The 72,089-nt window shown below is 34.2% G+C and overlaps 4 protein-coding genes, 1 long non-coding RNA gene and 1 pseudogene across 7 annotated transcripts in view; 3 read left to right on the forward strand and 3 right to left on the reverse strand.

Moving 5' to 3' along the window:
• Positions 1-1,370, reverse strand: part of LOC146950838 (uncharacterized) — a 2,842-nt gene extending 1,472 nt beyond the window's left edge. Inside the window, exon 1 of the mRNA XM_085746803.1 lies at positions 1,060-1,370. Coding sequence (XP_085602929.1) covers positions 1,060-1,078 — 19 coding nt within the window. The 5' untranslated portion in view covers positions 1,079-1,370. The remainder of the gene's footprint in view (positions 1-1,059) is intronic.
• An 8,553-nt stretch (positions 1,371-9,923) lies between these two features.
• LOC146950839 (uncharacterized) lies at positions 9,924-10,427 on the forward strand. The gene has a single exon (XM_085748681.1). The coding sequence runs from the start codon at positions 9,924-9,926 to the stop codon at positions 10,425-10,427; it is 504 nt and encodes a 167-aa protein (XP_085604807.1).
• Positions 10,428-21,646: 11,219 nt separating this feature from the next.
• On the forward strand, positions 21,647-26,424 carry LOC146950840 (cell division cycle protein 48 homolog). Its single transcript, XM_085746797.1, has 9 exons — positions 21,647-21,772; positions 21,861-22,026; positions 22,897-23,125; positions 23,257-24,023; positions 24,216-24,437; positions 24,552-24,623; positions 24,709-24,990; positions 25,440-25,799; positions 25,992-26,424. The coding sequence occupies exons 1-9, from the start codon at positions 21,744-21,746 to the stop codon at positions 26,283-26,285; spliced, it is 2,421 nt and encodes an 806-aa protein (XP_085602923.1). The 5' UTR covers positions 21,647-21,743; the 3' UTR covers positions 26,286-26,424.
• A 604-nt stretch (positions 26,425-27,028) lies between these two features.
• Positions 27,029-31,971, reverse strand: LOC146950841 (phosphatidylinositol N-acetylglucosaminyltransferase subunit A-like; annotated as a pseudogene). Its single transcript, XR_015027710.1, has 8 exons — positions 31,606-31,971; positions 30,294-30,872; positions 29,079-29,233; positions 28,790-28,880; positions 28,506-28,622; positions 28,092-28,195; positions 27,574-27,664; positions 27,029-27,475 (listed from the first exon to the last, which is right to left on the reverse strand). The product of XR_015027710.1 is annotated as a phosphatidylinositol N-acetylglucosaminyltransferase subunit A-like (transcript).
• Positions 31,972-37,610: 5,639 nt separating this feature from the next.
• On the forward strand, positions 37,611-48,647 carry LOC146950842 (P-loop NTPase domain-containing protein LPA1 homolog 1-like). Of its 2 annotated transcripts, XM_085746798.1 has the most exons (8): positions 37,611-37,786; positions 37,895-38,040; positions 44,987-45,318; positions 45,926-46,007; positions 46,191-46,616; positions 46,721-47,458; positions 47,590-47,703; positions 47,966-48,647. In XM_085746798.1, the coding sequence occupies exons 2-8, from the start codon at positions 37,897-37,899 to the stop codon at positions 48,338-48,340; spliced, it is 2,211 nt and encodes a 736-aa protein (XP_085602924.1). In that variant the 5' UTR covers positions 37,611-37,786; positions 37,895-37,896; the 3' UTR covers positions 48,341-48,647. The 2 variants fall into 2 exon arrangements, with proteins under 2 accessions (XP_085602924.1, XP_085602925.1); XM_085746799.1 differs by lacking the exons at positions 37,611-37,786; positions 37,895-38,040; positions 44,987-45,318 and adding an exon at positions 45,713-45,798.
• Positions 48,648-58,716: 10,069 nt separating this feature from the next.
• Positions 58,717-62,053, reverse strand: LOC146950843 (uncharacterized). Its single transcript, XR_015027711.1, has 2 exons — positions 60,281-62,053; positions 58,717-58,983 (listed from the first exon to the last, which is right to left on the reverse strand). It is a non-coding gene; the product is annotated as an uncharacterized LOC146950843 (long non-coding RNA).
• Between the last annotated feature and the right edge of the window lie 10,036 nt (positions 62,054-72,089).

Raw genomic sequence — 72,089 nt, forward strand, 5'->3', positions numbered from 1 at the left:
TAATTAACTTCGTTAATAAATTGATTCTACAATCAAAAACAACAAAATTCGCATAGTTGATCTCACGATGGGTGAGAATACAACTACACATGTAACTTAAAGTTATACCAAATTCATATTAACAATAATACATCGATAGGATGTAATTACTATTACTATGAATAAATTAGTTGCTCTAGAATAATTATCAATTATGAAGTTAAATGTCCCAAATTAGCTTAACCAATAAAAAATAAACAAATTAAGTATTCAATATAATATAGGACAGTCCAAAAAAAATGACTACGACACAGGCCATATAGAAAATCATGTGTATGGAGGGACCTAAAAAATTATAAGTAAGTGCACGCGTACGTTTGCGAGTGGAACAGCAGGAAAAAAAATAAAATCACGTGTTAAAAAAAAAATTGTCCCCCTTTTTTTTTTTTTTATCGTCTTCTTCACCCGGATTCACATAAACGGGTCAAAACGACCCGTAATCGTACCCGGTTGAATATACCGTTTTAGCCATCGAAAAACAGCGATTTTTACAGGGTTTTAACGGCGAGACAATAACAAACAATTTTCCAAAATCAATTTCATGAAAACGTCGAACTAAATTACAAATAAAAATTAGGTTTTTATTAAATTTGAAAATCAATTTTTTTTTTTTTTTTGAATCGATGAACAGAACGTTTTTCATGAATATGCAGATAAATTCAATCGCAAACAGGGAGACTTTATCCATAGTATAACTTAATACTTGTTAAAACATGGTTTCTTGAATCATGTATCCAAACAAAATAAAAATAAAAACAAGCCGTACTGTAAGGAACAAAAGTCATGCTCATGGATATTTATAAATTGGAATCACATGCATCCATCATATATCAACAGACTAATACGATGAAAAGTTAATAATATTCATCCAATCTTTCTATTCAAAACAATAACCATACAATGTGTCTAATTGGCTCTGATACCAATTGATGAAATTTACGGTGTTTTAAACAGTTATAGACACAAAACATGGCATATTGAATGAATAGAAAATTATCAATAAAGCATATAAACATGTACCTGTCATTGTTGGATCCATTGATTGTTCTTGAACGGTTATAGAGAAGTTGTAACTGCCCTCTTGCTGATGGAATAACGGCTGAGTGATAACTGACCTAATGGGATAGTCAGGTTATATATATCCACCAGATGAGGGTAGAGACCTCTCAACAGGCTAACGTAAAGAATGGCCCAACCCATCACGGGTCATTCACAATTAAGCCCAATACAAATATTCATTATATTTATTTAACCAAGTGCATTAACAATTAATAATAATTGATATTATATTTTATATATCAACGTAATTAAAGTTATCCATAAAATCCAACATAATCTTCTTTTCTATGACTGTCTTCTATAATTTCATATTTTGAACTATGATGTCTTTACCTCTTTTTTTCTTTCAAGGTAAATGTCCCATTGCTAAAGAACCAAAGTTTAGAGAGAGTAGAGCACCGTGAGTGATTAAAATATTCCGTGAGAGGGCCAGAGTACAATTAAAATAAGAAGGAGGAAGAAATAACTACATTTTTTGTGTGTGTATGACTTGCAAGAGTGAGCAGGGTTACAACCAAATGAGCGGTTTGACAAAATATTGCAACTGTACATGGGAAGCATAAATGATGAACTAAATAGAAAACAACTGAGGTAGCGCAGACATCAGAAAACTAGATATCTTATAGGAAGGGAAGAGAAATATGGACGGAAGAACAACATCAAAATGAATGGATCACTATTAGAAGGCGACCAATACAATTGTTTTTTTAATTGATAGGTATTATAAAAAGATGGCATTTTTGTTGGAATCTTTTTCCGGTAATTTGTTTCTAATCGATCTACATTTCAAAATACCAATGCAAATCCTTACCTTCCTTTTTCATATATTTTAGGCTTAAATATGTTATTCGTCCCTGCAACTAGGGGTCGCTTAAAATTTCGTCCCTGCAATCGCTAATCCTTTTTTTTTGCCCCTGCAAAGTTTAATCAGTTAAAAATTCGTCCCTTGACCCAGTTAATGACTGCCACGTCATCAAAATTACCATAATGGCATGAGAATTGACGAAAATACCCCTGGGCTAAATTTTTTTTTTTCCTTCAAAAATTTTTTTTTAAAAAATTTGAAAATTCTTTTTTAAATTAAAAAAATCTGAAAAAATAATTAAAAGTCAAAAAAAAATTTGGAAAAAAACTGTTAAAAACTGAAAAATTTTCGGGAAAAAATCGTAAAAAAAATTCGGGAAAAAACTGATTTTTTTTTTTGAAGGAAAAAAAAACAAAAAAAAAATAAGCCAGGGGTATTTTCGTCAATTCCCATGCCATTTTGTTAATTTGATGACGTGGCAGTCATTAACTTGGTCAAGGGACGAATTTTTAACTGATTAAACTTTGCAGGGGCAAAAAAAAAGGATTAACGATTGCAGGGACGAAATTTTAAGCGACCCCTATTTGCAGGGACGAATAACATATTTAAGCCTATATTTTATTTAAGAGCAATGTTATATCTCTAGAAAAATAACATCAAGAATTCTTCAAGAATAAAGAGTAGCCAATCACAATGCACTATTTGCCACAATTCAAGGAGGTGTGGCTGAAAAATAGGAAGTGGACAAATAAATCATCCAATTAAAATTTGCCAACTGTGTCTTGAAAAATTCTTGAAGCTATTTTTCTTGAGAAGTAGCATTTTCCTTTATTTAATCTGGAAACATAATTTATCTTTAGAATTTATTTGTAGTAAGTAGCAGAAGCAAGAATGGGGGTTTGTACCAACAATTTATAGACAAAAGGGTACTCTTGCAAGAATGGGTGCACATTTTTCTTTTTGGAATAACAGTTTGACAAAAAAAATTGATAAATCAAAGGTACCCTTTCCTTTTTTTTCTATTCTCTTTAGTTTGTCATCAAAGCTTTTGAGTTACAGATTTTATTTGGAACAATATATCATGTATTCAAAACTTAACTTAAAAATTAATATCTTTGAGTCTATATAGGGAAGAATAAAATACAAATTGAATTCCTTTGCCACCCAAGGTGGATGCAAGGCTACAACCATGCTACTATTGAGTATTGACACTTTGTTTGGTTAATTTTCTTCCTTCTTTTCTCTCCATTTGTCGGTACTATTTTTCCTTTACGTAGCATCTCTCATCCAGTTGCATTTTAATGTGTTGACACTAAAAGAAAGGGGTAACAGATCGAAAAGACAAAATGAAAGACAGAGAAGAAAATAGGAAATGATAGAGAGAATGCCAAAGAGAAAGACAGAAGACAAAGAAAATGGTAGAGAAGTATGAGACAAAAGGCCACCCTTCGATGGTGCAAAGTTTTCACAAAAGAAATAAGTGGCTGTTCATGGTCGCACAACAATTGTATCACGACGAAGTTGATCGAAATGTTCTGTACAATCGAACACCACGTAACTTAAAATACAAGGATTTGATATACCCTCGGCGGCAATGTAATTGATTTACAAACCAGTTGATTTATAAAGGTTGATTGTGTCTCTATTTGCATTTACTATTTATTTTCGACCAAACTCTGTTCAATGTGAGATAGAGGACAAGAGTAGAGGAAGAGGAGAGACAAAATAATATTTAAGGAAAATAGGGAGCCATCTAGGTCACCCTTTGGCAATGGCCTAAATGCAAATTCTCACAGCACTCACACAAAATGATGGAGGAAGGGGCATAAGGTTTTTGGAGAGAGGGAGAGGTTTGTTTCATTGATTTTAGTTAAAATGTTTTCTTATTTTGTTTCTACGATTAATTTTATTCTCTCCATTTCTTTTGTAGACAATGAGAGTGTCATGTAAGTAGAGATGATGAACATGTCTTATTTTTTGATTTCAAAGAAAATGATTTGGTTTTGTAATTTGTACCTTTGGGCTTATTTTCTATTTGCTTTGTGTTACTCAAGTATACTATTACCCAAGTTCAACAGCTAAAACTCATTTCAACCTCAAGCATAGAGTCGGGAATAAGAACCATAAGAGGTGGGAGAAAGCTCTAAAGGTATATATACATGTTCTGAAATACACTTTGACGAAGTGATGTAACAAACTTTATTCTATGCTAATGAAATGAAAAGTGTTAAAGAAATTATTTTTTGAATGGAAAAGGGCTGAAAAGATTAATTATGCATTTGGAATCACAATGAGGTTTTAGAAAACGGGTCGATATTATAATTTTCTTATGTTTCATTTATATTTCTATTTTATTGTGAGCATATGTCAATTATCTTATGTTTAAAACCATTTGTATTAATTAATTGTTATGGTTTGTTCTAATCCTCTCTTATTCTCTAACTATCTATTTATTTGCTCAAAAAAAACTATCTATTTATATCTCTTTATTCATAGAGTAGCTACTATTCGAAATTAACATTTTTGTTTTCAACCTATTAGTTTTGTTTAGAAACATGAGTTAACGCAGTAGAAAAAGCGGACAGACGAGCACGGGAGTGTCCGTCTGGACGCTAGTAGTAATAGTAGTAGTACTAATAATAATAATAATAATAATAATAATAATAATAATAATAATAATAATAATAATAATAATAATAATAATAATAATAATAATAATAATAATAATAATAATAATAATAATAATAATAATAATAATAATTTATACTATATATAAAGATAAAGGAAATAAGAGATTTTTGACCGACTTGTTTATTATTCCAATTATACCATTAAACAATTTTTTCTATAAAAATAATTTGTGTTGGTGTCATTAAAAAGATAAGAGTTTATATTATATTTTTTTTGTTATAATGTTGGTGTCATTCAAATTCAAATATATAAACATGTTAGTTTGATTTGTTATAATTTGAAAGTAACAAATATTTATATATACTTTTAATTAAAATCAAAATTTAATAAAAAAAACACTCATAATTTTTAAACGTAAGCACAATAAAAAGAGCAGAAAGACGAGCACGTGAGTGCCTGTCTTTTTGCTAGTTTTATATAATATAATAAAAATAACTTTCTTGTAACACAATTCTCACTTTTACACCCTCTCTAACGCCATCTTTTTATTTAATTATTTTTATTAAGTTAGAGTCTATTTATGTGATTTATTTTAAATATGTGAGGTGTTGGTATTTTATTAAGTGACTTTATTCTATTATTTATTAGAATATGAGAATTATTAGAGTAAGTAGAATTGGAGGTTAGAATAGAAAGAAGAATAAGTTATTGGGCCTAAATAGATTTAGGAAGAGTGATTAGTATTATAAATACGGAAGCTTAGGTTAGAAAGAGTTTTACGTTAAACCGCTTTTTGAAAAAGAAGAGAACAAGGAGAAAAAGGGAGAAAAGACAAGAGAAGAAGAGAGAACCCTGGAGGCTACCGATTTCATCTGTCATAAGGTAAGGGTGAGACTATCTTTCACTGATATTAGGTCTGTGAATCATTAGATTGCATCTAACATGCTTTAGGATGAGTTTGTAAGGGGAGTCTCTATTTACCATAAGGGTTGTATAAACATATGGGTAGTGAAGGGTTTGTGTTCTTCTTCTTTGTTATCATGATCTTCTGATAAATTCATGTAAAATTCGTGCTAATTTGATGTGCTAAATTTGTGATTTTATTGTGGTTATGTTGTGTTTTGAGTATATATGAATAAAACTTAATAAAAGTCCATGAATTAGAAGTATAATATAATTGATGTTTTAAGGTGTAATCCTTGATTGATTCAATAGAGTTTTGGTAGTTGTAATGTAGTTTAGTGTGGTTCTGTGAATTCGTATCATTCCTAGGTTGCTGCAACTTAAATTAGTTCTGTTTGTTCTCTTATCGTGAGTAGTGAGAATGTAGAGTATTAAGCATCTGATATTTTAGGTCTCTTTATGTTCATGACTAGAAGTTAAACCCTTGCCGTGATTTTTCTCGCTACTATAGTATAGTAGACACATAGGTAGGTGAACAATTAGAATAATAAGGAAAATAATATTACTATCTGGAAATTTTTTAGTAGCTTAATTAACTAGCTCAAACTTCATATGCTTCAAAGACGTTACCAAACTCTTAATATATTTTTTTTGGAACCAAACTCTTATTATTGTCTCTTTCCATTTTAATTATAGACTATTAATTAACAATATTGGTTTAATATCATGATTTTTTGTACGTGCCTTAATAGTTTTGAGTGGTTCTGATCCTCTCTTGGATTCACATGTTTGAAGAGAAACTAACCTAGCCTGTAAAGAATAAGTTTAGAAAGTTTACACCTTTTGATGATGTTTGTCACTCGCTGTACATAGTGGAAGGTGGCAATTGGATAACTTGGATATCTTTGTATGTGTTTGATTGTGTCGTGAAGTATAATTAGTGAATTATTTGATGATGTGTGTTAATGAATAGTTTGACGATGTGTTATAAAAAGATGCGATATTTGAAGATGCCTTATATAAAGATCTGTTATTTGAAGATGTGATATATAAAGATGTGTTATCTATAGATGTGTAATTGTCGAGTCATATAAAGATGTGTTATTTGAAGATGTATGATTTAAAGATGTGTTATGTAAAGATGAGCTATTTGAAGATATTTGATTTAAAGATGTGTTATATGAAGATGTGTGATTTAAAGATGTGTTATATTATGATGTTGATATGCTATGAATTAATATGTGCTGCATATGTTGCTGCTGAGTCTTATTTAAGATGTAAGTGTCGGTCTAAGTCAAGAGTTGTAAGATATTCATGAAGTTTCTAAGACACAAGATGTTGAGTCCATGCATACTCAATTATAGATGAGGGCTCATGCCCTGGAGCTTTTGCTCAACCACGACGATGGAATTTTTGCTCAACCACGACGATGGAGCTTTTGCTCAACCACGACGATGAGGGCTTATGCATATTTATGCTCAACGACGATGAGGGCTTATGCCCTAAAATGGTACCACATGCATTTGCATTTCATGATGATTCAAGATGGTTTAAGATGTTAAGAGTTGCATAGTCGAGTTTAGATGCATTGTCAAGTCAAGTTGTTAAGTTGTGATGTTTTAACGAATTACTTTGTGATGTCTTTTAGTATGATGATATGTGACGATGACTGTGACTGCTATATGATGATATTTTGCTAAGATAAATGATGATGTTTATGTATTTAATTATAGTTGTTAAATTATAAGATGTTTGTGTTGTTAAATGTAATTTATGATTTATGAGCTTAATATTATTGTTTGAGAAATCTCACCCCTTCTGCTTGAAAATGTTGCTCTTCGTATGAGTAACTTGCAGGTAATTAAGATTAGCTGCGGTCGTGGGTGACTATCTCTCACTGTGTCCTTAGGTGCTCTGATACGTAATGGGATGGGGATTTTGATACTATTTTCTGTTCCTTTACGTATTGCTTTTGAAGTTTAAGAATTATTATTGAACTAAGATTTATGAGACTTTTATGATGAGGCCTGCGTGCCAAGACTATTTCTATTGTTAAACTAAATCCGCTGCGAAGTTTTTAAATGTTATGTTGATGACTTTTTGAAGGATAAATTATTATCTATTTTGTTAAGATTTATGATAAAGAGATGTAGCATTCCGTTTATGTGAATTACTCTGATAATTATTTATGAAACTAAATGTTGGGAAAACGGGGTGCTACACCCTCTCACACTCACCATTATTGAGCTTGGTAAGTGAACATAAATGGTGGATGATCCGAATCGATAGACTCTAATATCATGTCTAATGCATCCTTACATGCACCATTATCGAGCTTGGTAAGTGAATATAAATGGTCTAACATTTTTCAGGCATTGTTTTATCTTATATGAGACTTGCATTTTTCTCAATACATATATTTGTTTTTGTTCTTCTCTACTAGCCACATTCGGTCAGTATGTATGTTCGCTATACTCAGGGACGAACCTATTTAAAGGCTATGTGTGGCTAAAGCCACACATCCAACTTCTCTATTTTTTTTTTTTATAAATAGATAATAATTATTTTGGTCCCTGAGTGTGTAACAAATAATCACAATAGACTTTCAATGTATTAAAATTCTAAAATTGTTACTTATTTTGCATTTTGTTAATCAAAATAGTCCATGAAGCGACATTAAGTAAGTATATTGAATGACTAATATGACAATATTAGCGCAATATTTTAATGTTAGAGATTATTCTGACTAACGAAATGTACAATCATGAACAATTTGAAATTTCGATACATTGAGAGATTATCTTAGCCTTACATGTATCAAATGTCTAGATCCGCATATGACTATACTACTAATTACTATCTCTTATACTTAATCTAGAACAATATATAAAGGGAAAAAGATAATCTGGGTTGACTTTTTCATTGTTTCTATTTTAGTCTTAATAACTCAATTTTTTCAATTTTAAATCGATATTCAAATCTAAACAAAATATTTGTTTTTTATTAGAAAAAACACAATATTTTCTTATATAAGGTCATAATAAAAAAATTATAGTGTTCCGAAAATTATAGTGTCTAATATCGTTCATAATAAAAAAAAAAATTATAGTGTCTATAATTTGGGTTTAATGGATCCATTGTCCTGGATTATTCATATTTTAATGGGTTTAACTAATTTTCTAATTAATAACTTAAATAATATTATAAAATGATAAAATAGTTTAAACAAATGATAAATATGGAAGAAAAAATTCATCCCAATAGGGTGTATCTCTTTTATATATTTTTATATATGTTATAGAAAAATTAATTGTTTTGGTGTAATAATTTTCTTTCAATTTTACCCTTTATTTAGTTATTTGTTAACATTTTATTGTTCATTTGTAAAAAAAAAAAAAAAACACATTTTTTTGAAGGAAAAAAAAACACATTTAATTGTTCATTGCTAATAAATGTGGAAAGAATGACACGTAACACGTTAGTGTCCGTCTTAATCCAATAGATGATAAAATTGTTTAAAAGAAAGATAAAAATGGGAAGAAAAAAATATAGCGCAAAATGATATTTGTTTATATATTGCCATAGATATATTTAAATTAAAAAAATTAAATCACCAAAAAATATACGCCCCCCATTTTTTTTTAACTGTCGTATGATGCTTTATTTAGTGTTTTTAATTAACTGTTATTTTTATCGGCCCTGTAAAGTAAATCTTGAATAATGCTACCTATGCCAAGGAGGTCCCAGCAAGCAATTGCTTTATGACAAACAAAGAATAAGTGCATATGGGATTCAGCCAGAAGATCACAAGATACACAAGTTTCTGAACAAGGGATACCACGCTTGGATAGATTGTCCCTTGTAGGTAGACAATGGTGAACTGCGCGCCAAAGGAAGGCTCGTACTCTAGGAGGGACACGAAGGCGCCAAAGGAGCTGCCATTGTGTTGAGTTCGGTTGCGGCGATACTTCACTAAGAATGTCGGTGCAGATGCGGTAGGCCGTTTTAACGGAGTAGGAGCCGTCAACCGTAGCCTTCCAAATGCAAGTATCTTCTATACGTCTATTGTAGAGTGGAGTAGATAAGATTTTAGCAGCATCGCTAGGATTAAACAATGATTGGACGAGGTTATAATTCCAAGAAGAGAGGTCTGGTAGCATCAAGTGGTTAACATTTAAATCCTCGAAATTTGGTGGAGGAGGAGTAAACGGTTTAAGGGTCGGAAGGTCTCGCAACCAAGGCAAGCTCCACACTTTAATTCTAGAACCATCACCAATCTTCCATCTATGTCCCAAGGTAAGTAAATGTTGTGTACTCCTAAGGCTTCTCCAGGTGTAGCTTGGATTATGGCTGAGAGATACATCCAAGAAATCCCTTCGCGGGAAATATTTAGCTTTGAGATTTACTTTACAGGGCCGATTCATTTCAACAAATGCTTTTTGACTTGTTGCATAAACCTCATGATCATCAAAGACCATTAGCAGCTATGATCATTTGGAGCATGTGGAAGAGTAGAAACTTGTTACTTTGGGAAGACAACGACACTACTCCAACTCTCACAGTCACTCGCGCCCAAGAAGTGCTTTATGAATGGAGTTGTGTTCAAAAAGCCAAACATCTAGAGCACCACGTCGAGCAGCACCCTACCTGTGAAAAGCCACCTCACGGCACAATCAAGTGCAATGTCGATGCAGCCCTTCTCAATGGTAACTCGGTAATGTGTTATGGTTTATGCTTCTGCGACTCTTCTGGAAACCTTCTCTTCGGCAAGTCAGACTTCAATCTTTTGTCGGCCACTGTTTTGGAAGCTGAAACTATAGGTCTCTTAGAATCTCTCAAAATGGCCATCTCCAAAGACCTTCACCATGTTGCATTCGAAACAGATAGTAAACTTTTGGTTGATCTACTAAGAAACACCGCTCTCCCTGTTAATGAAATTGGTGATTTAGTTTCAGAATGTAAAACTCTCTTGATAAGTGAACCGTCATAATATTCCTAAAGGCTTAGAAGCCCTCCAGAAAGGCTCTAAGACCTCCAGAAAGGCTCAGGCGCCCTCCAGAAGGGCTCTTGAGACTCTGGCGCGCTCGCCTTGAGGCACCGCCCTTCTAGGCTTCTAGAAACCTCTAGAAACCGCCTAAAATACATAAATACCCCTGTTGCTTGGGAACCAAGCAACCGAAACCCAAGCCCATGACAGGCTATAAATACTACTCTTGAGAGCATTCTCAAGGCATCTAATCATCAGTCCAAACCCTAGAATCCTAGTATTCCTTACCGTACTTTTCTGCGAGTACAGTTGGCGCCGTCTGTGGGAAAAGGTAAAACTAACCTTGACCACGTCTCTGAATCGCAAATCGTGATTTGGAAACCCTAAACCAAAAACTTTGAATGGTAACCACCAACCGATTTAGAAAACAAAAACCGTATTCCCTGAATCGCACCATCGCCTGAATAACATGTATGTGGCCAACATCCCTGATTACACCCGCCTACCTAAATCGGAGAGGAGCTATCGACGTCGGTTAACAGATTCATCAACTCTCGTAGGATTTAGGAGAAACGGATCCGAAAGACTCGATTGAATTAAGAAAGTCGGAGAAGATGCATAACGTGAAGGCAAAGTGAAAAACAAATCATAGAGTTGGAACTAAAGAGGCTACAAATTCAATTCGGTTCAGGATCTTAACAAAGCATTTCGTGGCACCAAACAAATATTGTCGACATTATCGCCGGGTTCAGGTTTTTACTAATTTAATATAATTACATTACTTCAATATTCTTATAGATGTGCTTGAGCAATTGAGTTCAAGTTCGTTCATGCAATAATTTTTTGCCATGTCAAGGTCTTTAAATATTTAATATCTATTTTCTCTGTTCCACATTATTCTTAACATGGATTAGACATATGGATCGTGGAAAATAAGGCTTTCATATCAGTTAATATCATTATTTTATACTCAGCAATTGCTTAAATTAGTTGTTTCAGGTAACTATCACTAATGCTCTTGATTTCTCATTACATGCTAATATTGTTGTTGCGTCCGTTATCGAACGGAATTCGTCCCAAGCCGTCATTGATTAAATCTCTCGTACTCATATTGTTGAATATTACTACCACAATTGAAGCATAAGGTCAGTCGCTTTGTTAGAAACACTAGTTTCTGATCCCATCTTATCATGTAGATACTAGTACTAGTTGAGTATTTGTTGTTAGTTGTCGTTCAATAGGGATTAACTAAATTTCGATCAAATAATAATTATATTAAGAAATAGTATTCTATTCAGCCCATCAAATAGTTCAATGGGCGAGTAGGTTCTTTTTTAACGAGCATGACGAGTAGTAGAAAACAAGAAGGGTAGTTAGTTCCAATTTAGTAGAAGATGGGAGAGTTATTTCAAGTTAGGGGAGTATAATATACATATTGGGCGAGTTAGGGGAAAGAAAAAAAGGACTTTAACGAAGAATTAGTACCAAGTTCGGGCGAGCAAGAAGTAAGGGGATAGAGTTGAATAAAAGAATTAGTTTCGATTTAATAAGGAGAGTGTGTAAAAATTAAAATATGAGCCGAGTTAATTCAAATATGATAGGATCACGAAGAAGAGTAGAAGATAAGATATCAATCGAGCCAAGTCCAATTTAAGAGGAGAAGTATAAAAGAAGAAGGATGAAGTGGCGAGTTACGTTAGATTTAGAAAGGAATAAGTGAGTTTCGATTTAAGAGAAGCGACAAAAGTTGAATTGGAGAATTAATTCCAATCTAATAAGAAGAAAGAAAAATATCACAAGATAATTAAGAAAGTTGTGGAGTGAGAAAAGCGAAAAGGAATAGGAAGAGGAGTAAGAAATGTGGGCGAGTTAATAAGAGAAGAATAGTATGATTGCATATGGGCGAGTTAACTAGTTAGTTCTCATTAAGTATGATTACATATGATTAAAGGAGCCTTTAATCATATGGAAGAATTGTTATATTTCAGATAAATAAGGCTTGGGAGGCAAAACAAGCCCGCCAAAGGCAAGATTAACGAAAGGAGAGTACTCGCCAAACAACACGCCATAATGCATATGGAAGCAATTGTCCCGCCATTAAGAACAGGAATATGAAACTCTAAGTTATCCTAACCTTTATCAAACTTTGAGATTTGTTTTGCAGGTTTTTAACAAGGATAAAAGCCTTCTCAGAGTGAAGCCTTCCCTCAGAGTGGGAAGCATGATTAAAGCCTTCTCAGAGAAAATTCTTCCCCCAGAGCGGGAAGCAAAAGTCCTCCTTCAGAGTAGGAGGCGCCTTCCATCAGAGTTGGAAGTGAAAAGTCTTCCCCCAGAGCGGGAAGCCAAAAGTCCTCCTTCAGAGTAGGAGGCGCCTTCCATCAGAGTTGGAAGTGAAAAGTCTTCCCCCAGAGCGGGAAGCAAAAGTCCTCCTTCAGAGTAGGAGGCACCTTCCATCAGAGTTGGAAGTGAAAAGTCTTCCCCCAGAGCGGGAAGCCAAAAGTCCTCCTTCAGAGTAGGAGGCGCCTTCCATCAGAGTTGGAAGTGAAAAGTCTTCCCCCAGAGCGGGAAGCCAAAAGTCCTCCTTCAGAGTAGGAGGCGCCTTCCATCAGAGTTGGAAGTGAAAAGTCTTCCCCCAGAGCGGGAAGCCAAAAGTCCTCCTTCAGAGTAGGAGGCGCCTTCCATCAGAGTTGGAAGTGAAAAGTCTTCCCCCAGAGCGGGAAGCAAAAGTCCTCCTTCAGAGTAGGAGGCGCCTTCCATCAGAGTTGGAAGTGAAAAGTCTTCGCCCAGAGCGGGAAGCAAAAGTCCTCCTTCAGAGTAGGAGGCGCCTTCCATCAGAGTTGGAAGTGAAAAGTCTTCCCCCAGAGCGGGAAGCCAAAAGTCCTCCTTCAGAGTAGGAGGCGCCTTCCATCAGAGTTGGAAGTGAAAAGTCTTCCCCCAGAGCGGGAAGCAAAAGTCCTCCTTCAGAGTAGGAGGCGCCTTCCATCAGAGTTGGAAGTGAAAAGTCTTCCCCCAGAGCGGGAAGCCAAAAGTCTGCCTTCAGAGTAGGAGGCGCCTTCCATCAGAGTTGGAAGTGAAAAGTCTTCCCCCAGAGCGGGAAGCCAAAAGTCCTCCTTCAGAGTAGGAGGCGCCTTCCATCAGAGTTGGAAGTGAAAAGTCTTCCCCCAGAGCGGGAAGCCAAAAGTCCTCCTTCAGAGTAGGAGGCGCCTTCCATCAGAGTTGGAAGTGAAAAGTCTTCCCCCAGAGCGGGAAGCCAAAAGTCCTCCTTCAAAGTAGGAGGCGCCTTCCATCAGAGTTGGAAGTGAAAAGTCTTCCCCCAGAGCGGGAAGCAAAAGTCTTCCCTCAGAGTGGGAAGCGCCTTCCATCAGAGTTGGAAGTGTAAAATAAAAAGTCTTCCCTCAGAGTGGGAAGCACGCCTTCCCTCAGAGTGGGAAGTGCGATTAAAAAAGCGCTACTACTACGACATCAACGAAATCTACAAATCGACAAGCGCCCTAAACGTCAAAGGCTCTGGCGGGGTGGAAAATCGGCAAATCGACTCCATTAGAAAAACAAGAGAATGGAAAAATAAAGTCTCCAAATCGCCAAACAAATGAAGGTCAACCGAGCCGACAAAAGTCGCCGGAACATCAACGCCAAATGTTGAGAATCTGAGGTGACACAGTCACCGGAGCATATAAGAAAATAAGCACGACAATTCAAAATCGTTGAAAATCGCCGAAGCATCAAAAGTAATAAAATTGTTTATGTAAATCTCTAAAACGAATTCGGCAAACAAAATCGATGCAAATTTAAATGAGGAATCGCCATAAAGAAAGTCAACTCGTCACGACGTACAAACCACTTCGCCTTGTCCCAAGACTCGTGCTTGGGGGGCTTTGAGAGGTCGACCTATAAAACAATTCGAATATATACTCCCTGGGGGTCTCCGAAGAAAACGTAAAATCACCCTAGGGCGACTCTCCAAGTTCAGACAAACGACGCCCATAGGCACATACGTACTAAAAACAAAACATTAAGCAAATTCAAACACTTCGTCTTGTTCCAAGACTCGTGCTTGGGGGGCTGTGAACCACCAAAACCTTCCTAAAGACTTAAATGACCTCTAGAAGGTCCAGTCCCATGTTATCATCACTTCGCCTTGTCCCAAGACTCGTGCTTGGGGGGCTGTGAACCGTCATAATATTCCTAAAGGCTTAGAAGCCCTCCAGAAAGGCTCTAAGACCTCCAGAAAGGCTCAGGCGCCCTCCAGAAGGGCTCTTGAGACTCTGGCGCGCTCGCCTTGAGGCACCGCCCTTCTAGGCTTCTAGAAACCTCTAGAAACCGCCTAAAATACATAAATACCCCTGTTGCTTGGGAACCAAGCAACCGAAACCCAAGCCCATGACAGGCTATAAATACTACTCTTGAGAGCATTCTCAAGGCATCTAATCATCAGTCCAAACCCTAGAATCCTAGTATTCCTTACCGTACTTTTCTGCGAGTACAATAAGTAATCCCGACTATGTAGTGTCGTTTGTTAGGAGGCAAGCAAATAGTGTGGCTCATAACATTGCAAGAGCTGCTCTATCCAATCCTAGCCCCCATGTTTTTTATGATGTTCCTACTACCTTGTATCCTCTGTTTATGAATGAAATACAATAATTTTGCCTTTGCTCAAAAAAAAAACTGTTATTTTTATTTTTAAAGTATAATTTGTCAATTATACCCTTTCTCAATTACTCACATTCATTTTCAATAAAACTAACTAATCCTATATATTTGGAAAATTCCAAGGTTGTTATTTTTTTTAATAATGATTTGTTACTTATACCAATGGATTCATCTATTCAAGTTTTTTTTTTAAAATATAGTTTTTTTTTTAAATAAACTTTTGTTATCTATAACAATGGATCCATGAATAATAGAAATTATATAAATAAAATTGTAACATTGTCAAAAAATTAAGCACAAATTTACGGAAAAATTGTTTGTTACGGGAGAGATAAAATGTGGCAAAAAATGAGTTTTTTGGAGAGAGAAAGTATATGAATTGTTTGTTAAGGATGAAAGATATGAAATCAAATTCATTGGAACTAGAAAAAAAACGAGCACTCACGTGCCCGTCTTTCCGCTCTTTTTATTGCGCTAACGTTTGAAAATGGCGGGGAGGAGAGAAAAAAGTAAGAAGGTGAGCGTGGGAGTAGGGAAGATGGCGGTGATGAGTAGGAAAGAGGAGTTAGAGAAGGTGAAGGCTGAGGCTGTTTGTACGGAAGAGGAGAGGGAGAAAAAAAGAATGAGAGAGAATGAAATGGTTTTGGGTAAGGTGAATGTCGGTAGGATGGAGGTGCCGGTAGTGTTGAAGAAGGGGAAGGCGGTGGAGGGAGAGCGGAAAGAGGTGAAGGATGAGGGTGAGGAGGGGCGTGTGAAAGGGGAAGAAGAGGGAAGGAGTTACTGTGCCGTGGAGGAGGATGTTACATGGGCGAGTAGTGGTTTATTGGCACGAATCCGAAATGGGATCACTGTTCCGGAGTTACAACAAATCATCACTGACATTGGATTGGAAGATTTTCAAGTGTTCCCACTAGGGGGTGATCAGGTATTTTTACATGTGGGGAAACATGAAGAGTGCATGTCCCGTTTCAATCAAGCATCAGAGTTTTTTAAACAATATCTTTATGATTGTCGCGTTTGGTCTAAAGCTACTGAGTTGGTGTACGAAAGAGGTGCGTGGGTCAGATGTTATGGCATTCTGTTGCATGCATGGAACATCAATTTTTTTGCTATTATTGCGTCCTTGTATGGAAGATTGTTGAAGGTGGATGAATGCACCGTGAATAAAGTTCGATTGGATTATGCCCGCTTATTTTTAACTACATCCCAATTTTCTGAAATAAATGGGGTTCAAAAATTATATGTTGATGGAGTGCCTTTTTCGGTTCGGTTGGTGGAAGATCTTAAGTTTGGTTTGGCTGAAGATGCTTGCCTTGTGGAATATGAGGCGGATAATGCTTCACATTGTTCAGAACCTGTTTGTATGCAAGATGATGTACCTTTGGTGGACACTTTAGTGGATCAACTTCAAGCAGAATGGTCCAAAGGAAGTAAGCCTGAGTCTGTTAAAAGTCATTATAGTGTTAAAAATGCAGTGAAACAATTAGAGGAAGCTTATGGGGCAGCAGGCGGACATGTTAGAAATAAAGATGGATTGGTTGAGGTTGAGGCTGAGGGTGCACCAGATCGGCATGGCAGTCCTCCGGGTGGTCAAGCAAATATGAGTCAGGGACCGTGGAGTTATAATGTTTGTAAGAAGAAGGGGTTAGTTGTGGGCGAATCGGCGGTGCCAAAAGTACTCATCAAAGAGGGGAATAGACAGAAGAATTCTCATGACGGAAATAAAAAATTAAAAGGTACAAGGTGTGACCCTTCTTTGTTGAATTTGAAACGTATTGCTAGGCTTCCGGTTAAGGACGGGAACAAATTAATTCGTGCAATAAAATAGGTAAACAGAAAGAAAAATGCAACCAAGGTGCCATGCCCCTCTTCAGAGTTTAAAGGGGGTGTTTCTTTGTCGAATGGGTCTAAATCTTCAGGGTCGTCTACTGATTGGAAAAATTGGATGATTTTGCATGGGAAGCCTAAGGAGGTGGCGGCGGATGTCTGTGTTGTTGGTAAGGCTATGGGGGTTAAGGTTGATGTGGATTGCGCTAATATGTTTGATGTATTAGCTAGGGGGAAGGGTGAGGGAGTAAAAAATGTGAGGGTTGAGAAAGGGGCCAAGGGGCCGAAGGTGGGGGAGGAGGGAGTGGAGGAAGGTTTGTGAAGGTTGTGGATCGGTGAGGGTGTGGGAGAGGGGTTTTTTAGATGAAGCTGTTATCTTATAATTTGAGGGGTTTAGGAGGGTGGGAGAAGCGTCGGGAGGTTCAGAGGTTGGTGAGGGAGAAGAGTCCGTTAGTATTTTGTATCCAAGAGACGAAGTTACAACAGATTGATGATAATACGTGTCGTTCTTTGTGGGGATCTGAATCAGTTGGTTATTCCTATCGTCCATCTATTGGGGCCGCTGGGGGTATTATTACTCTTTGGAGTTCTCTTGAGGTGGATGTGTCTGTGACTATGAGCCTTGAAAATGTTTTGATAATTAAAGGCCGCTTCCTAAATAGCGGTGTCGATTTTGCAATTGCGAATGTGTATGCGCCTTGTGATAGTGGAGGGCGTGCTTGTTTATGGGAGAGGATTGTAACTCAGATTGAAAATGATGTGGGGCGTGCTTGGTGTGTTGTCGGTGATTTTAATGCCATTAGATCGGAATCCGAGAGGAAAAGTAGGGTCATTGGTGGTAGTTCTGCAGACTTCTCAGTTTTTAATAATTTTATAGAAAATGCTGTGTTGGTTGATTTACCGTTGTGTGGGAGGAGTTTCACGTGGTACCGTGGGGATGGTCTGTCGATGAGTCGTTTGGACCGTTTTTTTTTATCTGAAGAGTGGTTTTTTTCGTGGCCCAATTGTATTCAGGTTGCTCTTCCTAGATCTGTATCCGACCATTGTCCAATTATGTTGACGGTGGATGAAGCTAATTGGGGACCAAGACTGAATCGTTTGTTGAAGTGTTGGTCCGATTTACCTGGTTATAAAGAGTTTGTAACAGAGAAATGGCAGTCTTTCAGGATAGATGGGTGGGGTGGTTATGTCTTAAAGGAGAAGTTAAAATTAATCAAAGGCTGTTTGAAATTGTGGCATCAGTCTCACACCCAGAATTTGGAAGGTAAAATTCAGTCGGTAAAGGAACGTATTTCTTTGTTGGATGTGAAGGCGGAGGATTTTGATTTAGAAGAGGAAGAGGTGGGGGAGTTATGTTCGTTGTCAGCCGAGGTTCTTTCTTTATCAAAACTTCAAGCGAGCATCCAATGGCAAAAATCTAGATTAAATTGGCTTCGTGAAGGTGACGCCAACTCCAAATTCTTTCATGGTATCATGTCTGCAAGACGACGGGCTAATGCTCTTCTTTTTATTAATGTTGATGGGGTCCGAGTTGAAGGCGTTGATGGTGTGCGTGGGGCAGTGTTCAATCATTTTAGAAATCATTTTAAATCTATTAATTTAAGGCGGCCTAGTGTTGATAATTTGTTGTTTAAAACGTTGTCTGAGGAGGAAGGGGCGTCTTTGATAATGCAATTTTCAGAGGAAGAGATTAAACAGGCAGTTTGGAATTGTGATAGTTTTAAAAGCCCAGGTCCGGATGGCATTAATATGGGCTTTATAAAGGATTTTTGGGAGTTACTCAGGGAGGATTTACTTCGATTTTTTAATGATTTCCATAGACATGGGAGGTTGACAAAAGGTATTAATAGCACTTTCATCGCGTTGATTCCGAAGGTCGAGAGCCCTCAATCTTTGTCTGATTTTCGCCCCATATCATTGGTAAATTGCCTTTATAAAATTTTGTCGAAGGTCCTTGCTAACAGGTTACGAAGTGTTGTCGGTGGTGTTATCTCTTCGTCGCAGTCAGCGTTTGTGCCTGGTCGTCAAATTCTAGATGGTTTGTTGATAGCTAATGAGTTGGTCGATGAAGCTCGTAAGCAAAAGAAGGATCTTTTATTGTTCAAAGTTGATTTCGAAAAGGCTTATGACTCGGTGGATTGGAATTATCTTTATACTGTGTTGCGAAGGATGAATTTCCCTATTGTGTGGCGTAAGTGGATGATGGAATGTATATCGACACCGTCAGTGTCTGTTTTGGTAAATGGTAGCCCTACTGAGGAGTTTAGGTTGGAGAGGGGCCTGCGTCAGGGTGACCCTCTTTCTCCGTTTCTTTTTCTTATTGCTGCTGAAGGCTTACATGTTATGATGAACTCAGTGGTTGAGCAGGGTTTGTTTGAACCTTACAAGGTAGGGGCGCATGGTGATGTTGTCATTTCTCATTTGCAATTTGCTGATGACACTCTTTTGATGGGAGCAAAAAGTTGGGGGAATATTAGAATCTTAAAATCTGTGTTGATGCTGTTTGAATTGACCTCTGGCTTAAAAGTTAATTTCCATAAGAGTATGCTTTATGGGGTAAATGTTTCAGTTTCTTGGTTGCATGAGGCAGCGTCGGTGATGCATTGTAAACATGGCAGCCTGCCTTTTTTATATTTGGGGCTGCCTATTGGTGGTGATCCGGGGAAGTTAGCTTTTTGGTACCCTCTGGTTGAACGCATTAAAAAAAGATTATCTGGTTGGAAGAGCCGTCACCTGTCTATGGGAGGTCGTTTGATTTTACTTAAGTCTGTCCTGTCCTCAGTTCCGGTCTATTTTCTTTCCTTCTTCAAAGCCCCCTCAGGTATAATCTCTTCCCTTGAATCTATTTTTAATGCATTTTTTTGGGGGGGTTGTGAGGAAATTAGGAAAATAACTTGGGTAAAATGGGAGACTGTTTGTTTGCAAAAGGAGGAGGGAGGTTTGGGGGTGCGGAGGTTGAGGGAGTTTAATCTTGCTCTCTTGGGTAAGTGGTGGTGGAGGATTTTGCAGGAACGTGAGAGTCTTTGGTATCGGGTGTTGTGTGCCTGTTATGGAGATGAGGGGGGCGGCTTAGCTGCATTTGGAGGGGAGGTGGTTCGGTGTGGTGGCAGAATATTTTGAATATTAGGGATGGTGTGGGGGAGGTTGATACAGGGTGGTTAACTGATAATATTAGGCGTCATGTGGGGGATGGTGAGAGCACTTTGTTTTGGTTTGACCCATGGCTTGAAGGGAAACCATTGTGTGAGTTGTATGCGAGATTGTTTGAGTTAGCGGAGAATAAAATTAGATACGGTGGCTGTTATGTGTGCGAGAGGGTGGGGGGTCAATGGTGAGGCTTGGAAGTGGCGTCGGAGGTTGTTTGCATGGGAGGAGGAGTTGTTGGGGGAGTGCATTATTCGCCTATCTAACTTCTCTTTGCAGGTTGACCGCGTCGATAAATGGATTTGGAAGTTACATGCTACTAATTGTTATACTGTTAGTTCTGCTTATTGTTTTTTAACAGAATTGGAACATGATAGGCACCAACAGCTTAATAATAATAATAATAATAATTTCTTGTGGCTGAAAGCGGTGCCTCTAAAAGTGTTGATTTTCGCTTGGCGTCTCTTCCTTGACCGGATTCCGACAAGAGATAAACTCTTCCAACGGAGGGTCATACTAATATCTGATCAAGGTTGTGTTGGTAACTGCGGTTCTAATGAGGTCAGGGAGCACCTGTTTATTACGTGCAGCTTTTTTGGTGATTTGTGGAAGCTTGTCGCCGGTTAGCTTGGTATATCAACAGTTTTTCATTGTCAGTTTTTCAACCATCTGCATCAGTTTGGTGGCCTTCGGGGTTTTTCAAAGAAGACAACGGAGTCCATGCACATCATCTGGGTATCAGTTGTCTGGACAATTTGGAAAGAAAGAAACAATAGAATTTTTCAAAGAAAAGAGGACAATTTGCTTGCGTTAGGTGAAAGGGTAAAGCTTCAGTCATTTTGGTGGTTGAAATCAAAATACACTAATTTTGATTTTGATTATCAAGGGTGGCGGCGGAGTCCTTTAACCTGCTTGAACTCTGTTTTTTAGCCTTTTGATTTTTGTTCTTCTTTTTTCTGTTTTGTTTCTTTGCGCCTTAATGGCGTTGTACAGGATCTGAATTTTGTTTGTGGCGAGGCGTTTTGGCACACCTTGTGCGAAAGCGTTTAGCGGTGTTTCATATATTTATATACCATCTTGGCTTTTTCAAAAAAAAAAAAAAAAACGTTTGAAAATTATAAACGGTGTTTTTTTATGAAATTTCGATTTTGATTAAAACTAAAAATATAAATGTTTGTTGCTTTCAGATTATAACAAACCAAAATAAGCATGATTATCTATTTCAATGACATCAATAATATAGCAAAAAAAATGTAATCTAATTTTTTTAATGACGCCGACAACAATTTTTATTATAGAAAAAGTTGTTTAAGGTATAATTGGGACAATGATAAGGTAATTATAAATATACTCATTTAGTTTGTTACACTATTTAAATGATAAATGAAAAAACAATCAAACATATATATATATATATATATGTTTAGAAACAAATAAATAAATAATTTAGAAACAAGATAAAAGATAATTTTGCCATCGTGATAATAACACAATGTTCTTCCACGCTTTCTAGATCTTTCTTAACAAAAACCAACCTGAAACATCTATAAATATATGGAAACCCTATTTATTTACTACTTTGCCTTTTGTTTCATCGACACAAAGTCAAGGTTTATTCACTACTTTGTCTTTTGTTTCATCGACACAAAGTCAAGGTTTATTCTCTGTGCTCTCTTTGATTTTCAAATTCCATCAACAATGTCTCAACCTGAATCATCATCGGACTCGTAAGTTCACTTTCTAATACACAAATTTCGATTCTCTTTGTCCATGGAATTTGTTTGATAATACTGAAGTTTTTGGTTTGAGTTTCAGGAAATCTAGGAAGAAGGACTTCTCCACTGCGATTTTGGAACGTAAGAAGTCGCCAAATCGGCTTGTCGTGGATGAGGCTGTTAACGATGATAACTCTATTGTCGCCATGCACCCTCAAACCATGGAAAATTTAGGACTTTTCCGAGGGGATACTGTCCTCATCAAGGTAATATTTTGATCACTGCACTATTTAACTATTGTATTGGCTTTTCCTCCAAAAATAGATGAAGTAAATTTCCAATTTAGCACCTAAACTATAATAATTATATTTATTAATAAGTAATGAGTAATAAATTGTTTCCAAAGTCAACTGGTGAGTTACCAAGTTAGGGTTTAGGGTTTTGGAAGGAAGACTTTGGAGTGCTAAGTCTATATTTCAATATATAATTGTATTTCAATTTTTTTGAAAGAACAACATGATACATGAGCATGTAATAATATCATGTTGTTCTTTTAATTTTTTTAATATCAAATATTATCAAGATATAGACTTAAACCTTCAAAGCCTCCCCTCTAAAACCCTCCAAAAACAAACTCCAAACAAAGCATAAGGGTCTTTGGGAAGGGGTTTTGGAGGGAGTACTTTTAGAGGGTTAAGTCTATGTATTCCCAATATTTTATAATATATTTGATATTTTTAAAAAATTTAATGAAAAACATGATAAATAATCATATAATACTTCAATCATGTTTAATTTAAATTTTTAAAAAACATTTTATAGTGTATGTAATTTAAAAGAGAAAAGTAAGCCCTTCCCTCCCTTCTAAAACCCTCCATCCAATCATAGCCTAAATTTTTCATAATAAGAGAGAAAGGAAGGAGAGAAAGTGATAGTTTAGAGACTAAAATGATAGATTAAGAAAATAGTTTTCGGGATTATTTATATATTTGTATAGTTTTGGGACCATATAGAAGAGTGTGTGATGGTTTAGGTTTAATGACCAAATTGAATGTTCACCGGATGACCGGAATATATCTGTTGGGCTTGTTGGCTGGTGAGATGAGTTTGTTAACGTGGTTTATGTTGTATTGCAGGGAAAGAAAAGGAAGGATACTGTTTGTATTGCTCTTGCTGATGATACCTGTGAAGAGCCTAGGGTTAGGATGAACAAAGTTGTGAGGTCGAATTTGCGAGTTCGGCTTGGAGATGTTGTGTCTGTGCACCACTGTCCTGATGTCAAGTATGGGAATCGTGTGCACATTCTGCCTATTGATGATACAATTGAAGGTCTCACTGGAAATCTCTTTGATGCATTCTTGAAACGTGAGTTCCCACCTTTCATTAGTGGATTTTGATCACTTGTTTTTGCTAGCTTTGTCTAATCTTCAATCTTTAGTTTCTTAGAGGCGTTTTAATTTTACAAGTCTAACTTTTTTAATGTATATAATTTACAGCCTATTTCGTGGAAGCTTATCGTCCCGTCAGAAAAGGAGATCTATTCCTTGTGCGGGGAGGGATGAGAAGTGTAGAGTTTAAGGTCATTGAAACTGATCCTGGTGAGTACTGTGTGGTTGCTCCAGACACTGAGGTCTTCTGTGAGGGGGAACCTGTGAAAAGAGAGGATGAAGAAAGGCTTGATGAAGTTGGTTATGATGATGTGGGTGGTGTTAGGAAGCAAATGGCACAGATTCGCGAGTTGGTCGAGCTTCCACTGAGGCATCCAATACTTTTTAAGTCAATTGGTGCGAAAGCACCTAAAGGAATTTTGCTTTTTGGACCCCCGGGTACCGGAAAGACATTAATAGCAAAAGCTATCGCTAATGAAACTGGAGCTTTCTTCTTTTGTATTAATGGACCAGAAATTATGTCCAAAATGGCTGGAGAGAGTGAAAGTAATCTTAGGAAAGCGTTTGAAGAAGCAGAAAAGAATGCACCATCCATCATCTTTATTGATGAAATTGATTCTATTGCACCCAAGCGAGATAAGACAAACGGTGAAGTAGAAAGAAGGATTGTTTCACAACTTTTGACTCTTATGGATGGATTAAAATCTCGTGCTCATGTTATTGTCATGGGTGCTACTAATCGTCCCAATAGCATTGATCCAGCATTGAGAAGGTTTGGTAGATTTGATCGGGAAATCGATATTGGGGTTCCAGATGAAATTGGGCGACTTGAAGTCCTTCGCATACATACTAAAAACATGAAGCTCTCTGATGATGTAAGTCGGGCATTACATATTACTTAACTTTCACATATGTTGGTCTATTTTGTTCTGTATTTTCTCTTTTACCGTGGTCGTTGTAGTTCCATTCATTAGTCAAATTCACTACTATTTATGATAATTGCAGTATTAATAGGGTTTTTCAATTTCCTCAAATTTTCAGTTGCTCATTATGATTTTACTCTGTAGGTTGATTTGGAGAGAATTTCAAAAGATACTCATGGGTATGTTGGTGCTGACCTTGCTGCTCTTTGCACTGAAGCTGCTTTGCAATGCATTAGGGAGAAGATGGACGTCATTGACTTAGAGGATGAGACTATTGACGCTGAAATACTAAATTCCATGGCAGTTACAAATGAGCATCTCCATGCCGCACTTGGAACAAGCAACCCATCAGCTTTGCGTGAAACTGTTAGTTTTTTCTTTCCGACTCCTATATTTAGAAATCGTTAGTTGATTACTTGATCAGTAAATGAATCATTCCTTTTTTGTTGTCTGTTTTCTTATGAATGTCTGTATTAACAGGTTGTTGAGGTGCCTAATGTCAGCTGGGAGGACATCGGAGGCCTTGAGAATGTCAAGCGTGAACTGCAAGAGGTCATAAAATCTTTCCTAGTACTTAATTACATCTTGCTTCCTTACCAATTATATCTGTTTCTGATTTTGGTTTATGTGTACGCAGACTGTTCAATATCCCGTTGAGCACCCGGAAAAGTTTGAGAAGTTTGGGATGTCACCATCAAAAGGAGTTCTCTTCTATGGTCCTCCGGGATGTGGAAAAACTTTGTTAGCCAAAGCAATTGCTAATGAATGTCAAGCTAACTTCATCAGTATAAAAGGTCCAGAATTGCTTACAATGTGGTTTGGTGAAAGTGAAGCCAATGTTAGGGAAATTTTTGACAAGGCTAGACAATCAGCTCCATGTGTCCTCTTTTTTGATGAGCTTGACTCCATTGCCACTCAGGTTTGTTTCTAGTTACTATAAACTCATGCATTGCTATTATATTATGCTTTAACCATGGCTGCTACTCAAGTGATATATATATTTTTGAGATCATGTTATTATTGCTTGTACTCTGCTGCAAAATAAAATATAAGGATATCAAGTTGAGCCCTGTTTGGATAAACAACTTAATCAAGCGCATATCATGTTGGCGCTTACTCATAAGCTTTTTCTATATCAAGATAAAAATAAATTAAAATTGTTTCCATATAGGCTATTCTAGAGAGGTTATTGACATGTCATAAGCTCTTCCAAACAATCTCACAAGTGCTTATGCCAAGTAGATAAGGTCAAATAAGACAATACAATTAGGCCCTTGATGTTTTTTAGTATCGTTGTGATTGCATGCATCTCTTTGATTTCTTATTTCCAGCTTGTATTTGTATATAACCATCAAGTCGTTCTTGTAGAGAGGGAGCAGTGTTGGGGATGCTGGTGGAGCCGCTGATAGAGTGCTAAATCAACTTCTGACGGAAATGGATGGCATGTCTGCCAAAAAGACTGTGTTCATTATTGGGGCAACTAACAGACCTGACATCATTGATCCAGCACTTCTTCGTCCAGGCCGTCTAGATCAGTTGATCTATATTCCTCTACCTGATGAGGATTCCCGTCATTCGATCTTCAAGTCTTGCTTGCGAAAGTCACCGATCGCGAAAAATGTTGACTTGGGAGCATTGGCTAGGCATACTCAAGGTTTTAGTGGTGCCGACATTACAGAAATATGCCAGCGAGCATGCAAATATGCTATTAGAGAAAACATAGAGAAGGTATGCTTTTGGTTAATATGTATTATTTTATTCCTTAGAACTGTGAAACATAGAACTTTTATTCCTTAGAACTTTGAAAGATAGAACTTTCTAATTTGATGAAAATGCGCAGACTAGTTTGTATATAAATATGATACAAACTTGATAAATCTATTCTGATAATTTTGAGCTAATATACTGTTGTGGTTTCAGGACATAGAGCAAGAGAGGAAGAGGACGGAAAACCCTGAGGGCATGGATGAAGACATGGTCGACGAAGAAGTTGCAGAGATTAAAGCGGCTCATTTTGAAGAATCCATGAAGTATGCACGTAGGAGTGTCAGCGATGCTGATATACGCAAATATCAAGCATTTGCTCAGACCCTACAACAATCAAGAGGATTCGGAAGTGAATTTAGATTTTCAAATACCGCAACTAGTACTACTGTATCTGACCACCTTGCAACTACTACCGGAGGGGCTGATGAAGATGATCTGTATAGTTAGGTTTTTTATGATGTGTTTCTAGACTTCCCTTTCAAATGGAAAAACTTCAAGTCCACTATTTATTTCACACTATTAAGTTTAATTACCATAAATTGGCTACTACCTTTTATTTTATGTTTATATTATGAATTATTGATGATATTCTTCTTAGTATAAATTGACCAACAACCTTTTATATTTTTTACTAAAAATTGACAAACTGTTTTTTTGTTACTAAAAATCGACCAACTTAGCAAGTGGAATATCTATCTTAGATAAAATTTTAAGTTTTTCTTTCTTAATTTGAAAAAAAAAAAAAAAAGTTCTAACACAACTTTCTCAATTTGCATGGTATGGTATATTTAGGTCTGTTTATTATAGATTAAAATGAATGTGATTTTGACATTGAATGATTTAGAGATTATGTTTTAGAGATTTCATAAAAAATCATAATTTATTTTTTCGTTTGTTTATCATAATAAAAATCACATTTTTTTATTAAAAAAAATAGTTTGTTTGGATACAACTATACAAAAGGATTTTGTTATAAAATTACTTCAATCTTCTGACACTTATTTTGTTTCTCCATGAATTCTGACGTGCGTATTGAATGAGCGTTTTGCTCACTGCTAAAACTACCATCATGTTTCCCTCTTAACACATCGACTCAAAATTAACTTCACTCCAAAACTTGATTATAGTGTAAAGCAGCAAATAATTCCTTTTGCATGGAATATGTTGAGAATTTCATGCAAGCTAATGCATTTCATGGAAAAAGGGGAGGGGAGATATTCTTCATTAATGGAAAGAGCTAGTGCCTCTAGATGCTCTTGTAACCAAAAAATATCAGAACCTTAATTTCAGAGACTAAATTTATGTGTTTAACTATGAAGCTCAACAAAGTAATGCTAAAAACATTGACATTAATACTAACACAGCCTTCCGTGGTTCTCTACATGGCAACTCTGGTCTCCAATTCAGACACATCAGTATACGCCATCAAGATCTAGTGATTATCAGCTTTAACAAGATCTGGGAACTGGGATGAAATGCAGCTACTAGAAACACCATCAGTATTCTTCATTTCAGATTTGAGCAAAGGAGAACTCCGTGGTACACCAAAATAAGCCATTAATATCATTGTGTATTTTCCAAGATTTCTTCATCACAATTGTGTGGAAGAGTGAAATCCGGCACCTCTTCAATATCATCTGCAGGCTAATAAGGGAAATATACAAGTAATACAGTTGCTGAAATCTGAAACATAATCATGCAGAAAATGTCGTACACATCCAAGACCACTGCCTACCTGCCATAGTTCCAATAGCTGCCATAACAAATAACCAACAATCATAACCAAGCAAAACAACTTTCCTGCCCATGCTCCACAAAAGAGGTATCTAAAGAAAATAGAGAAAATCGGCATTGGTAGCTGCTCAATTCAATACAACATGCATGTTCTAATATTAAACTGACATCAATCTTTGAATAAAGAGTGGAAGATCTATATATACTTAATAAGATTCATGTTTCTTCTTCTAAACTAGGTAATAGTTTTACACTTGAACTACTATACCCATAGAAAAGAATTGCCTTGATTGTAGTGCTGCCAAATAAAGATCCAAAAATTACATTGCTTTACCATGTATCAATAAGCTTTTTTTTCTTTTTGACAAGTCAATAAGTCTATTTTAAAGCAGGTAAATAATGTTTTTCTAAAGTAAATAGCAAAATGACATAACTGACTAAATAGTAGACTTGGGATTACAACTATGTACTACATATTGCCATTATTGTCAACTTGAATTTGTGATGTTCAGATTATACCGTGAGAGACGCTCTAGTAGATTTTGATCGGAGCACTTCAAAGCACGGCCATACACAATTTCAGTCCTTTTGGCAACATCGTTCCAGTCGTAGAGCTCCCTCACCTACAGAAAACACAAACAAAAAGGAATTAGTTTCCCACAAAACGTATCAGAAAAGAATATTTAGGGTGTGTTTCGGAGGGGGGTTTTGGAGGGAAGGGCTTGGAGGGTTAAATCTATATTTTGATATATATTTGATATTGTTTAAAAAATTAAAAGAACATCATGATTAAGGATCATATAATTGTTCAATCACACTTAATTGATTTAAAAAATCATTTTATAGTGTCCGTAATTTAAAAAATAAAAGTAAACCCTTCTCTCCAAAACCCTCAATCCAAACAAGCCCTTAAATTTTAAACAGAAAACTTACTCGATTATGCATAACTTGTGGATCAATTTTTGGCAGCATATGTATGGCCTTTTGTATTGCATACACCATATCACTGGGATCAGGTTCTGCCAAAACAACCATGTCATCTGGCAAAACCTATATAGCAAAGAATTGCATCTATATCAAGCCTCTATAGGATAACATTCCAAGATTGTCGAATTGGAAAGAACCTGAAGTTCTTAAACAAAATTCTCAGACACACTGTAAATTACTATGTTCTCGTCCTGAACAGGCATAGAAGCAAAATCTGTTGTACTGTTTACCTCAGGAACTCCTCCAACACGTGTGCTGACTGTTAACAATCCACAACTAGCAGCCTCTAATATAGCTATGCAAAAAGCTTCCGTTAAGGAACTGAAACAATACAAATGTTATTACGACTAAAAATAGATGTGCACTATAACTGGTGCTGGCGATAAAAACCCCAACATCCCATCAGAGGTAAACTCAAGCTTCAAGAACTGTTCAACTTCCATATTGAAGCAGAAGAATTATAACCTCGCTATTGAAAAGCTTCAAAAAAAGCAGAGAAACTTGTTAAGGAAACTGAACCTATTTAAGAAGATATGTCCACGTATCAGAACAGATCGGACTTGTGCATGTGGCACAGCTCCCAACATTTCAACTCGGTCTTGTAAAGAATGTTTCTCTCTCATCTCTTCCAACCGCACACGCTTAGCTCCATCACCTCCAACAATGAAACGAACCTTCAACAGATATATGAGTTATGCTTTTGAAAGTGCAGAATTAAATAAAAAAATTAAAAAAATTACTCCAATCCTTTCATGTAGCATTATTTAGTTATATAAGGTGCAGTTTAGTACAGGTCAACGCCAAAGACGGTGCTGTCTGTCAACAGATATAAAATTTATATCACATTGCTGAGTTATATTTGAGGAATACAAACCAAGTTTTTACCGTTTTACTTCAGCACTTGTATTAAGGATGGCATCAAATATTGTAAATATATACATTACTTTCAGTGAATGTACAGAGAAAGCTCCCCGTCCAAAATTTTGTGAAAGGTTTAATAACGTGTACACTGGCCAAACTACCCTATGGCCCATACCTAAAAGGCCATTAATCATCTATATACTAGTTGTCCAAATGCAGCCCCATATAACAATGCTAATTCAATATTTCCATGCTTTTTGGTTTGGGAGGAGAGTTGGAGTAGGTTGCTTCTCTATCTGTTGAAGCATCAATTGCAAAATTGGATGAACTCTCATACATGTTTGAGTTTGCTGTTAAAAATCAATGTTAACAAGCAATAAATGACAGTGACCATAACTAATCATTTTATAACGTTGCTTAGTGTGCTATATAACTCTTCATCATGAAAGTAGTGACATCTTGGTAAAGTCCTTGTCTTTTTTCTTGAAGGTCGTCTTGAATTAGTCTCCTCTTCGACATGAATAAAATCAATTTTCTATTTCCATCAAATATGTTCAAGCAATTCTCCAATTATCACCACAAAGAAATATGGAACACACTCATTAAAGCATGCTGATAATGAAAATTTTTGCAAAACTTTTAGTATATAAAAACAGATAGTATTTAACAGACAGCACAAAACAGCCCATATGCTGCATGCATGCAAAAGCATATTTTACTTACATAGAGCATCAGGGCAAACAACACAGAAATTTCACTAAACAAAATTTTTGCAACTATAAGCACCATTATGAAAAGCCAAAACATTCCAAATGGGATATGTCAAATTTCCTAGTAATGCAAGACAGATAGACAATGCTTTTATCAACTCACATTGGAATGTAACCAGCATACTTGTGGGATGACTTCGACAAGCAAATCTACTCCCTTCCGATAAACCAATCGGCTGATAACAACAATAACAATCTCTTCCAATCTTCTTGGACAATCCATTGCTGGTGGCGTGAACATGGAAGTGTCAACGGCATTAGGTATTACAAAAACTTTATCGGGTGGCAAACCTGACCGTAACACCGTGTTTTCCTTGCTTGTGTGAGAAACACATATGGCTTGAGTCACATCTGCCAAGGTAAACTGCAATACCTTGTTCATGTGAATGCTTCCAGCATCAGCAAAACCATACAGAGAATGATCTGTAAATACAACCTTGTATCCCATGGTTCTTGCATGCATGAGAGTTTCATGACAAAATGTCGAAAAGGCTTGGTGTCCATGCACCACTGTAATTCTTTCTCGAATAAGAATTGTTCTTATAATTGGTAATAACCCATAAATGGTCGGAAACGTATTCTGCATAACAAATGGCCTCCATGGAACATAGTATACTTTCAGACCACCAGTCATATATCTGACCCCAGATCGATTTCCATAAGCATGAGTTGCAACCACCACCTGAATTATCATTTTTCATTGAATTTCACATTACTACAAACAAAAAACCTGAGAGTAACTAACAACAACCAAGTCTTTTCCCCCTATGTCAAGTTGACTAATCACACCATTAAATTGTTGAGTTAGAAAAAGACGTAAATTGCTCTCACATTGTGCATTTAATTTTAAAGCCTCTTTGGATTGACTTAGTTGAGTTTATCTACTGTCATAAGCACTTGTGAGACTATTTAGAAGAGCTTATGGAAACAACTCATGGCATGTTCATGGCATGTTTTCACTTTATTTTCATAAGCTCTTTAAGATATATAGCTTATGAAAACAATGTGACTTTATTTTATCTTTTTTCATAGAAATAGCTCATACATAAAAACTTATATGATAAATACTCATCTTATAAGCACTTAATTAATGGCATAATTGAATATTTGAATGTAATTACATTTGTCTGTGTAGGACACCGGATGCAGCTTCTATAAGAAGTAATGGTGTTACAGATATTGTTTCTAACTATCAAAAAGGAAATGGAGTTAAACTCTTGGTAAGCTAAAAACAACTTAGGGACAGACATATGTCATAAGCTATTTTTAGAAACACTTGCAGAAACTCTGATGTAATAATAATAGATATATAAATCTAAATAAGATCTTGGAAATCCCAAATAAGTTACTAAATATAACGTTAGCAAGGTAATACTACCTTAATTAGAAAAGAATGGTAAAAATGAAAATATAACCTTGTGGCCTAAGTTGAGCAAACATTGAGAGAGATAATAAATGTGATTTTCGACACCACCAAAGTTAGGATAGAAAAAATCTGAGACCATCAAGATTCTATGCTTTCGTCGATCATCAGTGCTCATTGTATCTGCGTGTGTGTGTGTGTGTCACTTCTTCACACTCCAATGGTTGTTGCAACAGAAGAAGTTGTTCAATTTCACCGATGATAAGAGACGAGAAATAGAAGGAAGCAACAGTGACTACGTGGGAGGCTTTGAGGGTGATGTGGTTTGTTGTGGAGTGGAGGGGATCTATGAGAAGAGCCAGCTTTCTATATTGGACACTTTGTTAAAATTATGCGTTCATTTATTACCCCTGATCTTACGAAGACAAATTATGTCAACAAAAGATATACTCCCTCGGGCATTGATTCTCTCCTGTGAAGTTTTCACTAGAGCAGGTCCAGTGCATATCCACATAATTTCATTTTAATGATTAAAACTGCATTGATTATAAAGAAAACATGAGATTGAGATTTCACATGACAAAAACTGCACTGGAGAGGATCTCCTCCCTACTCTCTCCATTCCAAAAAAATTTGTTTCAAAATGAATGATAGTTACATTTTCAATACAACTTTAATTTTTTTCTTCCAACTTTATCCTTTCAAACTTTTCTCTCACACAATTTTCAATGCAACTTTAATTTTGTCTTTTTCTTATAAAGTAAGGGCACTTTAGTAAAAACGTTATATCCAATTATTATTTCATTCCATTTCTTAATCTGTGTGCCAAAGTCTAAAGCGACACTCATTTTGACAAAAGAGGTTTTATAAAAGGATAAAAAAAAGGGTTAATTATGTTTCTAGTCCCTATAAAATAGCGACCTTGTAAGTTTAGTCCCTACTTAATTTTAATAGCATTTTTAGTCCCTAATTTTGTTTTTCTGCACTGAGTATTAGTCCCTACTCAATTCAAATTTGTTTAATTTATGCTTAAACTCTTAAATTTTTGAACAATTTTTTGCAGACATGTTTAGAACATTACTAAAAGTTCGTCCGCAAAAAATTATTGCAAAATTTGATTTCTACATCCAGATTTTATTACTTTTTATCTTTAACTTTTGTCGTTTTAAAAAATTCATATTTAATTCATTTCATGTCAGAAAATTCTAAATTTTAGTAAACGAACCTTTCATAGTGTTCTAATCTTGTCTCAAAAAATTCGTTCAAAAATTTAAGAGTTTAAGGATAATTAATCAAACTTTGTTTTAGCAGGGACTAAAATTATAAGTAAATTTTTTTTATAGGGACTAAAAATGCTATTAAAATTAAGTAGGTACTAAACTTACAAGGTCGCTATTTTATAGGGACTAGAAACATAATTAACCCTAAAAAAAAATCTCAAAAAGGTCTTATAATTATGGAGGGATGTAATATTATACTCCCTCTGTTTCAAAATGAGTGTCGTTTTAGGTGTTTACACACATATTAAGAAATGCAATGATTAAAATAAAGAGAATGGTTATTTTACGAAATTATCCTTATTAATTATTGTTTAGTTTTAAAAGTAATACTTTGGAAGTAGTGTGCTGAGTATTAATTGGAGGGTACAATTGAAAAGAAAAAGTTATTATTGCATTGAAAACTGAAAGTGACATTCATTTTGAAACAAATTTTTTTGGCTAAAGCGACACTCATTTTGAAACGGAGGGAGTATGTTGTATATTTTGTCCACGTGAGTTTAAATCAGTTGCTATGGACAATGCATAAAATATGCAAGATTCGAGGTTCGAACCCCGGTCACCACAAAAAAAAATGTTGTATATTTTTTTAATTTGCACAAAATGGTTAAAAGTCTATCATGCAAGTGAGGGAGTGTATTTATTTTTGGGGAATTAGTCACTTTAGTCCCTGAATGGGAAAGAAGTAGTCACTTTAGTCCCTGAATGCAAAGAAATTGCAAAACAGTCCCTAAATGTAGACTCTGTTGGTCAATTTCAGGACTAAAGTGACTAACAGAGTCTACATTCAGGGACTAAATTGATTAACAGAGTCTGCATTCAGGAACTAAATTGACTAACAGAGTCTACATTCAGGGACTATTTTGCAATTTATCTGCATTCAGTGACTAAAGTGACGATTCCTTTCCTATTCAGGGATTAAAGTGACTAATATCCCATTTATTTTTGGTTACATGAGAGAAGGAAAAAAAACAAAAGATAAAATACGTCCTAATAAAGGACACTTCCATAGCATCAACCAGTAAGGTTGAGGATAGATATGGTAAAGGTTGATGTACCATCACAAGAGACTATGAATGATTAGCATCCAGTTTTGCAAGTATATCGCGCAAGAGTTTCCTTCTCGAAAAATACGATGAATGGAAACATCTCACTCCTTATCCAAATACATTCGAATGAACTCCAAAAGGTTTGCATAGCGATGAAACCTCGAGATTTTCTTTAACACTAAATGCACTATATGAAGAGAGTCAGAAAAACAAACCCGTTTCTTATAACCAACCTCCCAACAAAGCTTAATCCTAATCATAAGGGTATGAATTTCTGCATGCAAAATATTATACAACTAGTGAGGGTGTGTATAATATTGACGTAATAATGACGCAAGTAATATTAATTAGAAAATATAATTGAAAAAAACAATATAATTGAAAAAACATTAATAGTAGACGATGCCACTTTATGTTAGAATACAGTTTTCCTGTTGAACATGTCACTCATTCTAAAATGGAGAAATTGTGTATTTAACAATATCATTAAATATGTTTTGCTTGGTAAATGATGTTGAATATTGCGTGTGTAAAATGGGTGTTTGTTGTATTAGGTGTTGCTTGCGTGTTATGGCTATGAAGGGGAACAAATTAGAGATGGTGGACGTCATAGTTCGCCCTGGTGGAACGAGATGATGAAAATTATGGCAGGTGTTGGTTTAGGAGTGAGTAGTTAGTTTGTTGATAATATGGGGCGTTTGTTGGATAATGAGTCATCTACTTTATTTTGGTGGGATCCTTGATTGAAGGGAGATATGTTGCGCGTTAGCTTCAACCATCTTTTTTATTTAGCTGAAAACAAATGTGTGACGGTTGGAAGATGAGGGTGATGCTTGGAAGTGGAGGAGACAATTATTGACATGAGAAAGAGAGCAAGTGGGGGAGTGTTGCGAATTCTGGAGACCTTTGTGTTTTGCAGGATGAATTAAAGGACATGTGGTTTTGGAGGCTGGACTCAACTAACAGATATATGGTTAATGGAGTTTATCATTTGGTGTCATCTAAAGAGTCTCGTGTCAGTCGAGAGTTACTTACATTATCTGAAACAAAGCTATTATGCTGAAGGTAACTCTTTTCGTTTGTCGTTGTTCCGTAGTCCAATCCCTACGAAGGATAATTTGGTTGACATATGCATTATTCCAGTTATTTCTCCTATGGGTGCGAGTGGTTGTTGAAGCATTGAAAATGTTGATCATCTATTTTTGGGTTGTGATTTCTTTGGCAGTATCTAGCCTTTGTTGGCGTGTTGGTTAGGCATGGTTTATCACTTTTCGAAGAGTGTGCATTCTTTGTTACATCTTATTTTGTTATCTATTGTTTGGATAATTTGGAAGAAAAGAAATTCTCGCATCTTTCGACACAAAGAAGAATCTTTGCAATCGCTTGTTAACAAAGTAAAGTTGTTTTCTTATTGGTGGTTGATGGTGAAATATAATAATTTCGTTTTTGACTTTCATTCTTGGTAGCTTAATCCGCTCTTATGTTTAAGAGTCGTCATTTAGTTTGTTATCTTACTTTTTTTTTGTTGACATTGTTTCTCGTTTGAGCTGTTTCGATTAAATTTGTTTTAAGTTTTATCCTGACACATCTTGTGCGGGGTATAACTTAGTGTTTGTGGTAATAGGGAAATTTTAACTTGGACACAACCCCAAATTAATTGCATTTGGGCACACACTCACAGATGAAGAAAAAAAATTAAAAGAGAATGGATTTGAATGATGTGACTAAACAAATTTTCTTTAAAATTTTTATATTTGTGTGTGTGTGACCAAATAAATTTGATTTGTTTGTGCCTATGTAAGAATTGTTCGTGGTAATATAATATCGTTTTAGCCTATTAAAAAACAATACCATTATTTATTTATTTTTGGTCAAGTAGCTTAATCTATACTATATATAATGAGAATAGGGATTTTGAGATATTTTGGGCTAGCTTTTTTGTTATTTCAATTATACACTTAAATAAATTTTTCTATAATAATGTTATATTGTTGGTGTTATATTGTCCTCGTGAGCTTAGCTCGAATCCCGACCACCACCAAAAAAAAATAAGAATTTTTGTTATATTTGTTATATTATTGTTGTCATTGAAGAATATAAATATGGTTTGTTGAGTTTGTTACATTTGAAAGTCAAAAATATATATACTTATAATTTTATTCTATATCAAAAAATGTATATTGAGCAAAAAATATATATACTTACCTGGATGGGGTCAGGCCCATGGCCTAGAAAGGTGACTTCCATTGCACTTAGGAGGGGTGCCTTTCTACCCAAGTGGTGGAGCCTACATCATAATTTGTTGCTAATATATATACTTATAATTTTATTCTATATCAAAAAATGTATATAAAATATGGTTTGTAATTTACGCGAAAAATTTCTATAAAACATCGTTGATAATATATACACGTTAGAGCAATAAAAATAGCGGAAAGACGGACACGTGAGTATCCGTCTTTACGCTAAGGAATATAATAACGATATTATTATTTTTATATTTTTGTTATATATTTAATTAATATTTTATAACAGATAGAAATATACATTTTTTATTTATATATATTCCTTATAATTTTATTAAAAAATTCAATATTTTTTTATTCGAAGGGAATTTTTTTTAATACTATTGAATACATTATTATATTTATACTCCCTCCGGTCTTATTTACGAGAAACAATTTACTTTTTAGATACATTGAATAATTTATGCATCTAGACTAGAATCTAAACCAAATACATAATTTATCTAATGTATCTAAAAAGTCAACTGTTTCTTGTAAAAAGGACAGGAGGGAGTACTCCCTCCGTCCCAAAATACTTGACACAGTTGACCTTATTACGCATGTCAATGCATAACTTTGAGCTTAGTATCTTGAAAAAGTAAAGAGTTCTAAATTACTACTCCCTCCGGTCCTTATTATAAGAAACAATTGACTTTTTTGGTTCATAGAATAATTAATGTATCTTGTTATAAATATAGACTAGATACATCACTTACACAATGAATCTAAAAAGTCAATTTTTTCTTATAATAAGGACCGGAGGGAGTAATATATTAGAAAAAATTATGAAAATTTGATACTTTGAAAATACTCATCGAGATGAATCTAACGACAACTTATATAATATTATTTATCTTTTTATATTGGCAGAAAAATACCGTTAAAGTAACTTAGATCGAAATTGCATATTTTTAACTAGGTCATCTATTGCGGACAGAGGGAGTATTATTTAAACAAAAAAAGTAAAGTTTTCCTTAGAAAAAAAGTAAAGAGTTCTAAATTACTACTACTATATTTATTCCATTCCACGCTATGACGCAGCAGGCAGCACGCTTCGCTCCGTTGATAGTTTCCCGTTGAAATTCTCCTCACACAGTGCAAAGGTCAAATCCGTCATCTCATACCCAACAAAACATAATTTTCATTTTTCTTTTGACCTAAACTTTTATTTTCTTTTGACTAATCATTTTTATTTAAAGCGACTGAAAAAAAGAAAAAAAAAGGCAAAGGTTAACTTATACCCTTAAGGCACAAGTTAAGAGATTAAATATAGAAACATTTTATTAGAAATTGTGCATTCTATGTTTTAGAAATTTAAAATCTTATGTTTTCAAGACAGAAATTATGTTTTACTTTCATTTTTAGCTTCTTAACTTGTGCCCTTAAGCACAAGTTAACACAACCCAAAAAAAAAATATAAAAAAAAGAGATGCAGCGTGAAACATCATTGAGAGCGTGTGAGTAAGAAGAAAATGCAAAAATCGCTAATACCAAAAACAACAATCATCAGCATTCAAAGAAAACCGCATTTTCCAATGACGGATCCAAATCCCTAACCCTAACCGTTTTCTCTCTTTCTCTCTCTGATCCAATCCAAATCCCTAACTCTCTCTCTCATTCAGGTTTGTTTTCTTTTCATTCTCTCGCCATTGCAATTTGCAATGATCTTTTTTATTATTTTACCGAATTTCTTGTTGTATTGTTGAATCTGGATCGTGTTGTTGTTACAGTGATGGCTGAGAAAATATTGTATATGGTGGTGGTTGATGAAAGCGTGAAGTTGAAGGAAAATGAGAAGGAGTCCTTCCGTTATACGCGTCCTGTTTTACAGAGTACACTTCAGCTTATGGGATGTAAAGCTCGTCATGCTTTCAAGGTTCTAATTCTATTTCATGATTTTGTTTATTTTGTAAATTACATTGTCTATTTTCAATTTCTTGGTGGATTATTTTGTTATTGTGCTTTGTTTATTCATTGATAGAAGATCGGTTAAGCGAGTGTTTTAATTTGTTGATTTATTGGTTTTTATACTCATTTGTCAGCATTTGTGCTTTACTTATTGTTGAGATATGCGTAATAATAGTATCATTGACTGATATATTATCTCCTTATTTATATTATCTTTATTTCCTTGTAAATATCTCTTATATAATTAGGACAGATTTACTCCCTATGATCATGGGATTTACTTTGTACATATTCTTATTATAAATACAAAAGGCTGAGAACTAATCTCTCAAGTTATTCAGCACCAGAAAACCTTGTTCTCAACTTGGCATCAGAGCTCACGATCAGTGGGCCTGAGAGCAAAAATCTAAAATCTCAAAACCCTAGCCGTCAAGTCACAAACCTAGTTGTCCCGCCGGTTGATCTATACCGCCGGCCCTAGGTATCACACCGCCTCTGATATTAAATCCTTCTTTGGCTCAGTTTGGTCGGTAGGTTCCACTTTTCCGCTGTCTTTTTGTGATCTGTGAACAGTTTTTTGCACTGTTCCGAATCTGTCCTTGGTCCCACTTACACCCAAGTGCTGTCAAAGATGACTTCAACATCGGATAAGGCTGGATCCTCTGTTAAGAGTCTTGTGTCCTATGTTTTCTCCGGCAATCCCTCTATAACGTCGGAGAAACTAAATGGTGATAATTATCTCAATTGGTCAGCTACTGTTAACATGTGGTTTCTTGGACAGAAGCTCGCAAATCACCTCACTAAGCAGTCCTCCGAAATTGAAAAAGATCTGCGTGATGAATGGGAGCAAGCTGACTGTCAATTAGTCTCTCTTTTGTGGCAAACCATTGAGCCCTCCTTGCTGGTCCATTATCGCTCGTACACCACTTGTTATGATATTTGGCAGAAAGCTAAGAATGTCTATTCTAATGATATCCAACGTCTTTATGGTGTGATTCATAATCTAGCCACCCTGCAGATGACAGAAGATGACATCAAAACTTATGCTAATAAAGCTCAGTCAGCCGTAACTGAGTTCAAGCTCCTTGTGACTGACAACGACCCAAAGAAGATGCTTGAGAAATTGGATAATGTTTGCATGGTTTATGTCCTTCATGGTCTTCATGAAAAGTATGAGTCAGTTAGGAGCAACATTCTTTCTGCATCAGATATTCCCTCGGCAGAGGATCTCATCAGGCGCCTCACACGTCTTCCTGGTCCGAAAGGATCAGGGGGGAACGGGTCTCAAACTGACTTGGAATCTTCTGCTTTTGTTTCAAATTTTGCAGGTCGCGGAGGACGCGGCCGTGGTCGTAGGGGAGGCCGAGGAGGTCGTGGTGGTGGCCGTCCTCAATGTACTTATTGTAAACGCTTTGGTCATTATGAAGATCAGTGTTACTCCATTATTGGCTTCCCAGAAAAATCGGTGAATGTGGCTCAGTCTATTGATAATGGAAACTCCAAAAACAATGTCATATCTGATGAGGAGTACAAGTCATACCTGCAGTTTAAGGCTTCACAAGCCTCATCATCGGCAACAGTTGCTCACACTGGTAATTCTACAGTCTGTCTCTCCCAATCATCATCTGTTGGCCCTTGGATTTTGGACTCTGGAGCTTCTGATCATGTGGCTGGTAATCCATCTCTTTTATCAAAAATAACCCAACCTAAAATCCCACATCATATCACTGTTGCAGATGGCTCTAAAGCTAAAGCAAGTGGTGTCGGTCAAGCCACTCCTCTCCCATCTTTAAATATTGACAATGTTCTTTTTGTTTCCAACTGTCCATTCAATTTGATTTCTGTTAGCCGTTTAACCAAGAGTCTTAATTGCTCTATAACTTTCATTTCTGATTCTTTTGTTATACAGGATCGGAGTACGAAGCAGATGATTGGTACAGGCTATGAGTCACATGGACTTTACTACCTTCAGTCTTCATCTACAATTGCATCCTCTTCTACTACAGAGTCTCCAAGTCTTCTTCATCGTCGTTTAGGTCATCCAAGTCTCAAAAAGCTTAGAGTTATGGTTCCTAATTTGTCTCAGTTGCAGTCATTGGATTGTGAATCCTGTCAGCTTGGGAAACATGTCCGGTCTTCCTTCCCTAGCAGTACTCAGTCACAAGCCCGCTCTCCTTTTCATATCGTTCATTCTGATGTATGGGGACCAAGTCGAGTCACTTCAGTTGTAGGACATAGATATTTTGTTACTTTTATTGATGAGTTTTCTAGATGTACATGGATCTTCCTACTTAAGGATAGATCAGAACTATTAAGTGTATTTCAAAATTTCTTTAAGGAAATTCAAAATCAGTTTGGTTGTTCTATTCGCATTTTGCGCAGTGATAATGCAAAAGAGTATTTTTCAACATCTTTTAATTCTTTTATGTCTGAAAACGGAGTGATACATCAGTCATCTTGTCCCCATACCCCACAACAAAATGGCATTGCTGAACGTAAACACCGTCATATAATTGAAACAGCACGTACCTTGCTTATTAATGCCAATGTTCCTTTGAAATTTTGGGGTGATGCTGTCCTCACTGCAGGATACTTGATTAATAGAATGCCATCATCTGCAATCCAAAACAAGGTTCCCCATTCCATATTGTTCCCTGATGAACCTTTGTTTCGTATTGCTCCTCGGGTTTTTGGATCCACTTGCTTTGTTCATGATCTTACTCCAGGTTTAGATAAATTGTGTGCTCGTCCAATTAAATGTGTCTTTCTAGGCTATTCAAGAGTTCAAAAAGGATATCGGTGCTATTGTCCCTCCACACATCGCTTCTACATGTCTGCTGATGTCACATTCTTTGAGGATACACCTTTCTTTGCGTCTTCCATTGAGTCTGAGTCTATCTCTCAAGTATTACCAATTCCTTTCCTTGTCCCGGTAATTCCACCCACGCCTGTCATTGATCAGTCAACTCCATCCTCTTCTACGGAACCCCCTAGTCCTCCTCCACCTCCACCTCCACCTCCTCCACTGCAAATTTATCAGCGTCGTCCACGTCTCCCTCCTGCCGATCCACAATCTACAGAAAGTCCAAGTGACTCATCTCCTGCCCCAATCTCGTCTTCTACTTCAGATCCGCCGACATTGTCAGATGACCTTCCTGTTACTTTACGTAAAGGTACACGTTCCACCCGTAATCCTCATCCCATTTATAATTTCCTAAGTCATCATCGTTTATCACCTACACACTGCACTTTTATATCTTCTCTTTCTTCTGTCACTATTCCTAAGTCTCCACAGGAAGCTCTTTCACATCCAGGTTGGCGACAGGCTATGATTGATGAGATGACAGCCTTGGAATTTAATCAGACGTGGACTCTTGTGCCACCTCCTTCTGGAAAATCTATTGTTGGATGTCGTTGGGTTTATACTGTTAAAGTTGGTCCAGATGGGAGGATTGACCGATTGAAAGCTCGTTTGGTGGCTAAAGGATACACTCAGGTGTTTGGCCTAGATTATAGCGATACCTTCTCTCCTGTGGCTAAAATGGCTTCTGTTCGCCTATTTCTTTCTATGGCTGCCATGCGACATTGGCCATTATATCAGTTGGATATAAAAAATGCATTTCTTCATGGTGATTTAGAGGAAGAAGTATATCTGGAGCAACCTCCTGGTTTTGTTGCTCAGGGGGAGTGTCGTGGGTATGTTTGTCGTCTTCATAAGGCCTTGTATGGTCTCAAACAATCCCCTCGAGCATGGTTTGGGAGATTCAGTAATGTTGTTCAACAATATGGCATGATTCGAAATGAAGCCGACCACTCTGTGTTTTATAAATGCTCATCCAACAAATATATCTATTTGGTCGTGTATGTTGATGATATTGTTATTACAGGTGATGATCATGATGGGATTGCAGGACTTAAACAACATCTAGTCCAACACTTTCAGGTTAAAGATCTAGGTCGGTTGCGTTATTTTCTCGGTATTGAGGTGGCTCAATCTAAGGCAGGAGTTTCTATTTCCCAGAGAAAGTATGCTCTAGATATCTTGGAAGAAACAGGTATGCTTGATTGCAAGCCGATTGATACTCCTATGGACCCAAATGTCAAGTTGCTACCTGATCAAGGGGAGACCTTGTCAGATCCAGGAAGGTACAGGAGGTTAGTTGGGAAGCTGAATTATTTGACCATGACAAGACCTGATATTTCATATGCAGTCAGTGTTGTTAGTCAATTCTTGAATTCCCCTTGTGATATTCATTGGGATGCTGTGGTTAGAATTCTAAGATATATCAAGAGAGCCCCTGGAAAAGGTCTTGTTTATGCAGACAGAGGTCATTCAGATATTGTTGCGTATACAGACGCAGATTGGGCTGGAAGTCCTTCTGACAGAAGGTCCACATCTGGATATTGTGTTCTCATTGGAGGCAATTTGATTTCATGGAAAAGTAAGAAGCAAAATGTCGTTGCTAGATCAAGTGCAGAGGCAGAATATAGAGCTATGGCACTTACTACATGTGAGCTCATATGGCTCAAGCATCTTCTCCAAGAGCTTCACTTCAGTAAAATAGGCACTATGAATATCATTTGTGACAATCAAGCAGCCCTACACATTGCCTCTAATCCAGTCTTTCATGAACGAACTAAGCATATTGAGATCGATTGTCATTTTATTCGTGAGAAAATTATGTCCGGTGAAATTGCTACTTCTTTTGTTGGTTCTAATGATCAACTAGCCGATATCTTCACGAAGTCTCTTCGAGGACCAAGGATCACTTACATATGTGACAAGCTTGATGCATATGATTTGTATGCTCCAGCTTGAGGGGGAGTGTTGAGATATGCGTAATAATAGTATCATTGACTGATATATTATCTCCTTATTTATATTATCTTTATTTCCTTGTAAATATCTCTTATATAATTAGGACAGATTTACTCCCTATGATCATGGGATTTACTTTGTACATATTCTTATTATAAATACAAAAGGCTGAGAACTAATCTCTCAAGTTATTCAGCACCAGAAAACCTTGTTCTCAACTCTTATCAATGAAGCATAGACAATAGACACGTCCACACTGATAATAATTTGAGAAAATGACATAATTCAATGTAATTGCATGTATCAGTGTCTTGTGTCGGTGATGAACACCGGATACACCTTCAATCAGAAGTGTCAGTGGTATAGAGTTATCTATCATTAGGTATTTTTCGGGAACACGATTTGATTGATGTTTTTGTTTCTGCTGTGGTTTTGGACTGTGTTTATTTTGGCAGGAATGCATTTCTTCCTTGGCTTTTATGTGTTGTGTTTGTTTCCATTATTCAGCATTGTAGCCATGTGAACTATTTTGTTATCTTGTGCCTATGGAGATATTGAGCCGGTTTGGATTGGCTTATTTGAGTTTGTCTACTACTGACATAAGTTTTGTGAGATTGTTTCGGAGAACTTGTGAAAATAGCTTATGACATTGTTCATAAGTTGTTTTCAACTTATTTTCATAAGTTCTCCAAGATAGCTTATGAAAACTGCTTATAACTATGTTATTTTTGCTATAGAAATAGCTTATACATAAGCGCTTACCATGATAATCGCTTGTGCTATAAGTTGCAAATAAGATGTTTATCCAAACAGGGCCGTTTTGTTTATTTTATGATCATAAAACAGAGATGGGTTTAACATGCACATAAACTTTGGCCTTTTTCTTCATTTTTTGGTGTTATTTATTTGTTTAAGTGAAAGAATAAGTGAGGTACACCGTCAAGTAACTGCTGTGGCTATTGGCTAAAATTTAGACCCTTCTTTTTCTGTTTTGTTAAACTTCAATGGACCATAGGGGATATTTTGTTTGTTCACTTGATGTTTAAGTTTTGAATTTTTGCTTCAACTGCTAGTTTCAAGCTGAGATTCAATCGCAGTCAAATGTGACTTGTCTTGTTCTTGCCGCGTGCCTTCTTTTGAACATTGATTGATTGAGGTCATTATTGTTAAAGAGGGAATTGAGGATATGTTTCCCTATTAGGTTGGTTACAAATTACAATCTATGATAAAATCCAATTAATTGTGGTATATCTTGATTTAGGTTCTTAATTATTGCCTGACATCTCTTCCAAGTGCACAGTTGTAGTAATACATGTAATACATGGCCCACCAATTATATGCGGTTCAATGTAGGCCAGGTAAGTCCTGGAAAAAGGACAGCCAAGGTTGACTTGGGTTGACCTAGATAGGGCACATAGCTCGATTTGAACAAACAACACCCAGCCCCCAAGCCATAAGCCTGAAAGGCGAAGTAGGTTGTTTGGTCCTAGAATACAAACTTTTTCTAGCCGGGAAGGTGCAACTTCACTAGAGAAATATTTGTTGCACATAATAAAATGAAATGCTTATATTTTTTGGGCGGTATAATATGGTTTGTTGTCAAAATTGACGCCATGGAACTACCAACAAATAAACTGCTGCCGTGGCATTATGAAATGGTGGATTCTGTGCCGATTGCAACAGGCCGCAACATCCATTATATCTACCATGTTTCCGCTATCGGGCTCATGCCCACAGCACTATATTTATACTGCAGAATTTTAGCCATAATCTGGCATCCGCCATTAATATCAGTGGTCATTCATTACTCACTATTTTGCATAATATACTTGATATCTTGTATATCTTAATGATCTCTCTATTGAAACTTAATCCTCGTATTTCTAATAAATTGACTTTTCCTCTTATCAGATCATGCTATTTATATTGCAGAATATTAGCCATAATCTTGCATCTGCCATTAATATCAGTAGTCATTACTCATTATTTTGCGTCTGCTAATTTACTTGATATCTTGTGTATCTAAATCACCTCTTTATTGAATGTTTGAAACTTAGTCCCCGTGTTACTAAAAAATGACTTTTCTTCTTATCAGATCAGCAGAAGGGTTTTTGAACTCACAAGGAGTGGGAGTTCTACTGATGCTTTCAAGTCTGAAGGAATTGTTTTATCAGGTTTCGATGCTTCTAAAGGAAATGTGAAAAAAGATTGTCAGGAAGCTTCTGCTTGCTCGAGGAAAACAGATGTAGGCAACCACTTACTGTCAAGGAAAGATCATGGAAGTAAGAGCGTGCCATTTGAGTTATATAAAAGGCGTACAACTGTATTTGTTAGGAGGGAAACTTTTCTAGATATCGTCTGTGATGTTCTGGCCGAGTACAAATATGTGGGTCCAAACCAGAGAGCAGACTTGATGCTAGCTTGCAGGTATTTATATCTTTTTGACAACTACTTTGATAGAATCGGAATAGAAGTAAAATATAAATTCTTTTATTGTGGTTTACGGCATCTGCTCCAGTAATGATTTTCCGTATTTTTTCTTGTGGTTGATATTTAATGACCAGCTAGTTTGTATACTTTCACACGCATTTTCAAATCCATATACTTTGTTTTGCCAAAGTGGGCAATATACGGAATCTGGATTGATTTGCAAGAAGCTTGTAAAAAGGAGAATTTGGAATCTGGATTTATGTGGAATCTCAGTTTTTCAAATCATAGGCAAGCCAATTTGATTCTAGTTGGCGGGTCAAACAAATTATCTATTTTCTGTTTTTTATTGTAAATATTTACTATCTCCGGTTCTGTTCTATTTATCAATAAGCTCTTGATAGACTAAATGTTCCTTCGTGGTTATTTTTATAGAAAATATTTTTCCCTTCTGGGTGAAATTACTGAATCACAACACGAGCACAACATATTAACATTTGAAGTTCACTACAACTTAGTTAAAATTTATACCTATAATTTGTCACCATTTTCAAAATGCAGTACAATTTTCCCATCTTGAATAAGTGACTATTTTCTTTGATGGCAGAATCCGAGAACGGAAGGAATCTGTGACAGTGCTTTTGTGTGGAACTAGTGGTTGTGGCAAATCCACATTGTCTGCATTGCTGGTATATTTGCATATAGAAGTAGTTTTTTTTTTTTTTTTTTTGCTATAACCAATATGTAGGGCCAGTTTTGCTTAGTTTGTGGCAGGATATGTAATTGCAGCGACTAATAATGAAAATGAAACTTAGTACCATGTATATCTTTACAGTTTAATAACTCAAGTTCTATTTATATCTTTACTTCAGGGAAGTCGGCTGGGAATCACAACAGTTGTATCAACTGATTCCATTAGGCACATGATGAGAGGTTTTGCTAATGAAAAGGAAAACCCCTTGTTATGGGCCTCTACCTACCATGCAGGCGAGTGCTTGGATCCTGTTGCTGTTGCAGAAGCAAAGGCAAAAAGGAGAGCGAAAAAGATGGCTGGTGTATCACAGTCACTACCTAAGGATGAAGCAACTGAAGGTCACACCTCTAGCAAATTTGATATACATACATTGGAGGAGGGCTGTGGTGCGCCTGAACGGTTGAATTCAAAACAAATGGCTGTTGAAGGATTCAAGGCCCAGAGTGAAATGGTGATTGACAGCCTAGATAGGCTAATCACTTCATGGGAAGAACGGAAAGAGTCCGTTGTTGTTGAGGGTGTTCACTTGAGTCTCAACTTTGTTGTATGTCTCATTCTCTTGGGTCGTTCAATACTTCTTGGATTCTTTTGTACGTAAATTGTATTGCTTTCATTTTCACATTACAACACTTACTTAATGTCATGCAGATGGGGCTTATGAAGAAACATCCTTCAATCATACCCTTCATGATATACATTACAAACGAGGACAAGCATATGGAACGATTTGCCGTACGTGCAAAGTATATGACCCTGGACCCTGCTAAAAACAAATATGTAAAGTATATCCGAAATATAAGAACAATCCAGGATTATCTCTGTAAGCGGGCTGACAAACATTTAGTTCCCAAAATAAACAATACAAATGTTGACAAGAGTGTAGCAGCCATCCATGCTACCGTGTTCAGCTGTCTACGTAGGCGTGAAGTTGGGGAACAGTTATATGATCCTAGTAGAAATATTGTAACTGTTATTGATGAGGAATATAGAAATCAATGTGCCGCCAATTCTTTGAGCTCAAAAGGAATGTTTCAATTGATCCAACGACAAGGTTCTTCAAGGCATCTTATGGCTCTTGTAAATACTGATGGGTCTGTGGCAAAGGCTTGGCCTGTTAATTCATTGGACTGTAACGGGAAGCCTGTTTGGGGCAACGGACAAGAGAATGAAATTGGAAGTCCAATGTATGGACCCTTGCGAATTGGAAAGGCAGAACCTGTAAATCTTCAGTTTGGTTTTTATGGGATCAGTGCTTGGCCCTGTGATGGTGGTACAAGCCGTGCTGGAAGTGTTGATGGGTCAAAAGCTGATGAGACTGACACAGGTAGTAGATATGTATCCTCCTGCTGTAGTTCACCAAGGATGTCTAATGGACCTTCAAAGGAGGTAATTTGGAATATTTTGTTTATCTTTCTGTTCAACATGAAAATAATGGCTTGTTTGTATCAAATGGGAAGATATCAATTAAAATTTATTCCCTTCATCTGATTTTCCCCCCTTTTTGCTATATATTTTAGCTCAAAGAGGATCTTTCAGTGCATGGTAGTGATGAAGAAGAGATTGACGATCAATTAGAGGCGGGCAGTGATGATGATTTCAGTGACGATGGTGACAAACATATTCATGAGGAGGTAGTGTTAAATTTACCTATCTAAAATGCATGTATATTTAAGGAAATATACCCAAATTCAGAGTCTCAACCATTTGGGTTGCCTATGCTTGCAAAGGCAGTGAATTGACGCTTGATGCTGAATTTATTATTAAAAAATTGTGAATGCCTCAGTTGCCTTGTGTATATTTATGAACTTTTGCAAATACCATAGCTTAATTGAGTTATAATGGTATGGAACTATCTTTATTGATTTCTAATGTATACTTTTTCATGTTGTGCAGGTAGGTTCAGTTGACGAGGAATCAACGAAGTCTGATGAAGAGTATGATGATTTGGCAATGCAAGATGTGCCTGAAAATGGATATTGGTCAGACGATGATGAAGAGTTCAGGAGTAAAGTCACTATTGGTCAGGAGGACCTAGGAGCTAAAATGCATGGAATAAAGTATCGTCAAAACCTGGATCTCTTCCTTAGAACCAGAAGTGAGCCAGTACCAGAGTCCTTCTGCTCATATTCTTCTTTGCTTATGGAAAAAGCTGAAAGGCGACTGCCACCATCGGGAAAAGCCAAGCTGAGAAAACGTTCTCTTAGTATTTCGGCTTTGGGAAAAGGTAGTTCCACAGTCCAGGATCCGATTATCTCTGGTGCTCCTTAAAGGTAGTAGGATACCCGTTCTTTATTCAAATTCTTGACAACTATTCCAACTTTTCCTCCTATGTCTTCTGGCTTGTGGAACTTTGTTGCTGTGTCTTAAGTCGACCCGCTGTCTATAGTAAGGTCTCTTGAGTTTATATCAAAACTATTTTGTTTTGGTATAGAGGAGCTACTTAATTCAGATTGAGAGTTGTGAACACTAGTGAGATTTTGCTAACAGTCTGTGCAATGAAATTGGAAGAACCAAAATGTGCTCTTCTAATTAAGATGCACAGTTGCAGTTTTATTAAACAATCAAGTTTCTGTTATACCGAATGCTCAACTTTTTTTCCAATTTTAGTCTCAATATTTTGGCAATTAATTAAGTGCATGTCATATTTATTTTCTTTCCTTCAAATAGAACCTTTAGCCTCAAACTTGTTCAGTTCACTTTTGACATAATTTAAGCCATTTTTTAAAATCAATTTTAGCAATTCTAGAGCTGAAAATGTTCTTCAAAATAGGGTTGTGTAAGAAATGCAGTTGAATCCGCTCATTCCTCTAGTATTAATGGATCAAAAACATTTTTTTGTTGTTTCAAAGTTGAGTAAAGTATTTTATAAAATACTATAGTTGCATTGTAATTTTTCTTTGGATAGTCGAATGTTAGTTTAATTATGTTATGTTAGTAGCCAAAGTTAGAACCCTAAATCTCCTTCTCAAGCAGACCGTAGTCATTTCACAAGTGTTTTTAGAAAACATTCTTGTTTGTGACCCTTCCTGTTGTTGATGTGGTGTGTCTCGCAAGATAGTTTTGCATTCTTTGTGTGACTGCGCGATTATTATGTCTATTTAGTGCATTTTTTTTCAATGGTGTGATTAGGGGATAAATAATATTTACCATAGCTAATGGGCAACTATTTTTTATTTCTTGGTATTTGGTTTGAAAATCTAGTGTAACGATGTTTTTCTTATAATTGATGGAAAGATTGACACATTGCCAATGACCTTAAGACAATCTTTGACTACACCATTAAAATGTTTGGTTTATCGAATAATATTAGGTTATTGACTATACTTATAATATTGATGTTGAATTACATGCAATTTTGCTCATAGTTTGGTTTTGATCACTTGGGATGATGGAGTAACGGTTTTAAGGATGCCATTTGCGAATCTAAATGCAAGACTAATCTCCAATCTGATAGAATCTGAGTGTAAGGAATAATGCTATATACACTCATCCTTATGCTCCCATCATTCAATATGTTAGATCCTTTATGAATGCCTCTAATTGGAACTTACATTTTCAACAAACTTTATGTGAAGGGAACAGTTGTGTAAATTTGTCCCAAATTCGTGACCAAGTTGGATTCTAGAAATTAGAATGCATGTGGAACCTCTACCCTCTATTCTCTCTAGTCTCTAGATCTCTTCTGTTACACGCTTTAGGATTTTAATGAGTTAGATTTAATCTCATTTTCTTTTTTCTTTTTCCATTGGTAGAAAACAATCTTGCACTAATATCTACGAGGAGAAACATTTGCTTGGTCACAAGCATAAATATGCGTCATTTAGGATAAACACATAAAAGGGAAAAATATGAAAGAGAAAGGAATTAAAAGATATATCTTTTTGAAATAATTAAATGATAGATATTTTAATGAATGTGTGTCTAAGTGGTTTTGATTTGGTGTTGTGTCCATAAGTAGGAAATATCTTTATTTTTTACCAAGTACTAATTATGTTAAGACAATACTCCATTTCTTAGCCATGTGGTGTGGACTGTGGTTACAAGGAACAATCTACTATAGATGACCAATGATTTGCTGATAGAGATTAGTGTTGATGATAGTTTGCATTTATAACATGTAAAAACATTATATTAAAAGTAATAAAGTTATACAAAATTATTTACATCATATCATAAAACTAAAACTAATGAAATTAGATATCGAAAAATTAGGCTTAAATTAAAGTATAAAAAGTTTCACTATTCCAAATAGATAATTAGATATTTTGTTTTTGCTTTTGCAAGGAGATCGTATCTGCATGGGTCCCTAGATAGTCCTTGAGTTGCATGTCTGCCACATATACACCACTATGGTATTGGCATAGCCATACGCAGGGACCATAAGGTACGATACTTTGGGACCAAAATCCCCTCCCTAATAATAACCAAAAGAGAAAGAAAATGAGCCACTATGGTCCACTACTACTCAAATTCATTTGAAGTTTCTGACTTTGAACATAATAATAATAAACATGTTTTAATAAATTTTATATTTATTTTTCATTTATATAAAATTTATATTTTGGAAAATGTTAATATAAAATGTTCTTCAAAATAGGGTTGTGTAAGAAATGCAGTTGAATCCGCTCATTCCTTGAGTTGCATGTCTGCTTAAAATTTATTCTCTTTAAGCACTTTAAATGGTAAGTTTTTAATGAAAAGTTGTGTATTAAATGCATTGGAAATTGTAATAGTTGATTTTTTAAAAGAATAATTACTAAATTTGGGATGCTTAAAGAGTGCCCCGAGGGCACTCGTTAACAAGACCCATTTATTTTTTAGGGTTAATATGTGTTTACCCCCTGTAATTTGGGCGAGTTTCGGTTTTCCCCCCTGTAAAAAATTTTGTTTAAATTGCACCCTTGTAAATTTTTTTTTTCCCGGAAAACACCCCTCCCCCCTCCAACTCAGCAGATTCGCTGACGTGGCGCTAACTTGGTTTTTTTTTTCATTTTTTATTTTTTTTTAAATGGCCAGGTGTAAAAAAAATGCCATGTCATATTTTTGTTTTAAAAATATTTAAAAATAAATTTAAAAAAAAAATCCAAAAAATAATAAAAAAATTTAAGTTTTTTTTCCAAAAAATTTAAAAAATCGAAAAATAATTTTGAAAAAATAAAAAAATCCAAAAAATCATAAAAATATTCAGTTTTTTTTACAAAATTTTAAAAATCCAAAAAATTCAGAAAAAATATTAAGAATTTTTCCGAAATATAAAAAAGCAGAAAAATAGTCATATTTTTTTTCCAAAAAATTTTAAAATCGAAAAAAATTAGATTTTTTTTCAAAATTTTTAAAAATTAGAAAAATAGTCAGATTTTTTATTCGAAAGTTTTATACCACAATTTTAATAAAATATTGGCAAAAAAATCATTTCATTCCACAAATTTTTTTTGCCTAATGATTCTAACAAAAATCCGTTTTGGGGCTATAATAAGAATTTTTATTCTCAAATAATATCAGAGGGTTTTGTCATCGTCGTGGAAAGATTTTATAAGATTTATGATTTATGAATTCTACCTCCTCTAATGAAGAGCTTAATTATAGGAAAAATGGAATTTCCACGACTTTTATAAAAACCTCTAAATTTGTATTCAAATTTTTAAAAATTAATTTTTTTCAAGAATATTTTTTAAAAAATCTGACCTTTTTTTCTAATTTTGAAAATTTACTTTTTTTGTAGTTTGAAAATTAAATTCCAGAATTTTTAAAAATCTTTTTAATTTTAAAAAAATCTGATTATATTTTCTGATTTTTTTTCTAATTTTTTAAATTTCCAAAAAAATCTTAATAGTTTTTTTATAATATTTTTTTTTTCGATTTTTTATTTTTTTTGAAAAAAATATGACGTGGAAATTTTTTTAAAATTATTTTTCGATTTTTAAATTTTTTGGAAAAAAAACTGAATTTTTTTATTATTTTTTGTAATTTTTTATTTTTGAAAATTATTTTTCGATTTTTTACATTTTTGGAAAAAAAAACTGAATATTTTTATGTTTTTTTTTTATTTTTCTAAAATTATTTTTCGATTTTTTAAATTTTTGGAAAAAAAACTTAAATTTTTTTATTATTTTTTGTTTTTAAAAATTTATTTTTAAATATTTTTAAAACAAAAATATGACGTGGCATTTTTTTTTACACCTGGCCATTTAAAAAAAATAAAAAATGAAAAAAAAGCCAAGTCAGCGCCACGTCAGCGAATCTGCTGAGTTGGAGGGGGGAGGGGTGTTTTCCGGAAAAAAAAAAAATTTACAAGGGTGCAATTCAAACAAAATTTTTTACAGGGGGGAAAACCGAAACTCGCCCAAATTACAGGGGGTAAACACATATTAACCCTATTTTTGAAAGATTTATATTAGATGGGTCCTAATTTAATTGTCCTCGATAGTTTATAAATTATTCCTCTCATTTATTTGGTGTATTAACGAAAATTAATCTCCCTTCCAAAGTTGTTCTACGTTCATGAGACCACGATCGCTTGTGTTCACCTTACGGTGATGATTTCATGGCAGCTGTCATAAGCTACGAAACCGAACTTACCTCATGCACTAGATTGTTCCTCCAAAGACACAAATAAACATTTTTCTTATTTTAATATCTTACTCTTACACAGTGGCGGAGCCAGGATTTTTCTAGAGCCTGGGCGAAATTTTTATCCCGAATTCATATATGACATAATATATATATAGAGCCATAAATAGAAATAAAAGAGGTTCATTATTTTTTCAACAAAAGTACAATTTGAAATAAGAGAGAAGAAATATAACCTGACAATGGCGTGCTAAATAAAATTAGGAGGTAAATGCCCTTTCCGCGACCTCTTCTAGTCTTGAACGATCCCGAACCGGTATTTCTTCATCCATATTTGGCACCGGAATACCTTTAGCAACACAAAAATCTTGTACTTCAACAAAACGGTCTTCGCGGTGTGAATTAATCAAAACGTTTCACAAAACGTATTAAAACTATTTATATTATCATATAATGTATAATAACTTAGATTAATATTTTTTTCCATAATTATAACATGTTTAAAGTAAATATAATAATAAAAATAGACTACATTTAGTAAAGATAGAATGTTTGACAGATTGAAAAGAAATTAACTAATAAATAACTACTCATAGCATATCTTTAAACAAAGTTCATGATCAATTAACTACATTTAGTTCACATCATAAATTTTTATGAATAAAAAAAAAGCATTAAAGTGCCAAAAATGGTATAAAAAATAATAAAAATGGTGAAGAAATAAATAAAAACAAAATTGGCTCAGCTGGATTAAATCTGGACCACTTGATGCATCAAGGGGTCCAAACTTAATCACTAAAGGGCTCATCACAGCCACAAGATCTAAATCAAAGAGTTAAAAAAAACAAGGGTGCAGAATTAAATCAGAGGGGGTGTAATAACAAGCTGCATATGGAACAAAAGAAGGTGAGGGGCCCGCAGTCAACAAGGAAGGAAGGAGGTCAACTCCTTCTTCTTCCTCTAGTTCACGTAAAACACCAACAACAACATCATTATCCCTTTAAAAATTAAAATCTCAATTCTTCACCAAATCTGACAAACTAAAATACCATTTTGCTTGGATTTTCACGCTGATCATGAATCTAAGCTTATATTTCACATTGAATGTTTGTATAGAGAGAAAAGCAGAGCCTGGGCAAAAGCAAGTAAAGCAGAAGCAGAAGCATGGAGTCGCGACTAATGGGTTGGGCTTGTTGCAAGTAAAGCAGAAGCAGAGCCTGGGCACTAGCCCAGCCTAGCTGGGGGGTGAAACCGCCCCTGCTCTTACATATGGAAAAATCCAACATGTTTTCCGCTGAAGATTAATCACCGTTAAAAGGTGGTGGATACTTCGTATCTATAAGATGATAATCTAAAAACAAAAACCATCAAATTAGTCACAAAAGTATTACTATTACTCCAATTTAGTGAATAATGTACATAAATATAATAAGCAGTACTTAATTATATAAAAGTTTGTTAATTTAGAATATCCTATTAAGATTTTACAATGATTTAGTTGACAAACTCTTATGACTATAAATTGATGGATTTCATATAGTTTAAACCCTACATCTTATTTTAATATATTTTTGAGACTGAAATTAAGAAAAATATACTATAGAGACTAAATTGATTAATTATTCTTTCAACTATACTTTGGACAAAAAATCAACAGGCTTCATCATTTCTACATGTCACGAATCTGATCAGAAACATTTTGTACGGAAGTATAGAACTCATTCAAACAAAACATTATAAAGCATCCTACTTCAAATATGGATCACTGATAATGGTTTAGATTCTAGACAGACTGAGTGAAAGTAAATAGTATATATATTTAAACATTGGATGATGGAAGCAATGCAGTACATGGTGTGGAGGCATGTGATTATGTTCATCTTGACGCATAAAGTTACCCCAACTTGTGTTAGTCATATTGGAAACAGGGAAAATTCACCTTTTTGCATCTTTTTAAAAATTAGAATAGAAGATATAGGTTTGGTGTATAAATGGCAAGCATCTAGTCTAGCTAGTTGTTCTAAAAATAAGTATTGATCATTAATTAATATTATTAAATAAATTTTAGGTCATATTAGGATACTTAAAGAAGAAATAATTGAGAAGTTTTTTATGTAAAAAATATTTTTTTCAAAGTTTCAATGTGTTAATAGATCATTCACAAAATAAAATTTTATGTTTAAATTTTTTAGCAAGTGTGCAATTGTTAGCATTTTTCATAAAATTTTATTGTCAAAAGATAATTAATTTGTTAGAAACATGAGTGTTTTTTTTTACTAAAAGTAACGATATTCATTTATTTAAATTGGTAGAGTACATCCGAATCAAACAAAATTTCAACATCACTCAAAATGAAAAATAAGGAATATGCGAACAAACTCACAACATCTAAATTAGCACTACTCCGATCTTATTTACAAGAGAAAGTTAACCTTTCAGATTCATTTAATAAATGATGTATCTAAACTTAACTTTTTAGATTCAATCAATAAACAACGTATCTAGTCTATATTAGAAACTAAATACCTCATTAATTGAATGAATCTGAAAGGTTAACTTTCTCTTATAAATCAAACCGGAAGGAGTATTATAAAACGACAAAATGCATACAAATAATATGACACAATCAAAGTGATTGGATTACACATGTCTTCGTATCTACAACATTGACACTTAGTCATTTGATTGAATATGTAATTTATTGAAGTTGATTTTTCAATCTAAACCAAACGAACACTACACCAAGATCGAAAATAAAAAAATGTCCCATCAAGACGGTGAGCAAAACAATGTTGAACAGAGACGTCGAAATAAAAAAAAACATAAATCCATGTTAAACCACTTATTTAGATTCAAAGAGTGAACAAAAGATGAAGAGGGATGATTCATGAAAAAAAAAATACCCAAAATCAACCTCAATATGACGAAAATAAAAGGGAGAATCGAGATACTCCATCCGTTTTAAAATATAAGCAAAATTCACTTTTTAGGTTCATTCATTTAATGATGTATATGGTCCATATTATGAACCACATACATCATTAAATGAATGGACCTAAAAAGTGGATTTTGCTGATATTTTGAAACAGAGGGAGTAAGGGTGTGTTTGGTAAAAATAAGCTATAAGCTAGCTGATAGCTGATAAGCTAGCTGATAGCTGAAAAGCTAGCTTATAGCTGGTGGCTGATGACTGATAGCTTATAGCTGAAAAGTTAGCTTATTAAAATTAAAAGTGTTTGATAAAATTAGTTGTTAAAGTAGCTGATAAATATAAAATGACATAAAAGGACATACTTGTTTAATTTTTTTATTATCATATATAAATTTTTTATTACTTAACGCATTTACTTTTAAATATTTAAATATATTTCAAATTACTTTCATCTCCAAAATGATAAATGTATTTATGAATTCAATCGACTTTTTTTATTTAACAATTTTTATTTTATTTTTATGATTTTAATCTAACTAAACTTTCTTCACTACTTATTGTAAATTTTTTAAAAATTATATATTATATAAATTATGAGCAAGTTCAAAAAAAAAAAAGTTAAATACGACAAAATGGTAAACGTGGGTTGCCCATGAGAACATGGGTAGTTATTTTTATTATAAAAAAATAAAATAAAATCAAGAAAGGTTAAAATTGGAAGAAAGTATAAAAAGCTACAAGCTATAAGCTAAAAAGCTACTTGGATTAGCTTTTTAAAAAACGCTATAAGCTAGTGAGAAAAGCTTTTTACCAAACACATCACATTCTATCAAAACAAGCTTATAAGCTAGTCCAACAAGCTATAAGCTAGCTTATTTGTGTTACCAAACACAGCCTAAGTAACTAGGCCAGTTGTGTTTGTTGGAGAGGGAAAGAAGAAAAGACAATTTATTTTTATCAAGTAGTCTTGTGGTAGGTGCTCACACATTTTAAATGTGGAAAAGTGAGGAGTCCGATGTACAAATCCCAACCCCTACATAATATTGTCTTTGCAGCTACCAATTGAATTGTATTTAAAGGAAGAAAAAAAAAACTTTGACGACATGAGTTGAACCTAATTATTAATTACCACAAAATTATTTGAGACTATACATGAATGATTGAATATTCTTTAAAAAAAAAAATGAATGATTGAATATCTTTTTTCAGAGAATGAATGATTGATTATGTTTGCATTGAATTTTTTCCTAAAAAAGTGTATGTATTGATTTTATTTTATTTTTATAACTCAAACATTTATATATACGCAATTAATGGGAATTTGTTATTAAGCTTATATAGTATCACTATCTTTTTTTTTTTTTGTTGAGGGAATCACTATCTGTATTATATTGTAAATTAAACCTAAGTCTTTTTTAGGTCAAGTAAATTAATGAGGTTCGTGAGCTAACCATACAGAAAAATATATCAGTGTTGGATGAAGTTCTTTGAAGATATATATTAACCCTTAAATAAATTTTATTTATCTCAAGAGATTAATATTTGTAGTTAAATGTGGAGAAAGGTAGAATCAAGAGACACCTCTACCAATTGGAGTTACTGTTCATGTAAACAATATTTAATTTATTTAAGAACTCTTTGTATAATACTTCATGTCCTATCTATAAGAAAAATCTAGATCAACTATTAAATTTAAAATTTGAACAAAAAGCATCTATTTTTGTTGACCCAAATTTTTATAAATATATATGAGGGAGTATACTTTTTATCGGTACGAATCGAATTCAATAATATCCCACGATTTACAGCATTACACACTCTGCATACTAATCCCTTTATGTAATAAAAGTCATGTATATTTGACAACTACAACAAATTTTGCTAAACTTATAAATTTGACAAACTACCATAATAAACTGTCTACATGTCAGTAGAATCCCATGCATAATAATGGTTCTTATGAATGATCCCCACAGAACCAATAAAAGAGAAAGAGAATAAGTAGGTAGTACAAAGAAGTAGGGCAAGATGGTGATATATATTTTGGGCACACAGAAGATTGTGTATAGCATAGGGAGAATATGTGAACCAAGATTGGACACCGATGCCAACTCAACACACATTTATTCCATGAAATATAAGATCTTAAATAGGACTGAATCATCACTTTCATGAATTATGAACAAGATATTTGAATATCTATTGTTATTTAGAAGAAAAATAAACATTTACTTTGAGAGAGAGAGTATATGTATGTATGTATTTCCGTAAAGCTCGGTTCAACTAACAATGTTGATACTGATAGGCTGGACATCTTCATTAAAGTTCGAACTCAAGACTTTACAATTAGCTTCATTCAAGTTCGAACTCAAAACTTTATAATTATATGTGTTATTTTAAGTGGTGTTTGTCATTTCGTGTGGAACACAAAAATAAGTGAAGTCCCTTCGAAAACTCAAGACTCTACAGTTATGTGTTGTTTTAAATGGTGTTTGTCAATCATAACAGTTTTTCTTTTTCTTTTCATAATAACTTGATTGACAATGTAGATTTCTTTACATCAATATTGCATGAAAATACCTATTTTCATTTGTGAATAATTGATGAGTTGAAATATCTCTGCAATTGAGATGACTTACCAATATGATGCAAGAGTACATCCACAGCCATGAGTGATTGTGCTAGTGAGTGAGTGATTCAGTGCATGCTAAAGCCAAACCTTGACAAATATGAAACTGACACAATATGTACTCCGTGATTTTTCATTTTCAATTCCCAAGCAAGCTTCAATTTTCATTGATCCTCATATGCAAACCACTTGGAACAGTGTCCATACTTCAAATTAATTTCTTAATTCAATTAATTCCTAGATACAGTACATATAATTAATATTAAATGTAGCTAGTAATAAGGATGAAGCTGCTGGTCATGGGAACTCAAATTCCAACCCCTTCCTCAAACCAAGAAAACATTTGGCTTTAATATCTGCACCTCAAGGTAATTAATTAACACTTCATAAGTATCTTGTCCCTCTCTAGATATATCTCCAATACATGATTAGGCACCAAAAAACAGCAGGATAAATATATATATATATATATATATATATATATATATATATATATATATATAATGCAACTTTAAAAAAACATACTTTTACTAAAATGTGAAAATTTGGATGTCTCGTACGTTGAGAAAGAAAAGAGCATTCCTTCAAAAATATACTCCAACCCATTACACTTTGTAAGAAAAAAATTAAGAGACATAAAGTAGTTAAGCTATATAGTAAAGTACAATAGGTAGAGTATGCACACCATTTATACTAGAGACAATGTCTCCCTTACCCTTGCCAAGTAACCAAGAGCATATACCTTAATTTGTTCAACCAGCATCATGGCAATATAGATACCTAATTAGAGAAAATACAATTGTTCGTCAATTTTCAAATAACACTTATTTCATCACACTAACTTTTTTGACCCGTTTTTGCTTAATGCCAAATAAAGGACAAATGCTTCTTCCCACAACCAATTGATATAAACATCAAGAACAATTGATACAATTCTATCACACTAACTTCTCTTTTTCTCTTTGTATCATTAATCAATAGGAGATAAACTAAGGGTGTGTATAATTTAATAGAGATGGTTACAAATCCTGCTTGAATAAATTATACTAATCAAATTAACAAAAATCTAAATATAGACCTATCCTCTCGTCAAAAGATCTATTCTATGATTTTAAATTGTGGTTGCGATCACATATTCGTTTGAGGCCACTTTGATTGTTGGCATTGTGGTTGTTGTATGATGCATATCACACTCGTTGTAGTATGGAATTATTTTTTATTAGAATAAAATTTAGTAATTTACTACTTACCTTATACTTTACACATCTCCTATTTCCTCTATAAAATCCCATTTATGTCATCATCAACTCTTCATCACTTTAGAATATCCAAAATCCTTTTAAAAATACCCTCAAATCTATGATAAAATTAAAGACCGAAAGCTTGAAAAATAATTTTTGTGAACAAAATGTTGCGGTTTGATCTAGTATGATGCCGCCATTGTGCCCAACATGTTGCGGTGTTAAAATGTGATTTACAATCGCACCAGAATTGCGATCTGATGCGGTTGAAGAAACTGCAATATTGCAGCCGCATCAATGTGATCAACAATTTGAAACAATGCTCTATATCCAACTCTTTTGAAATTTCTATCTTCTTTTGTTCTACACTAGAGGGTTGGAGATGATTAAAATGCACAGTATAGACAACATCAACTCCACTTAATGACCTAAAATCTCAAATATTAACTTCCCTCTCTTTGTTATAAGTTTATTCCCCCTAGAATGGATAAGATGACATTTCCATATATATAATAATTAAGAAAATGAAAAAGAGACTATTACTACTCAAGTTGGTATTTCTGTTGTAAAAGAATATTCATAGATCTGTGAAGTTAGTACACATAAAGAACCTAACAATAAATTCATCAAAAAAATATAGCCTAACAATATAACTGCAACCACTCCCCACTCAAAACCCAAATAGTTTTTATTCGTTAACCTAGTATTGTCTGCAAATGCAAAACATCTAATTACTGTATAAATAATATTTTAAGGAAAAGCAGTTTATATGATAATAAAATTTCACACAACAAATTTACTATAAAAATAAAATAAATAAGAATCATGAAACCCACCTGAAAGAAAGCAGAAACCCACCTGATCTCATACTGTCTTTTACAGACAGTATCGTCTGAATGTTTGTGCCCTCCTCTTTTGTTCTTCTTTTTTCTCTTATAAATAAACTTTATAAAGTCGTATATGGCTGATGCAGCATCATCAAGATTCTCATTTCAAAAGATCAATGGAAGTATTAGCAGTTCCACTGCATCATTCACATATGAATCTTGATGATGCTACATCTGCAAACAACGACTGTGATCAATCTCTCCACCATAGATTGTTACCAATAGCATATTATTGATATCTTCTTTAGGTTATATATAATGGCTAGAAAGTCTTATAGGGTATAGCTTAAAACTCAAAGAGACCACTCTCCAAAGATAAAAGGATAAAAGAAAGACCAATATGAAAAAAGAATAGAGAGAAAGAAGGGTTGAAAGAAAATTGAGATTTTATAGATGTGGACAAGCCCACGAGGAGATGCTGATGTGGCAAGCTATAAGTGGTTGGAACAAGTTTAGCACACGAGGACCATAATTTGAAAGGAATCTACTCATTTGAACTCAATTCATGCCTCAACTCAACAACAAAAAAAGCCAAAACCCCAATTTTTTAAAATAAAGAAAACAAATAAAAAATTAATTGGATCAACTTCTTCATAAAGAACAACAAAAGGGCATGCTTTCAAAACCTTTAAAATCAAAGAAAACCTAAAAAACTGGATTTATAATTAGTGAATCATACTTTGTTTTTTAAAAGGCAAATTAACCATACTTTGAAAGCCTTTTTAACCCTAGAAGGAAGAGATGATTTAATATTTTTTAAAAGAGAAAAATTTATCAAGAAGACTACTCTAAACACAAGGTGTGCCAAGAATAGATCGAGATAAGACAACAGACAAATAGTTAAAACAGTTCAAAACCAAATATAGATTACACTAAATTGTGACAATCACCTCCCTACTGAAGAAGATAATATTTTTTAAAAGGGAAAAATTTATTAACAAGACTAATCTAAGCACAAGCCGTTCCAAGAATAGATTGAGATAGAAGAACAGACAAATAGTTACAACAGTTCAAAATCAAATATAGATTACACTAAATTGTGACAATCACCTCCCTACTGAAGAAGATAATATTTTTCAAAGGGAAAAATTTATTAACAAGACTATTCTAACCACAAGGCGTGCCAAGAATAGATCGAGATAGGAGAACAGACAAATAGTTACAACAATTCAAAACCAATTATAGATTACACTAAATTGTGATAATCAGCTCCCTACTGAAGAAGATAATATTCTTTTTAAAGGGAAAAATTCATTAACAAGACTACTCTAAGCACAAGACATGCCAAGAATAGATCGAGGAATAGATTGAGACGGGACAACAGTTCAAAACCAATTATAGATTACACTAAATTGTGAGAATCAGCTCCCTACTGAAGAGAAGATTAAAAATTAAAGGTGAAAAATAAAATAAAAAATACTTAAGGTATATGAATTAAAACAAATTAGAGTGATAAAACAAATCTTTATATATATCAAGGAGGAGTACTCCAAGAAATAAAGATAATATATATACACTTGAAATAAATCATATAATAAAAATATGAATAAGGATAATTCTATACAATTATAAATATACATCAATAGCATATTTAAGAAAAAAAACATGTATTTATGTATAGCAAAACGCCTGAGATCTAACAAAAGAAGAAGGAAAAATAAAGGAGAGAACAAAGGTAAGAAGAGAGAGAACAAAAGGTTGATTTTGATCTATTTTGAGTGGAAACAGTAGAGGGAGGTTGGGCAATATATAGAGAAAGGAACCCGTCTATTTGTTGGTTGCAAACCATAGTGCTTATGTAATTGGTGGTTCAATTTACTTTCTCTTTCTCTCTTTTTTTTTGAAAAAATTTCTTTCTCTTTATTCCTATTGGTGGAATTAGCTGTATATATGGTCCTGTACTAAATGTTATACATGTGGCCTCTCAAACAAAAAATGTTATACATGTGGCCAGATACACATTTTAATCTTTAGCAAACCCTAATTTTAATGTTTAATTAATGTTTAATGGTTATAATTAAAACTTTTCAACCTCAATAACAAAATAACAAAGATATAATGGTAGAATTTCAAATTATTAAAAAATTAAGCAAATATACACGCATGTTGTAACCCGTTAGTACAACTTATATGGTAAACGAAGTCAAAGATATTTGATATATGTTGCGGCACTTATTCCATCAAGTAATCATACTCTTTTCAGCATTCCATGTGTATAAATTTCCCTGCTAAGCTTCTTAAAAAAAATTAAACAATTGAATAATGTAGCTAAAATGTGTATATGGCTATATAGATCTTTATAATGATATTTTAAAGTGTCACAATTAGGGAAGGTCCACCCACGGTCCTCATGAATTGAGAAGATTCCTTATTCCATATATCTTTCAAATGTGGTGTAAACTCAACTCTTTAACTTTTTAATCATCAAGTAACAACACTTTCAATCTCTCAACAAAACAAAAAAAGTAACACTTTCAATTCTATTAAAAATTACAGAAAATAATTTAAATTACAACATGCATGCGTTTTCTTCTAACACTAATTACTTAAAAAATTGTGTTAGTCATGAGTAACTCCAACGTTTGGTATTGCCAAATAATGACCAAAATAAATGGTTATAAGTTACGTGAGAGTGGTATTATGAATAAGATTGTTTCAAAACAATAGGAACTATTGAAGTGCTTTCTAACCAAGTGAATCAACTAGATGGAAATGATGTCATTCCATTGATGCTAGCACAATATATCTAAAATCACCATTAAAATTAGAGTTGTCAACTGTGCGGGAAGGATATCGCTTTCTCACTAATAACGGTAATCATGTAGATAGGACTCTTGTTGATGATGTCTGGCATAGGCATATTCCTTCTAAAGTCTCTTTGTTCGAGATCATTTTTCTCAATTTACAAATATGGCTGGTTTGCCTAGATTCACTCATTCATTCATGAGAATTATTTGGTTTGCTTCTGTATGGGCTATTTGGAAGAAAAGGAATAACCGTCTATTCCAAAATACGGTCTCTGATTCTTCTCTTATAGTTGAAAAGGTTAAATTAAAGTCTTTCTTGTGGCTGAAATCTAAACATGCAACTTTTAGCTATAGTTATCATGATTGGTGGAAGCATCCACTCTTTTGTATGGGTGTCCAGGTGTAATTCGTTTTTATTTTTGGATGGTGCTTTCAGTTTAGAGCACCTGGTTGTTGTAAATACTTTCGGTTGATTTACCTTTTGCATGTCTTGTGCAGGGTAAATTAACTTTGTTTATAGTATATCTCATTTTTGTTTGTTAAATAAAAAATTTGAGTTGTCAAATGAGATGGTATAATCCGCCTTTGCCATGTGGGCCAGCATGTATAAATGGATCAAATCGATATAAATACCTATACAAATCAATGCAAAATACATATCACATAAATAAATTCCTCAAAAAAAAACATATCACATAAATAAATATCCATAATACAAATCACTTGTCATCATAAACCTAGTAAAATTGTATTTAAAACAACTATACTATACTATAAATACATACATCATTAATACTATATTTTAGAACTACATTCATGCGGAAGAAAGTCACAAACACACTTCAGTCACCGAGTCTAAGAAAGAAGGGTAAAAATATCTAAAATTAGACTTAATTAGGGTCTTAAAATTAGTGGGTTGAGTGTAAAATGAGCAACTTATTTTGACATAAAAGAAAAACAAATAGGGAATCCCAAAAGTAGTTTTTTTAAATATTTAAAATGTGTCTTCTTGAAGCTCAGTGGACCAACTTTTTATATATATTTAAAAAAAAAAATGCTCATATAACCACCCAAGCTCATATATTGTTACATGTGGATGTACACTCACACTGGTTATAATACAAACAATGACTTCCCTTCCCCTAGCTAACTAAACTACTTGCACGACATAGCCTTAATTTTATCAACAAGATAACCCGCATTGGGGATCTTATTTTAAAAAAATCAAATCATTCATGGCCACCCGAATTCCTCATAATGCACAGAAAGCCAAATTAAAAAGTTATCCCTTCTTCCAATTTTGTTGTGAACGGTAAGAAGCATGAGTAGTAGAAGCCTAAAATTGATCCTCTACACATAAGAACAAAATGCGATTTATTACTCTTGAAATTCACTTTATCTAAATTGCTAATATGTTTATCTTTCTTGATGAATGGTGAGAAATCACATTTTACTCTCTCATGTGTAAATTACACATGAGAGGAATTCATTTTCAATAGAAACTTATTTCATTTTCTTTATTATCTCTTCCTTTTTTATCGGAGAAAATATAACATGTATTATCTCTCTCCTGTGTACACTCGTTTTAGTGTGGCATTCAATGAAATTAAAATTACTATTATCATTTTTATGTGGTTCAAAATAAGCTTATTTGGAAATTTGATGAATTTTAATTGAATGCTATTACAGTGAATCTACATTAAACTTCATTTATTATCTCTTTCCCACATAAATTGATCCCTTAAGGATCATAATCATATCAACTTAACTAAGGATTTCAAGAGGATTAAATAAATATCCAAAAGTAATTTGGATTCGAGATATTTGGAAATAGCATGGACCCCTTTATTATTTTGCATACATATATCTTGCAAGAAGTTTGTTGTGCTACATATAGTAAGCATGTTGAAGAAGCTCATGCATACATCACCCAAAATAACCAATAATAGGATTTTTCCCACAAGTATGACGATATATATCACATGTATGTTCAGTTAGGTTCATGATTCTCTCAAGGATCATCCTCTCACAAGTTTCTTGTTGGCATAATTGGTTTTCATTTGCAATATATCTTGGTCCACACTCTCCCTTTTGGTTTCGTCAAGTCAAGTTATATATGTAGATGTGGGAACAGATTTTAGAGGTTTCATTACAGATTTTAAAATATTGTGTTTGTAAAGATTGCAGTACACTCTGGATTTTGGGGCCACACATCTAACTCAATGTGTCCAACCTCAAAGACATGTAGCACAGGCTCCAGGTTGGGACCTAGGCCACCAATCAAACAAGTTGATTCTCTTGATGCTCTAAACTAATTACAAGTTCTCAATTGAGTTGTGTTATTTAAACAACCATTTAAATGATAATTTATAGGATAACCATAAATTTACAACGAAAATAAGATATTGACACAAAAACCAAAACAATAAAGAGAAAGTAAAAACATATGTGAGTATGACAGAGAAAGTTGTCACAAAAGTTATAAAAAATGGTTGTACAAATATCATTTCTCTTCTCAATCTCAACCAAAATTGTGATCAACAATCGTAATTATGATTGTTGTTGTTTTCGTAATTAGAAAAAAGTACCTTTTAAAAAAAGCGTAATCACCACCGAAGATATTATCGGGTTGAGTCACGACCAGGTCGCTTTCATTAAGACGTTTCGCGGCACTATCCGAGTTTGTGCAAGATAGACTAATATATGTGCCGCCTCCATGATAAAACAGTCCAGTTCACCTGTTCGATTACGTACTGCACCGTAAGGGACATAAGGAGTAGAAGAAAGGAAGAAGGACTCGTTAACACAAGTCGAAAAAGGGAAAAGAGAGGAAAAGCACATGAAGCATCAAATGAAGATATTACCACCGAAGATATTACCGGGTTGAGTCACGACTAGGTCGCTTTCTTTAAGACGTTTTGCGACACTACCGAGTTTGTGCAAGGTAGACTAACAACCGCGCCGCCTCCAGGATAAAACAACCCAGTTCACATGTTTGCTTACGTATTGCACCGTAAGGGGCATAAGGAGTAGAAGAAAGGAAGAAGGACTCGTTAATATAAGTCGAAACATGGAGAAAAGAAGAAATGCACATGAAGCATCAATTGAAGATATTACCACCGAAGATATTTCCGGGTTGAGTCACGACCAAGTCGCTTTCTTTAAGACGTTTTGCGGCACTACCCGAGTTTGTGTAAGGTAGTCTAACAACCGTGCTGCCTCCAGGATAAAACAGCTCAGTTCACCTGTTCGATTACGTACTGCACCATAAGGGACATAAGGAGTAGAAGAAAGGAAGAAGGATTCGTTAACACAAGTCGAAAGAGGGAGAAGAGAGGAAAAGCACATGAAGCATCAACTGAAGATATTACCACCGAAGATGTTACCGAGTTGAGTCACGACCAGGTCACTCTCTTTATGACGTTTCGCAGCACTACCCGAGTTTGTGCAAGGTAGACTAAGAACCGTGCCGCCTCCAGGATAAAACAGCTCAGTTCACCTGTTCGATTACGTATTTAACCGTAAGGGACATAAAGATTAGAAGAAAGGAAGAAGGAATCGTCAACACAAGTCGAAAGAGGGAGAAGAGAGGAAAAGCACATGAAGCATCAACTGTGAATTTCGGTGTAAAGAATAAGTGAGTCGAGCTCTCCTTTTATAGTGAGAGACATATTTTCTAAGTGCTCACACGTTCGCAAAAGTGGGTACCCCAAGGGCACACCTTTGGGGACATAAGGAGTAGAAGAAAGGAAGAAAGACTCGTTAACACAAGACGAAAGAGGGAGAAGAGAGGAAAAGCACATGAAGCATCAACTATGAATGATAGACATATTTTCTAAGTGCTCACCCGTTCGTAAAAGTGAGAAGAAAGGAAGAAGGACTCGTCAACACAAGACGAAAGAGGGAGAAGAGAGGAAAAGCACATGAAACATCAACTGTGAATGAGAGACATATTTTCTAAGTGTTCACCCGTTCGCAAAAGTGAGAAGAGAGGAAAAACACATGAAGCATCAACTGTGAATTTTGGTGTAAAGAATAATTGAGGCGAGCTCTCCCTTTATAGTGAATAGTGAGAGACATATTTTCTAAGTTCTCACTCGCTCGCAAAAGTGGGTACCCCAAGGGCACACTCTTGGAGGTCACCCCCCACTTATATAAACACTTATTAAGCAGTATATCTCTTCAATGTGAAACATTTTTAAGTCATACCAACAATAGCTCTTACCAAGGTGTCTATTCTTTCCAACTTACTAGTGTTCCAACAATTGCGATATAAAGGTTTTAACTAGAGGTTTTTACAATAGCATCGCAACTGCAAATCTGCAATTGCATCCGCATTTCTTTGTATTTTGTTGCAGCATCAAGGTTTGCAAATAATATCGAATTATTGTCTATGCATGTGGTTCTTAGATATTTATTTTTATTATTAAAATAGTAGACAATAATTCGATATTATTATTAATTGAAGTACATAGTTGATCCAAACCAAAATATCTTTTAAGAAAACACTTGTGAGTTTACAAACATGAGTCCTCCCATAATAGCATGTCCTACCTGAAAACTGCATGACCCAGTCCGTACAATCTGATCTGGCCATGCGGCATTTCCGCTACTCCTTTTCCTTTTTTCAATTTTAACAAATCACTTATTTTTTCTTCCATCTCTTTCATTCCTTGTCATTACTCATTAGTATCTTTAACAAATATATTATATTATATTTGTGAGAAATTCTAATATGACCGATGTTGTCTTTTATTAGTAGATGTTAGTGGTTTTTTTTTTCTTTTCATTTTTACGATTGAAATACTGACTTAATTGAAATTAGTTTGATTAAAACAACATAAATAAAAATGTGATTCGTATTGAGTTTTTATTTTTGGATAGTATTGTCGGATGTTTTTGAAAAAATTTATAATTTTAAATACTATATGGAGCTAGAGGATTAACGATCTCATAAAGAAGGTAGGGGAACTTGGCACATAGAAGTTTGAAAGAAAATTAAAATGTAAAGGTAAAATATATAAATGATGGAGGAGATAGAAGAGAAAATATATACTCCCTCCGGTCACTAATATAAGCAAAAGTTAACTTTTTAGATACATTGAATAATTAATGTATCTAACATATAATAAAGACTAGATACATTAATTATTCAATGTATCTAAAAAGTTAAATTTTGCTTATATTAGTGACCGGAGGGAGTACGTAGCAACAATAATAACCAAAAGTGAAGTTGAGGGCCAATCGTGGTCCCAATTGACAATAAGAACAGATGCTAGAAGTGAATGCTATTGATTGAATGTGATGATGCTAACTAACTTTGCACGCACAATTAATATTAATGAAAATGAAAACCACACTGGCCAGAATTAAGTAGCTACGTACCCTCAAAGACACATATCTAGCCAGATGCACGTTTGTGTCCATAAATAAATTATCAATGGATGTGAGGTTAATTGTAGAGTACGGTTAGATCGGTGGTATATATATGTGTAATGAAATGAAGGGGAATAAATTAAATGAAATGGAATGAAGCCAAATGCAATAGAACAAAACCTCATCGTGCTTTATTTAATGAGTTTCGTTAACAAGTGTTTTAAGGTTATTGTTTAAGAAACCTATAAAAAAAATCTTAAAAATATAAGTTAAATACATGTAAAAGTCATGAGCATATAATAAAATTACAAATACACTCGTTAATTTTTTCCTTGTTTAATTCATGCTTGGAGTATTTTATGTTATAATAAAAATTACAATTTGGTTAGAAATTAGAATAAGTTAACAATGACATGAGATAGAAGAAGGGATGAAGCTAGAATGGTGACCAAAAGAGGTCATGGTTCCCTCCTTTAAATATATATATTTTTTAAAAAATTTATACTATTATATGATTGTTAATATTAAAGATGAGATTGTTAACAATTTTACCTCAGATATGATAATCGATCTTTATGAAATAACATTGAACACAAACTCATAGGTAAATGTTAGTTCTTTATATATCTACTTGACAATATTTACTTTAAATATATCTTATAATTTATTAAATTTCTTGTATATGTTGTGCATTTAAAAATTAATTTTGTCTTTGTTGCTTCAGTTTGGGACTTTAGGCGGCTTTTCAAAGAGTATCCTCTTAACTTTCAATCTCATTTGGCTCTCTCGTGTGTGGGTGTTCTCGAATGAAAGAAATATTTCTGTTTTTCAACAAAAAGATGCTTCATTACAACAATTACTTGATAAAATTAAGTTGCAGTTTTATTGGTGGTTAAAAGCAAATCGTCCAAATTTTATTTTTTTCTTATCATTTGTGGTGGCTTAACACATTATCTTGTATGGGTATTCATTTGTAATGAGGTGATTTTTCACCTTTTTTCTTAATTCCTTATTTTTGTGATGTAAACTGATACTCTTTTTGCTGTTTTTTTTTTTTTTTGCACTTCTTATGCTAAAATTTCCAAATTTTCAGTAATATATTCCATTTTAATTTCTTAAAAAAAATTGTCTTTGTTGAATTATACTCTTAAATTTGGTCCCTCCAAACCTTATTTTTTGGCTTCGTCCCTGGATAGAAGGGATGTTATCATTTTGTGTGTATGTTTCATTTCACTTCTGATGTTGATTTTAGAGGTGTATAATTGATTTTCACATGTTTGGTTTTTGTAAAGTAGATTTGATTTTGTCTCTATAATTGATATATTCAACTTGAAGTTAATTAAAAATTTCATCTTATGATTGTAAAATTGATCTTTACACTCAAAATTATTGTTTACCCCTACTTTTACATTAATGTATTCAAAATTAAATCAATTTACATTCAAATCAATTTTGACCAAAATCAATTTCGCATAATCAATTCATTCAAAATTAATTTTCTCTTTGTAGAACCAAACATATGCGCTCCATTTTGTTCCATCATTTTTTAAAATAAATGCACTTTTGGCGCCTCTATTTTTATTTATTTGAAGTTTTGGTACCTCTGTTTTAAAATTCAGTTTTTTCATCCCCCTATTTCAATTTTTCTAACTTTTGATCCCTCACCCCCCACCCTTACTGCAAAAAACTTAATTTTTGGTAAAAGTAAATTTCTGTAAGGAAAAAGTCATTTTTATAGTATGTATAGCCCCGGGTACCTATACTCGTGGACGTTTTTCCCTTCACTATAGTCTATAATGACGATTTTACTCGTCGGACAAAACCTTTCGTTTTTCCTACGGATTTTAGCTGTAGATATAAAACTCAATCAGAACTTACAAATCCGTAGGTATATATACTTGTGGTTATACCTATGGTAAAAGGATGTTTATCAACGAATATTTACTCTCACTAAAAGTCAAGTTTTAAGATACTTAGGATTACTTTTACCTACGGTAGAAATACTTTTACCTATGGAAATTTGCTATCACTAAAAGTCAAGTATCAAAGGTACTTGGGTTATACCTACAGTAAAAGAATTTTTACCAACAAAAATCTGTTGTCACTAGAAGTCGTGTTTCTTGTAGTGGGGTGCGGATCAAAAAACATAAAAAAAAAAAAAAAAAAAAAAGAGAGATATGAGGACCAAAAAACTTAATTTTAATATAGGGATACCAAAGCTTCAGAAAAATGAAAATAGGGGTACCAAAAGTGCATATAAGTCAATAATTTTATTTAGAGTAATGAATGTGACACATGCTAGCTCGTATATCTCCATTTTTTCGGTCTCTATTTTCTTTTCCCTTTTCTTGTCTTTGATTATGTAGAGAAAGACAATAATAAATAAAATAATTTAAATGAATGATAAAATTGTTTCCGTGAGCATAACTCAGTTGGTAGGAACATTGCAATAGGGGTCAGGGCTCAATCTTGTAGTCATTATGATACTTGACCAATAAAAAAATGAATGATAATACTATATATGTGTGTCTGTTGACACTGAGTTGAAGTTGAGAAAATCAATATATTGTCTACATATATAGGATTCATAGTTGAAATTAATTACTACTACGCAGGGTTGGTCTTAAGTTTTTTGTGCGCTGGGTGAATCAATAAAGATGTGCCCTTTTAACTATTTGAATGTCTTTCTTCTTGCATTTTTCATTGCAAAAGTTATATTCATAATCAAGGTTTTTTAAAAGAAATTTAAATATAATTAATCAAAGAAAGGTAAAAAAAAAATATCTATATACTACTAATTACCAAATAAAAATAATAATTTTGATGTTTTTAACAAAGTGGTGTCCTAGGTTGTCGCCCACCCTTGGGGCTTACCCCTGCTGCTATGCACTAAACCACTTTTGTTGGTTTTTCAGCTTCAATTAAACCTTATGTTATGAAGATCAGTTTTTGGAATCAGAATAGGTGCGGTCGACAATCATGACTTCATACAGTTAACAAGATTAGAATTGTCTCATGAAGATTAAACAATTCAAATTTTAAAATCAAATATTACATATTTAAAAAATGGAAATGCTGCATATTAGTATACCAAAGATAGAAATTATGTAATAAAAACTATGATTGGCTCTTCAAAACATTTATTTATTGGTGAAAACAGGGGGTTGTACTTGGGTGACATAGAATTGGTGATATTGGTGACATTGGTTTGACATGGTGGTAGGGATACTCACCATTCAGTTATTTAATGACATTATATTTTTGTATTAATTTATTTATAAAAAAAAAAAAAAACTCAAGTTTTGAATAAAATTTGACCTACATTGTACGTACCTAAGAATTTACTTCATTTATTTGTGGTGTTGCATAAAAAATAAAGAGGTTTATGTTTTTTATTTTGTTTGAGAGGAAAGGGGTTTATGTCTTGTGTGGTGTACATGTAGCTATGTCCATATACGAACCTCACTTTTTTGTATCGCTGCCTTTTGATATTTTTCATTTTATAGCATTATACTCCTATTGATATACTATGATGCAAAAACAATCGAGTGTTTAAATAAAGTGATTGAACTTAAATGATTAATGAACTTTATCAAAGAATGAACCGTTCGAAAAAACTTAATTTTAATTTTTAG

Source organism: Medicago sativa, chromosome 2, assembly GCF_051527215.1.
Source record: "Medicago sativa cultivar Bolivia chromosome 2, Bolivia_mono, whole genome shotgun sequence".
NCBI lineage: Eukaryota > Viridiplantae > Streptophyta > Magnoliopsida > Fabales > Fabaceae > Medicago > Medicago sativa.

What these genes read in the sequence shown, in the direction of transcription:
- LOC146950839 (XM_085748681.1), top strand. Translation starts at nt 9,924, where the DNA reads ATGATCATTTGGAGCATGTGGAAGAGTAGAAACTTGTTACTTTGGGAA.
- LOC146950840 (XM_085746797.1), top strand. Translation starts at nt 21,744, where the DNA reads ATGTCTCAACCTGAATCATCATCGGACTC. An exon ending in CTTTGATGCATTCTTGAAAC is followed by an intron (nt 23,126 to 23,256) that starts GTGAGTTCCCAC and finishes TATAATTTACAG; the next exon opens with CCTATTTCGTGGAAGCTTAT. An exon ending in TTGACTCCATTGCCACTCAG is followed by an intron (nt 24,991 to 25,439) that starts GTTTGTTTCTAG and finishes TCGTTCTTGTAG; the next exon opens with AGAGGGAGCAGTGTTGGGGA.
- LOC146950842 (XM_085746798.1), top strand. Translation starts at nt 37,897, where the DNA reads ATGGCTGAGAAAATATTGTATATGGTGGTGGTTGATGAAAGCGTGAAG. An exon ending in CCACATTGTCTGCATTGCTG is followed by an intron (nt 46,008 to 46,190) that starts GTATATTTGCAT and finishes TCTTTACTTCAG; the next exon opens with GGAAGTCGGCTGGGAATCAC. An exon ending in CTAATGGACCTTCAAAGGAG is followed by an intron (nt 47,459 to 47,589) that starts GTAATTTGGAAT and finishes TATATATTTTAG; the next exon opens with CTCAAAGAGGATCTTTCAGT.